This window comes from Salmo trutta, chromosome 26, assembly GCF_901001165.1.
Source record: "Salmo trutta chromosome 26, fSalTru1.1, whole genome shotgun sequence".
Classification (NCBI taxonomy): Eukaryota; Metazoa; Chordata; class Actinopteri; order Salmoniformes; family Salmonidae; genus Salmo; species Salmo trutta.
The window spans coordinates 22,852,231-22,913,178 of NC_042982.1; the positions used below are offsets into that span (position 1 = coordinate 22,852,231).

Below are 60,948 nucleotides of genomic sequence, written 5' to 3' on the forward strand. Positions count from 1 at the left end.
AGCCACCCTTTGCCTTGATGACAGTTTTGCACACTCTTGGCATTCTCTCAACCAGCTTCACCTGGAATACTTTTCCAACAGTCTTGAAGGAGTTCCCACATATGCTGAACACTTGTTGGCTGCTTTTCCTTCACTCTGCAGTCCAACTCATCCCAAACCATCTCATTTGGGTTGAGGTCGGGTGATTGTGGAGGCCAGGTCATCTGATGCAGCACTCCGTCACTCTCCTTCTTGGTCAAATAGTCCTTACACAGCCTGGAGGTGTGTTGGGTCATTGTCCTGTTGAAAAACAAATGATAGTCCCACTAAGCGAAAACCAGATGAGATGGCGTATCGCTGTAGAATGCTGTGGTAGCCATGCTGGTTAAGTGTGCCTTGAATTCTGAATAAATCACAGACAGTGTCACCAGCAAACAACCCCCACACCTCCTCCTCCATGCTTCATGGTGGGAACCACACATGTGGAGATCATCCGTTCACCTACTTTGCGTCTCACAAAGACATGGCTGTTGGATCCAAAAATCTAAAATGTGGACTCATCAGACCAAAGGACAGATTTCCACCGGTCTAATGTCCATTGCTCGTGTTTCTTGGCTCAAGCAAGTCTCTTCTTCTTATTGGTGTCCTTCATTAGTGTTTTCGTTGCAGCAATTTGACCATGAAGGCCTGATTCCTGCAGTCTCCTCTGAACAGTTGATGTTGAGATGTGTCTGTTACTTGAACTCTGTGAAGCATTTATTTAGGCTGCAATTTCTGAGGCTGGTAACTCTAATGAACTTATCCTCTGCAGCAGAGGTAACTCTGGGACCTCCTTTCCCGTGGCGGTCCTCATGAGAGACAGTTTCATCATAGCTCTTGATGGTTTTTGCGACTGCATTTGAAGAAACTTTCAAAGTTCATGAAATTTTACAGATTGACTAACATTCATGTCTTAAAGTAATGATGGACGGTCGTTTCTCTTTGCTTATTTGAGCTGTTCTTGCCATAATATGGACTTGGTCTTTTAACAAATAGGGCTATCTTCTGTATAGCACCCCTACATTGTCACAACACAACTGATTGGCTAAAATGTATTAAGAAATATATTAAAATTCTACAAATGAACTTTTAACAAGGCACACCTGTTAATTGAAATGCCTTACAGGTGACTACCTCATGAAGCTGGTTGAGAGAATGCCAAGAGTGTGCAAAGTTGTCATCAAGGCAAAGGGTGGCTACTTTGAAGAATCTAAAATATAAAATATAACTTGACATGTTTAACACTTTTTTGGTTACTACATGATTCCTTATGTGTTATTTCATAGTTTTGATGTCTTCACTATTATTCTACAATGTAGAAAATATTGAAAACAATGAAAAACCCTGGAATGAGTAGGTGTGTCCAAACGTTTGATATGTACTGTACACACACACACATATGCTGGAAAACACATACATACACACACACACACACACATATTCACTGAAACACACACACACCACTCCTCTGTCTGCATGGTAATTGGTTTGCATGCCAGCACATTAGCTTTCAGATCATCCTGTCCCCCTGTAGGCATGTAAAGTCTCTCTCTCCTTTATTCTCTTTCTCTTTCTCTCTCTCTCTTCCTGTCTCTTCCTCTCCACCTCTCTTCCTCTCCTCCTCTTCACTGATAGATAGACATCGCCTTATTATCCACATGTGAATGAATGTGTTTGTTCTGACCCTGCCTCTCTGGCTGCCATGCCTCTGTTCTGTTCTGAGCTCCAGAGCTGGCTCAGCCAGCCAGCCAACCACGCAGTCAGCCAGCCTCCCAGCCAGTCAGCCAGTCAGCCACTCCCCCCCAGGCCACGGGGGCTCCGTCTGGACTTGTCAGGCCTCCGCTGTGCTGGATGTGCCCATTCTGACTGTAAAAGTCCCTGTTTACCATGTGCTTCCCCACAGCTTCCAGAATCCATGCATTACTTATTCATTATCCTGAGCTGCTTAGAATGTAGTACAACTAGCAGTTCCATGGAGGGTGGTACACATGTATACATGCTTTGTTATTACAGAACATATTTTTGTCTTCAATTAAGTTGTAGATTGTAGTGCGTGGTGGGTTGTGAAGGCGTTGTTCTGTGTGGGTAAGGGTGGGTAGGTGTGCGGGACAAGAGGCATTGTGGTCGTATTTCTGTGCGTCTTCATCTCTTTGTGTGTATGTGTTTTGGGCGTGTGTGTGTTCATGTGTGTATATGTGTACTTACAGCAAGCTGAGAGGAACAGGATGGGTGGTTCTGTCAAGGCAGGTGCCCACATTTGAGTCAATCATAGGGCAGGAAATTGAAATGGCACACACACACACACACACACACACTTGAAAAGAATGCAATTATTAATTGCATTGTGGTGTTGTAGGCTAGTCTAGATAATTGTGTTGTCCCTAAACAAGATCAATAGGGAAGCTTTTTAAGGTGTGCGTCTCATGTCTTGACTGTTGTTTCATGAGCAATGACACCCCTAGCCTCTCCGCTGCCTATCAGCTATTACTCTAAGTTCATGTGCATTTATGTAGAAACTTGGAGCAGCTTTGAATGGTTAGCCTATTGCACATTGGGACAAATGATCTACCTACCACTGTTGTCACTATGAATGGTGGATATCCACCATTCAAAACATTAGGAACACCTTCTTAAGATTAAGTTGCACCCCTTTTGCCCTCAGAACAGCCTCAATTTGTCAGGGCATGGACTCTACAAGGTGTTGAAAGTGTTCCACAGGGATGCTGGCCCATGTTGACTCCAATGCTTCCCACAGTTGTGTCAAGTTGGCTGGATGTCCTTTGGGTGGTGGATCATTCTTGATACACACTGTTGAGCTTGAAAAACCCAGCAGCAATGCAGTTCTTGACACACTGAAACCAGTGTGCCTGGAACTTACTACCATACCCTTAATAATCCTTCTTTAACCTGTCTCCTCCCCTTCATCTACACTGATTGAAGTGGATTTAACATGTGACATCATGTTAAATCACCTGGATTCACTTGATCAGTTGGTCCTGATGTATGGCAGTATAGACAGTTAGACTGGTAGTCTATATTGACCTGGGGTTAGTAAGCGTGCAGAAAAGCATAGTGCATAAGGGAAGCACCAAAACACCTTGATATTGTAGGCACATGAAAGCCGATGAGGAAATGTGGCTATATAGAAGAAATTATATAGTAAAACCTGCAAAAGGGCGAATGTAAACCATCCCCTGTGCCCAATAAAAAGCCAAACAACACTCCCCAAAGCCCTAAAAAAATGGTACAACTCTCCCCTGTTTTGTTCAGTGGGGGGTGATGGTGCTGGTAGGTCAAAGTTTAATTCATGTATGCCTGCATTCAGATATAGATATCACTTACCCTTTCATTTCTTGACCAGTTTGTATGCAAGTTCTCTGCATTTGAGGCTACTAATGTTCCAGTTTGTAGGCAAGCTCTCTGCATTTGAGGCATGAAACTAGCCTGCGAGATTCTTGACATGTTTAGCAAGCTCAGACTCCATGTCATGAGATGAGACCTTGTGTGTCTCTGCTACTCTGTCATAGTCTGTCTTTCACACAGGTACATGTGAGTTTTCTTTCTTGTCATTGTACCTCTTCAGTGTCATTCAGTCTATTTTTTCCTCCCTTGCTGCTGTTCAAATGAACTTCTTCCCTTCTCTCACTTCTCTCATTTCCTGGTTGTTCTCTCAAGAACCTCAAGGGGGGCTAGACCTCTGATTGTGTTCCTCTATCCTACACTCTTAAAAAAGTGCTATCTAGAACCTAAAAGGGTTTTTAGGCTGTTCCCATAGGAGAACCCTTTGAAGAACACTTTTTGGTTTAATGTAAAAACCCTTTCCACAGAGGGTTCTACATGGAACCAAAAATGGCTCTACCTGGAACCAAAAAGGGTTCTACCTGGAACCAAAAGGGGTTCTCCTATGGGGACAGCTGAATAACCTTTTTGGAACCCTTTTTTCTAAGTGTATACACGGGGCATGATGATACCTGCCCTGTAACAATGCACTATCTTGAGTTCATATGCATGACACACTGCAAAAATACTACACATATTATGTATAAAACGGACAAAATGTTATCATCATTTGTATGGGGTAAGGTGGCCATTAGCTCAAGTTACCACAAGGCAAACATTGGAGTAACAACCAGCTATTTTGATGCTAGGGGTAGGACCTCATATTGTAGCTTACAGAGACCCCAACTGGTATATAAAACAATCTTAAAACAACTTTGGGTTAGATACAAGCATCATGACACCTATAACACAATAAATGAATTTGACTTGGTGAAAGTCCGTTTTTTTTTAACCTAATTTACAACTTTTTCCATAATCTCTTCTTAGATATTTTGGTCACGTGATTACTTTTGTGTATGGTTTCCTAGAAACAAGAGGTGGCTCAACTAAACCTTTGGCTCAACTTACCCCACTATCTCCTACAGGTCTGACCAGTGGAGTGGCCATTTTACCAACATGCTGCTTTATGTTTACTCAATCATCTTTTAATAGAAAAGTCTCTCATTGTAACACCCTGGCCATAGAGAGGGGTTTTTTGTTCTTTATTTTGATTAGGCCAGGGTGTTACATTGGGTGGGCGTTCTATGTTCTTTTTCTAGGTTTTTTGTATTTCTTTGTTTTGGTCCGTGTGTGGCTCCCAATCAGGCACAGCGGAAGTTCGTTGTTGTTGATTCGGGAGTCACACATAAGGAGCATGTTTTTCCTTTGGGTTTTGTGGGTAATTATTTCTGTTAGTGTTTTGTACCTGACAGGACTGTTTTGCTGTCGTCTTTTGTTTATTTTTGTAGTGTTCTCTATTTCATAAAAAATTCTAATGATGAACACATCCTCCGCTGCGTATTGGTCCACCTTTTCCGACGATGACTTCTCTGTTTCATCTGACGGCAAAGACAGCCGTTACAGAATTACCCACCAACAACGGACCAAGCAGCGGAGGAAGGAGAAGCGCCAGGAGAGGAGCGTTCAGGATTCGTGGACTTGGGAGGAAATCCTGGACGGGAAAGGACCATGGGCTCAAGCTGGGGATTATCGCCGCCCGCAGTGGGAGATCGAGGCGGCGAGAGCTGAGAGGCGCTGGTATGAGGAAAGGGAGCGCAGCAGACACGAGAGGCAGCCCCCCCCAAAAAATTGGGGGGGGCACACGGGGAGATTGGCGGAGTCAGGCGGTAGACCTGAGCCAACTCCCCGTGCTTACCGGAAGCAGCGTGGTACTGGTAAGACACCGTGTTATGCTGTGGAGCGCACGGTGTCCCCAGTGCGCGTGCATAGCCCGGTGCGCTACATACCAGCCCCCCGCAAGTGCCATGCGAGTGCAGGCATCGAGCCAGGGTGGATGGTGCCAGCTCAGCGCGTCTGGTCTCCAGTGTGCCTCCTCGGTTCAGGTTATCCTGCGCCGGCGAGGCGTACTGTGTCTCCAGAGCACTGGGAGGGTCCAGTTCGCCCAATGCCTGCTCTCCGCCCGTGCCGGGCCAAAGTGGGCATTCAGCCTGGAGTAAGCATGTCGAGCGTACATACCAGAACTCCAGTGCTCCCCCACAGCCCGGTTTATCCTGTGCCTCCTCCTCGGTCCAGGCCTCCAGTGGGTCTCCCCATCCTGGTCCGTCCTGTGCCTCCTCCTCGGTCCAGGCCTCCAGTGGGTCTCCCCATCCTGGTCCGTCCTGTGCCTCCTCCTAGGTCCAGGCCACCAGTGGGTCTCCCCATCCTGGTCCGTCCTGTGCCTCCTCCTAGGTCCAGGCCTCCAGTGGGTCTCCCCATCCTGGTCCGTCCTGTGCTTCCTCCTAGGTCCAGGCCACCAGTGGGTCTCCCCATCCTGGTCCGTCCTGTGCCTCCTCCTAGGTCCAGGCCTCCAGTGGGTCTCCCCATCCTGGTCCGTCCTGTGCCTCCTCCTAGGACCAGGCCACCAGTGGGTCTCCCCATCCTGGTCCGTCCTGTGCCACCTCCTAGGACTAGGCCTCCAGTGGGTCTCGCCAGTCCGGAGCCGCCAGAGCTGTCCGCCAGTCCGGAGCCGCCAGAGCTGCCCGCCAGTCCAGAGCCGCCAGAGCTGCACACCAGTCAGGAGCCGCCAGAGCTGCCTGCCAGTCAGGAGCCACCAGAGCTGCCCGCCAGTCAAGGGCCGCCAGAGCCACCCGCCTGCCCGGAGCCGCCCGCCTGTCCGGAGCCACCAGAGCCGCCCGCCTGTCCAGAGCCGCCAGAGCCGCCCGCCTGTCCAGAGCAGTCAGAGCCGCCCACCAGCCCGGTGAGTCCTGTGCCTACGCCTAGGGCCAGGCCTCTAACATGTCTCCTCAGCCTGGTGAATCCTGGGTCAGTGACGCCGGAGCAGCCAGGGACGCCCGCCAGCCGGGTGCAGCCATCGCCGGGCGCAACCATCACCGCCCGCCAGCCGGGCGCAACCAGGGTCGCCCGCCAGCCGGGCGCAGCCATCACCGCCTGCCAGCCGGGCGCAACCATCACCGCCCGCCAGCCGGGCGCAACCAGGGACGCCCGCCAGCCGGGCGCAGCCATCGCCGCCCGCCAGCCGGGCGCAACCATCACCGCCCGCCAGCCGGGTGCAACCAGGGTCGCCCGCCAGCCGGGCGCAGCCATCGCCGCCCGCCAGCCGGGCACAACCAGGGTCGCCCGCCAGCCAGGCGCAACCATCACCGCCCGCCATCCGGGCCCAGTCAGGGTCGCCTACCAGACCTTCGGCGCGGCCAGGTGCGCCACCTAAGAGGGCGACGCCGAGGGTGGAGCAGAGGCCACGTCCCGCACCTGAGCCGCTGCCGTAGGAAGGCCCACCCAGACCCTCCACTTCAGTGTCAGGTTTTGCGGCCGGAGTCCGCACCTTGGGGGGGGGGGGGTACTGTAACGCCCTGGCCATAGAGAGTGGTTTTTTGTTCTTTATTTTGATTAGGCCAGGGTGTTACATTGGGTGGGCGTTCTATGTTCTTTTTCTAGGTTTTTTGTATTTCTTTGTTTTGGGCCGTGTGTGGCTCCCAATCAGGCACAGCTGAAGTTCGTTGTTGTTGATTCGGGAGTCACACATAAGGAGCATGTTTTTCCTTTGGGTTTTGTGGGTAATTGTTTCTGTTAGTGTTTTGTACCTGACAGGACTGCTTTGCTGTCGTCTTTTGTTTATTTTTGTAGTGTTCTCTATTTCATAAAAAAATCTAATGATGAACACATCCTCCGCTGCGTATTGGTCCACCTTTTCCGACGATGACTTCTCTGTTTCATCTGACGACGAAGACAGCCGTTACACTCATGTCCAACCAATGTGCCATTGTTCTCTCTGTTATTTGGCCCCTGCAGCTGCTGTTGTTGTACTAATCTGCAGTCTGCAACCCCTCTACCTTCCACAGCAGGTGAACTAGGTGAGGGTGGGAGGGGGGGGTAGTAACTTCTTTAACACGTTACCCAAGTTAAGGTTACAAATACTTAGCTGGAGAGCTAGGCTGTACTATATCTCAGCCTTTTTCTACTTGTCAAAAGCAGGAGCAGTCATAACAGCAGAGGATCAGCAGGGAGTTGGGTTGGGAAAGGAATTCACAGAAACAGAGAGAGAAGAGTACCATATGTGGGTGAGAACCATGTTCTCATACAAGCTGTTTTCCTTTTGTTCAGCTGCACAACCACACCTTAAATGAGGAGAGGGAGCAAGGGAACGCACTGGACAGGGTGGAGGAGAAGAGGGGAGGACGAGAGGTGGGGGGGAATCATTGAATAGCTGGGCATAATGTGCTCTGGGCAGTCCCAGACCCAGCTGTTTTCCATTCTGTGGAAGTCCAAGGAGTGAAAGAGGGAGTGGGAGAGAGGGATAGAGGGAGAGAAGGGTTGGGTGGACAGGGAGAGGAAGAGAGGGGAAGAGAGACACAGGGAGAGACTCATGTGGTGAAGAACATGAGGGTTGGGTATGACAGAGATCAGAAGAGCAGTACCCTCTTAACAGCTCTGCCCCTCAACAGACACCCACACATACACATGCTAGCTCCCTCTATAGGCTCAAGTGGTGTGTGTTGGTTTGAGGAGGGGAAGCCAAATACTGAGCAGACAGACAGTGTGTGTATTTCTATATCCTCTGTCCTGACTCTGGCAAGGCCCCTGCCCCTAAGGATGAGACAGCAGACAGCACCCTTGGCCTTCTCATCCAGCCCCCCTCACCCCCGAATTCCTTCCCTCATCTCGGTCCACCGACTCCTTCTCCTCACCTCGGTTCCCTGCCTTCCCCCCCTACTTCTCCAGGGTTCATCACCCCATTCCAGACGCCACACACAGCCAGGCCTGCATACTGTCCACACGCACGCACACGCACACACACACAGACAAGACCACTCCCATCCCTAGATGTCGTTTTCCTGGAAGACTACTGGTATGCCTATGCAGAATGATGGTACACCCAGTACCTAGGGCCATGCTGATATGACCATCTGAAATGGGGAGTTACCTTTGGCTGTTGTTGATTGAGGGCACACCTTGGCAATGCCCTAAGAGCATAAACATGTTCTCAATGTAACCAAAGTGAGTTTAAATGATGTAGATTGAATGTGATCCTTGGCATGTGGCTCCACATGTTTTTTACACTCATATCTGTGTTGATCATGATCTCATATACCTATGCATGTCAGTGATTAAGTATATGCCCATGAGTCTGTGCCTTGCAAGGAATGCCCATAAGAGTGCTTGTGTGACAGGCTTGGGGGGACGGTGGTGGGGGCACCCACCTTCTGTGCCCCCTGACATTACCATGCTGGGTCAGGGCACCAGTGCCCGATACCAGACACCTCAGACCTTTGCCATTTGGGGTGTTGCAGGGGGGCAAAGTGAGAGTTGGCACACTGCCAGCAAGGTCCTGCCTTTTCAGACCACCCCATCAGAATGTGCCCTGGGCAGAGGCATCTCTGCCCCGGCCTCGGATCCACCACCCTTGCCTCTCCAAGGCTCAGGACAGGAATACACCTAGCTGGGGCACTGGGACATTCAGTATATATCATGTTGGTACACAAGCTTCCCAATGAAATCACACCAAAGAGAAGTTTGCATTACAGTTTATAGTGAATTTATGTATTTGAATAGAGATTATTTTGTGGCACTGACCGTGTCAATGTTCTGTGTCATAATGTTCCTATTCGTTGAATGTGGTGGTGGCGCAAGTAGAGCTCTAGATTTCAGGTACAGCGTTCTCTCTTTTACATTTCTTCTATGTCACGAAGCAAGTCGCAGCAAGGTGCTGGCTATGGATCCATATCCAGATATGTATGTAAATTATACAATGATTTCACATGCTGTTGAATAGTGTATCAGGAAACGTGCACACATGGTGTGTGTCTCTGGCTGCTCTTGCTCTTGCTGACAGGGTAATTGATCTGTTCAGTGTTGCATGTGGACCTAATATGATGCATGAGATTCCGCTGAAATTCTTACTTCCACATGAGGTTCTTGTCTCTGTTCCATGGGTCTTTATTTCAGAATGCATTAAAAAAGATATGGTAATCATCATTGACATTCAGTGAAATCTCAAAGAAATATTTCCTGCGGAGGTGATAAAAGCTGGACTTTTTTTATTTGTCTTTCGGAAGGTAAAATAGCTATCTCCCTCACCTCAGGTATTTGATGGAAGCCGAATCACAGACTGCGTTGTGTGTGCTGTCGTTGTCTGGCACAATGTGGTGAAACTCTTCAACACAACACTAGGGGCTCTATTCAATCCGTAGCTCTGAAGAGATTGACGATTAAAGGCAACGTTTCCATGGTTACGGAGACTGCATTTGCAGTAAACGCTGCATATGTCGGCGCAATCGGAAATGACCTTTAAATGTGAACTGCTCTACAATGCAGATATTCTTTGCTATGGATTGAATTAAGTCTGGTGCTGAAAGACTATCTTATTGATGTGGATGGATTCATTCCTTAAAAGTGACAAGAAAAATAAAGTGACAAGACAGCCGCTTTGTGAAACCATTATGCAATTCATTTTTATTGCCAAGTTGATTTTGAGTATAGAAACAAACAAAAACATAACATTTTCACAATGGCTTAAAACAAATAAAAGCCTTATCAAACATGATTTATTTAGACATTGGAATTAAAGAAAATAATGATAATATCCCACAATTGAAATGTACACAAAACAATTACCTATAAAACATTTAGACATGCAATAAATACATTCATTTCACTAATGCAAAATAAGAACAATATTGAAAATGTAACTTAGAAAAATACTGTTTGGTTTTTTGTTTATTGCTTTGTATTCAAACCCTTGGTTTTTATTTTCATGAAAGCGCTTGAAAAAACTGAACTATTTTAAATTAATAAAATAAAAAAATACTGGTGTGCTTGTTTAGTAAATTAAATTCCATTATCTTCCTGTAAAAACCAGAATAAAATCTGATGTAAATTGGTGACGTTTTACTGTAAGTTTAGTGCCTCTGTCTTCCCCTTTCCCTATTCAGTATACATGCCTGTTGAACTTTCCATCTCTGTAACCACAAATTCAAATTCTATTTCCACCTCAATCACCTCAGTAAATCCACCATTTCTATATGGGATCATATTGGTTGTGTGTGTGTGTGTGTGTGTGTGTGTGTGTATGCGTGATATAAATGGGGAGTGTGTGTGTGTGTGTGTGTGTGTATGCGTGATATAAATGGGGAGTGTGTGTGTGTGTGTGTGTGTGTGTGTGTGTGTGTGTGTGTATGTGTGTGTGTGTGTGTGTGTGTGTGTGTGTGTGTGTGTGTGCGTGATATAAATGGGGAGTGTGTGTACCCTCTGTGACATTCTGGCAGGCGTCTCAGTGTGTGTTCAGTTCAGGCCGTCAGTAACATTGCCTTTTCTTTAGTAATGACTTTTTCTACAAGAACCGACACTCCAAAAGGAGCAGGGAAGCCTAATTAAATCTGACCTAATCTGGAACAGCCAGTCCTGAACAGTGACAGGGCAGTCTGCCATCCGGGTGTGTGTGTGTGTGTGTGTGTGTGTGTGTGTGTGTGTGTGTGTGTGTGTGTGTGTGTGTGTGTGTGTGTGTGTGTGTGTGCTCATACATGACTATTAGACCCCGGGTTAGATCTGAAACGGGGTACTTTAGGAGAAGTACCGTAAATGAATAATATCATTAGAGTCAAGCCTTGAGAAACGGCAATATGATATTCTAGATTAAACGGTGTCCACTTAAATCTGTCTTGTCTGTTGATCAGGTCTGCGGTCTGACTATTTCACTGCCTGGTGGAGACAGAACGCTCCAAGCAAAACATACTGAAGAAGACATGGGGCAGCCACTAGCCACACCACTCTCCTCTGCTTGAACAAAGACTGTCTGTCTCTATCATGTGGAGACTGAGTGATGATTTGAAGGCCTGGTAAGAAGACACCAATGCTGAGGGATATCAGACTGAGACGCCAACATGAAAACCTGACGATGCAGCAGCTCACCACCAATCAGTTTTTTCTATGTTGTTTACTTAAGCTATGACTGGTACTTTAACTCTCTCATTATTTATTTCTCTCTCTCTTTCTTTCTTTCTCTTTCTCTCTCTTTCTTTCTCTCCCTCTCCATCTCAGCAGATGACTTGGCTGGTGGAGCTGTGGTCCGGCTCAATTGTGCAATTTCATCCACTCATGTTTACTTTACTGGCATCTTTCTTAGCATATTTCCCCCTGAACATTTCCTTCTCATAGTATCCTGCATTTCCTCAATAATAATGCCATTTTATCTGCCTTTGTAATACACTTCCTGACTTGAAAAGCAAGTACATAATAACGTCATCAAATGTATTTGGCCCGTCATCCTCAGTATTGTAACACATGCCATGAAGTTCATTTTGGAACTTGATCAGGGTGTTAAGAAAAAGAAAGTAGTTGTTTGCGTAAACATTTAGACAACTGTCTTCTTCAGCAGGAAAAACAGCTGGAAGTGACTTGATCATGGGAGAGAGGGGGAATAGGGGAGGAGGAGTAGAGGAGGAGGGTTGGCGGCGTGGGCTAGTGGTTCGTGCTGAGTGTCAAGAAGAGAGCGGGAGACAGACAGAGAGGTGAGGGGAGAGCAGTGCTTTGAAGTAATGAGGGAAGAAAAAGTGGGAGTCCAGTGGTTGGATCAGGGAGAGACGGAGGAAGAAAAAGGAGGACAAGGAGGAAGCAATGTGGGCGAGGAAAGGCGATTGAGGGGGGTTTTAGGGGGTCACGAGGGTAATACAAATCATAATTCAATGATTTCTCCAGAAAAGTGCAGTTTGGGGGAATAAATGGAGGAAAGCAGCTGCTTGTAATAAAGACCGTTGAAAGTGTCAATTCTCTCCCTCCCTTCTAATTCAAACAGGTCCACTGTGGGAACAGCAGAGAAATAACACAGATGGACAGGTGCATTGTGGTCACTCAGCAGATGCACACGCACACCAGACATCAGTGTAATTTACATAATCTAATGTACTGCAGGCTTATTTCATAATAATTGACATATGGATCAGGCTTAGGGTTCAAATACCTATACATGTTTCCGCATGAGTTTATAAGATTCCCCCCAAAAAATCACAGGAGTAAAAAAATTAAAACCTCAATATGAACATTGACCAGAAAAGTTACAACAAGTCTGCATTGAATGCTAGTATTAGTATTGCTTGTTTTTCTTATAAGGCAAAGTCAGCCTGCAAGGCAAGAATGAGGCACAGAATATCCCAATTAAATAATTCTGAAAATATTGTCTCTGCATTAAAACTGACAGAGCTTTATTTTTCTCCTGTCTTGTATTGAGCCCTAGCACTGTCAACAAAATGCTAACGTTCTCTTGGCACATATTGTATAGTAAATGTCAACTGTAATAGTGATGATATGGAGGGAGGCTGCTCTTCTTTTTCCTAACCAGTTATGTCATAGAGAGCCCTCTTCTGAACTGGCTGTGCTAAAAGTACACCACAAAGTGGGATGTTTTCTTTGGTAATAAGCTTATGAAAGTGGTTGTTAAAAGACCAGTGCAGTCAAAATCGTGATTTTCCTGTGTTTTATATATATATATATATTTTTTCACACTATCAGGTTGGAATAATACTGTGAAATTGTGAAAATTATGAGAATGCCCTTTTGGTGTAAGAGCTGTTTGAAAAGTTTTGGTGGGATGGAGTTTTGGTCAGCCTAAATTAGTTAATAGACCAATAAGAAAGAGAGTTCCAAACTTCTCTGCCAATAACAGCTAGTTTTCAGTTTTCCCCTCCCCACTCAGACCACTCCCAGACAGACTTGTTTGAGAAATTGCTCTTTGCTAAGAAGCTTCTTTTTTTTAAGGTACTTAATTGTTACCCAGAAATTGTAATATTTAAATAAAAACGGCTGCATTGGACGTTTCTGGAAGTAGAGCACAGTAAGAACAGCACTGTACAATATAAGAGTGGACAGGGGTTTCCTCCCGTTTACATTTTTTGTTTTAGGAAAGGAAGGAAGGAAGAGGGGAAAAAGAAGATAGGGAGGCTCTTAACGTTTTCTGAATGGAGAGGTTTAGAAGTAAGATCAGTCTTTCATATTTAAACAATGGGCTCATGTCCACCCTGCTGAGCTCTCCATGCTCCTCTCCCTCCCTTCTCCCTCCCAATCTTTATCTGTGTCTCTATCGGTCTGCGAGCAGAAACACACTGCACATCCTGCTCAACACTAAAGCCCAGCCAAGAGTTCACTTCCTGCTCCTCCACACCTCTGCTCTCCTTCACACCAGAACTATTCCCAGAGCATACATTAACAGCCATTCATATACTCAAATAACATGTGGACACAAACAGACAACCCAACACTTCTCCCTTTAAACTCGCATGCACGCACGCACACACACACACACACACACACACGCACAGCCCCCCTGCCCCTGAGCAAGGCAGTTAACCCATCTTTACCGGGCGCCGAAGACGTGGATGTCGATTAAGGCAGCGCCCCGCACCTCTCTGATTCAGAGGGGTTGGGTTAAATGTGGAAGACACATTTCAGGTGAATGCATTCAGTTGTACAAGTGACTAGGTATCCCACCTTCCCTTTTCCCTTTCCCTTTATATAAAGCGTCATTTCAGAACAGTAACGCTGAACATTATCCTGCTCTCTCTTCCTGTACAGATTCGGAGTGTCAGTGGAAACACATTTTTTCTTGTTTTAACGGTGCAAAAAAAGGAAAGTGGGAGATAGACTTTCAGTGATATTGAACTAATGAATGAGAGAGAATGAGCAGGAGAGATTTATATTCCCACCATCGACATCCACTTCAAATTACCTCTTGTCTATGGGACTTCACATGTCTGTGGTCCAACCTCATACTGCCATGATAAATAGAAGATTGAAATTGTCCACTGCCCCTGTCATTTAAACTAGTTTATTTTGTTATAACAAAACAGCTGGAGACTATTTTTCTAAATTAACTTTGGAGACAAGTGTGGATTTTTGTGTTCCACGTAGGCTGGAAACAAGCTAGCTTAAAGTGTGTTTGTGTATGAATACACACACAGCCTTAGTCTGAGTATCATCATCATCAGCTCACAAACCCCCTCCAGAGAAATGGGTCAAACATCTTCAGGCTGTAGCTCTCACCCACTCACAGCCCAGCCGCTGTTTATCAGTTTAGGGAAATCGTGTGCAACCAAACACATCACTAAACATTAAGGCTTCGGGTGAAAAATAAAAGACCTCATTCACATAGAGGGTTTATGTTTCTGTGGAACCAGAGGTATTGCCTTATGTCTTGTCTTACAAGCAATTTCAACATGTACATTTGTATATTCTGTTGAATTAAAGAAGATCACCAGCTTGACTTTTCCTTATTAAGATAATGTCATTGGTCTGAACCACACAAAGCCTCTGAGGGCAGTAAAATAGGAACATTTACATAAAATATTAAGATAAAAGCAGAAAATGTTAATATCACGTTATCAACAAAATTGTAAGACAAGTAAAACATCTCATAACCATGAAATAACCACAAGTTTAACACAGGACTATTGTCCCCTCAAAATAAAAAATGTCCAAATAAAAATGTGTATAGATGTCTGTATCTGTTTGTATCTAAGTGTGTACGTGTGTGTTTGCTTGGTTGATTGCTGTGTAGCTAAAGTGTTGCGTCCCCATGCTGGGTTCAGTCCTGAGGTAAGCACCAGTTTCACTTTGCTTTGGTTCAAAATCTAAAGAAAGAGAAAGAAAATATGGGACAGAAAAACACACCTTGATATGCTCATTATGCTACAGAATAAAGCCCTTCAATTAATGTTGTACATTTAATACAATCCCACAATACTAGGGCTTACTGTCTCAGTCTCCAAGCTAAGGTTTTAAGATTCACTAAGTCTATCACAGTGCATTCATGGCTTTAGTCTTCACATTAACCTACTGAGGTTGGCATTGGCACTATAGTGGTCAACAAACTCCAATCTGACACAAGGTCCGACAACGTAGAAAAAGAAAAAGCCAGCATGCTCCTTGGAATACATTTTTTTTTTTAAATTGCAAAACAATAAGTGCCTTCAAACCCATAAGTGCTCATTGTTTTCTAAAGGAACTGGTCAGTTGATATTGAGGCGTGCTACTGTGCTGTATTGTGCCATGTTTGATAGCCTGCTAGCAGAGAGGCAGGGAAGCAGGGGAGGGCAGATGTAGGACTCGGCAGTGCTCGGATGTCTTGTCATGGTGTGGATCAGAGGGGCTGTATGGCAGGCATGAAATGGGCCGTCAGGCCAATAGACAGTGTGAATTGTCAGGGAGAATGTGAGATTTCACAGGGATTACTGGAAGACTGGGAGGCCAGCAGCTGGAGTGTGCTGTGCTGTTCACCCACAACGACGGCCCAGCCTGCCGCCGCACCACGAGCAGAGCGCTGTCAGAGGCAGCTAGCGCCCAGATCTCATGTTCACAACGCCGTCACATTAGCAGCTCCCAGTCCCTGTGTGTGTGTGAACGTGTGTGTATTAGGGCAGCAGCGGAGAAGTCACTCTGGCCTGTCAATGATAGCACGGCCCTCTATCTCTCAGACAGAGTTGAGACTGCATGGGGGTGGTCAAAAGGTTTTAAAGTGGTTAGTACTATTTATCTGCAGTATGGGACAATTGTCAGTCCTGATTCATCATCTGTGTTAGAGGGAATTGCTGCTATTGATAGAGACTGATTGGTGGTAATTGACTCTAGCCTCTCGGCACTGACTTGGATTGCCTCTCTGTGCTCTCCTCTGGTGAGTTGTACAGCTGCACCCACCATTGTAAATATTACACAATGTCACAGGCAACACCCATGCTTAGTCTACACTCCACACCACTGGATGTTGAAGCCATGGAGGAGGATTGGCGTGTCATCAGTTGGGTATGCACCACGATGCGTCCCAGTTGTGAGATCACAGGGTTGTGCTCCTCGCTACTTTTCAATAACAATTTGAAAGCACTGGGATGCAAGTCAAAAGAGAGGTTATGGGTTCAAAGGGTTATGGCACTGGGTGTAAGAGTCAGTAAGCTACTATTATTTAATATGAGTCTCTCTGTACACAACATCATGATCATGAAGTACGTAACAACGGTGGAAAAACAAAGCATAGATCACTTGACTTGAATGGCGGAGCGAATGCTGTCTTGCGTTATTCACTCCCTCATGACTAGAACAGCTGGAGCATGGGGTAAGACTGAACAGGAAGATACAGAGGAAATCCAGTACCCCAAAAACTAAATGAAGTGTTCCAATCACTTGCAAATCCCAAAGGTTTGGCTTTTTCTTTTGTGCAGCGTTCCTTTCAGTTCTGGACAGGAGCCCTGAATCATGTCCATATGTGCTTTTTCCCATGTTATATACATTTACAACAGTAATAGTACAATAGTACATTTACTACACAGGTTTAGGGTCTGATTGCAACACTTTCTTGCAACAGTTTCTTTGGTTTTTCATTACGCATAAAAAAATAAATAAAAACAATTGCTTTTTGGTTCTCAATTTCTTTTTGGCTCGGTGGTTTAATAAAAAAAACCTTGTTTGCGTATAGATCAATTCTACACTGTTTTGAGTGGGTATTCCTTGGTCAAAATATAATAGAAATAGCACAGTTCTTCTAGGAAGGTTTTTGAAATGCATATAATGCAAACTTTGGAAAGAAAGGCACTTATAGGAGTCTACACAGATTGTGTGCATTCTTTAGGCCAGGTATTGGCCTTAGTCTGAGGTGCAGATACTGATGAAGTTGAGGTGAATGACGTTAGAATACTGTAAGTTAAGTTGTGTGCCCACAGGACCGTGTGGTAGCCAAGGCCATCTTAGCTGGGGGAGTAGCGGTCAATGATACGGGAGTGGGAGTCAGAGAGGGACCCTGGGGGAGGGGGCAGGGCCTGGATCCCCAGGACATCCATCTTGTCATGGTGGTTGAGGCGCAGGTGTTCTGCTGCCAGTTTGGACAGTGGGAACAGGCTCTCCATGGCATGCTCTGCCAGTAGCTCTGAGGCCTTCTCCTGCTTTAGCCCCAGGTGCTCTGCTGCGTATTTACTCAGGGGGTAAATCCCCTCCGCAAAGTCTAGCTTCAGCTTGCCGTCGGCCGTCAGAGCCCCTCCGGCCCCCCCACTGCTGTGCATCTTCATGTGGCTGATGAGGTTGCGCTGCTGGGCGAACTTGCCCCCGCACACCTGACACTCGTAGGGCTTCTCCCCGGAGTGGATGCGCATGTGCTCTGTGAGGCGGTACTGGCGGGTGAAGCGCATGCCGCAGTGGTCACAGGCAAAGGGCTTGAGTCCCAGGTGGCTGCGCATGTGGCGGGTCATGGTGCCGCGCTGGGTGAATTTCTTGCCACAGATGCTGCAGGGGTAGGGCCTTGTCAGCCAGTGGGTCTTCTCGTGCTGGCGCAGTGTGGCCGGGTCCTTGTAGGACTTCTCACAGGAGTTACAGCGATAGGGTCTGATGATCTCCCCCAGGACCCCAGGCGTCAGGCTCTGGCTGGACTTCCCCTCCAGGTAGGACAGGCTGCCCAGGCTGCCGTTACCGTTGCTGTTGCTGCTGTTGTTTTTGGGGTTGCTGTTGCTGTTACCCATCTCCCCTCCAGAGTACAGCTCCTCCTCTGTGTGGGTCTCCACGTGGGCGTTGAGCTGCTCAGAGCTGGGGAAGCCCTTGTCACAGGGGATGCACACGTACAGGTTGTCCCCAAAGCTCTCAGGCTCGTAGGGTAGGTGGAACCTCCCCATGGCCCCTGTGGGTGATGGTCGACCCTCACTACTGCCTGTCTCCTCACTGCCTGAGCCACTCTTCTCATCCTCCCCGTCACAGCCCACCCTACGGTAGCGATCATCGCTCTCCTCCCCTGCCTTATGATGGTGGTTGTGATGCTGGTGGTCTTGGTCTCCGTTTCGACCCCCATCCTCCTCATCCTCGTCATCCTCTTCATCCTCAGCTGTGTATGACAGTGGCTCATGCTTCACCCAGCGGTAGATGTTGCCCACCTCCCTGCTGGGCTCTCCAGCCTCTGTGGGGGTGTCGGGGCTGGGGGGGCAGGGGTAGTGGTCTGGACCTTGGGAGCTGGAGCGGTGGAGGTGGGGCAGGTGGGGCCCGAGGGGCTGGTTGAGGTGGGGGTAGGAGTGAAGTGGGAGAGACCCAGCCTGATCAGCCGTTTCCATCTTTTCTGTGGGGTAGGCCCCGCCGTTGGCCCCCAGCATGGGGCTAGTGCGGCCGCTCAGCCCCCCCTCCCGATCCTCATCGTTGTGGGGCAGGGCATGAGCCTGGTGGGGGTGGGAGGGCGTGTTCTGGGACTGGGAGTTGGGACTCTTCTTGGAGAGGTCCAGGCCATAGATGGGGGAGCAGTTCCTGTCAGAGTGAGCTGGGCGCAGGCTGGGCTGGGCAGGCAGGGCTGAGGGTGTGGAGGGGAACACCTGAGGGCCCTGTGAAGAGGTGGGGGCATACAACTCTCCTGCATGGATGGCATGGGGGTGCAGCGGCAGCTCCTCTAGTGGTGGGGCACGGGGCGTGTGGGTGTTCCCAACTCCCCCTGGGTAGCAGGACTGAATAACAGGGGTGGACACCCGATACCTGCCCCCTCCCCCTAAACCCAAACTATTGGGGCCCATCTTCCCATACCGCAGAAAGGCAGGAGTGGGACGGACAGGGCACTTCTCATTTCTCCTCAGCTTCTTCTTACACAACGCCACTAAGTCCAGCAGCTGCAGATAGCTAGCTGCAGCCAGCACGGCCCCCAGGTTGGGCTCTGTTGGGGAGCTGGGGTCTCCTTCGGTCAGGCGGCCCGTGTAGATGTAGTCTAGAATGACCCGGAACACCCCGGGACTCACCATCTCGTGGTCTAGGTTGATGAGGTTGTCATGGACGACCAGGGACTTCAGGTAGAGGCTGCTGGCGGCCAGAATGTTCTTGTGGGCTCGGAACAACGCATTCTGCACCACGATGATGACATCACACAGGAAGCCCTTGGTGCGCTGGGTGTTGAGTTGCAGGAGGAGGTGCCTAGCATGACTTGGGACTTCCATGGCATGGAGCATCGTCGTCAGACCACCACCTAAAACAGCAGATATCTGTAAACGTCATGCAGTGCCAGTAGTATCAGTCCACAATCAGTCAATATCTACTATACATATTTTTTTTATATTTTCTAATATGCTTGCATGACATTGTGGTACATTCTCCAATTAGTTTTTGTCTTCTTTTTATCTATTTAGGTGAGACATTTAAAACCAATTTATTTTTCATACATAAAATGTCATCTCATTGCTGACAAGGGTCTGATTTGCCATCTGTATATAAAAAAGTTATATCTACTACCGCCAGACATCGCAATCTTCAATTCCAATTTAGTGCATGCAGTCAATTCAGGAAGTAAACTTAAATAATATTAAAAAATAAACAACTTCCCAATAAACTGAGGTATAGAAGCATTTTTTTTATTATCAATTTTTGATTTCGGAATTAAAATCACTTCCTGAATTGACTACCTTCATTTAGAATTGACCCCAGCCCTGCTAATAGCTGAACTATGCCACTGTATCCCCTTACTTAACTTGGTTTCGATTAATTGTATTGATTCCATGTAAGGAAAAGTGAACAGATTGGCTTCAGTTTACAGGAAAGGCAGCACACGTAGGAGTTGCTCTTTAAAAGTGAGCTATTTCTATAGCTGAGCAGCAGTTGAAGGTTTTGTCATTATCAGAAACCCAAGTGTACACATTCACTTCCTAAACTGAAATGCTAAGAGTGAGAGAGAGAGAGAGAGAGAGAGAGAGAGTGAGAGAGAGAGAGAGAGTGAGAGAGAGAGAGAGAGAGAGAGAGAGAGAGAGAGAGAGAGAGAGAGAGAGAGAGAGAGAGAGAGTGAGAGAGGAGAGAGAGAGAGAGAGAGAGAGAGGAGAGAGAGAGTGAGAGAGAGAGAGAGAGAGAGAGTGAGAGAGAGAGAGAGAGAGAGAGAGAGAGAGAGAGAGAGAGAGAGAGAGAGAGAGAGAGAGAGTGAGAGAGAGAGAGAGAGAGAGAGAGAGAGAGAGAGAGAGAGAGAGTAGAGAGAGGAGAGAGAGAGAGAGTGAGAGAGAGAGAGAGAGAGAGAGAGTGAGAGAGAGAGAGAGAGAGAGAGAGAGAGTGAAAAAGAAAGATACAGATACAGATATGGATATGTTTTCTTGTTGCCGGCTTCCATAAAAAAATATTCCAGAGGTGGGGTGTGCAGTGTTTTAAACAAAGCAGAGAGTGAACATTTTGCAAGTATGATGAACAGCAGGTATAAACCTGTGGAGGGAGAAGACGAGTCCAAAAAAAGATGTGTCTTCGAGCTCCCATTCGGCCCAGTCATATAAGGAACTCTGATCACACAGGGTGTAAATCAAGACAAAATGAGAAGGTCCAATTGTTTAACTTGAGATGAACTCTGGGATTCTAATGTGCACACACATGCTTCTCGCATACCAATACACACACACACACTCACTCAAACACACACACTCAAAAGTTGTGTATTGTTGTACTAAGGCTTAAGTAAACATTATTAACTGAACTAATTTAGTAGGATGCATTGTTCAAACATTGGTGTCTGAGGATATTTTACTGGTGAGATGAAACAGTTTGTAACTGTCCCTAAGGGCTTGGTCTCACTGATGGGAAACAAGCAACTAAATAAATATGTCCGACCGTGGTCTTCCTGACATAAGTTCATCATCTTATTGTTTATTTCATTGACTATAAGCACCCAGTCAGAGGGAAAGGGAAGCATGAGATTTCAAGCGGACATGTAATTACCTACTGAGCCCTCCTTCAGACACTATTCTGCCCACTGCTCAACCAGGCCCTGCAAGCCCTCTGCACACCACACATAAACATATCAAGCGATCCATCTAAAGAAAAGCAGTTCATGTGGTTCTATTAGAGTTGTATACCCTGGCTGTCTCATAGCCTTCCATTCCTATCATTTAAAGACACACCTCAGTCTTAAGGAGTTTTCTGTGTAGTTTGTGTTGATATATGTTTAGCATTACCCAAAAGTAACTTAGCCATTTAAAACATGGTCTCGTTTTGGTGCAATAAAAGCCATAACCTAACCATTTACAGGTTTCCACTGCTGCTCTCTTAAACGCTGCGGTCTTTCATTTCTCCCAGGTCATATTTTACTAGAAATTCCACAGTATGAGGAGCAAATCAAAGAAAAGGAACAGGTAATTCAATATGGCTCCTATGAAAATTGATATTCAGAGCGATTGATAAGTTATACATTAACAGCGCAAAGAATTTCAGGCATATATCTGAGCACTGCGCTACTCGACTGGTGCGCTGTGCGTAAAGCTTAGCCCTCATAGGCTTTTACGCATGAGGTTGGGGCAGGCGTGGATGTGTCCCCAGGGTGAATGGGAGTGCACCATACACTTTTATTCTGTCACAGCAGGCTATACATGGCCTGAGAGAATAAAAAGGCAGCATGAAACAGAGATCTAGGCTACTCTGTCCCCTGTACGCGCTTCGACAAACATACCACCACCTTACGGGAGGCAGCCATCAATTACTAAATAGGGTTTTACTTCAATGTTTCAAAGGTAGAGCAGAAAAAATAGCAGGCAAATATTTATATACAAAAAAGAATAATAATCTGGAAACACTGTCAAATTTACAAGCACACCTGTCCAACGCACGAGATTGGGTTTGCATGTATGGCACAATTATGCTTTACTTTGCTTAGGTTCGTTTCCGTTTGTTTGATTGCTATCTTACTCGGATGTTTTATGAAATCGTTATCATATCACACATGTAGGCGACAGACAGGCACACACACGCGCACGCGCACAGAGGCACACACAGACACACAAATGATCCATGGTCTAAACAGCTAGATAAAAATAACCTCGACACTAAATCCCTGTTTCTCTTGCAGGTGCATGAAATATCAACGTGAATCCGCTTGTAACCTATGGGTAAAGGCGGGTTTGTCATTTTCTGCATCGTTTGGATATATCAATTGCAAAAATAAAATGTTAAATATTAACACATTTAAATCCGTTATTTGAAGAAAATATTAATTGTGGGCGAAAAATTAATTAAAATGAAATATTATTAGCATGATCATTCAGTTAGAATACACGAATGAACTGTCTGTCATATCTGTAGAATTTGTGTAATATGCACATTGTGCTTTTTCTCTTGTTGAAAGAGAAGGAAGTGTTACCAAAATAAATAATGTATTAAAAACTTTGTCTGAACATCACACATTTACAGTTAGGCTACTGTATCCTCCTGTCGGCCTATCAAAGACAGCCCTCAAATCCACTGAGCCAATCAAACGTTTTAAAACTGTGAGAGAAGCATCTCATTGCAAGTTTATATTCATTACTCAAATATCATTAACCTGCACAATATAGGATGAGGCTACTTTATTTTTCATATTTTTCTATCTCTTTCTATCTCTCTCTCTCTAACCTATAGATTGTTTATTCTCAATTATTACACATGTTTTTAAATCATTTGAAAAATGGATCATCACAATGAGTGATCTTTTGGAATATGATTAAACAGTAAGTGGATATTGAAGGTTCTTGTGTCTGTTATGTCCATTCTGAATATTTTCCTGTACCATGATCTGTTTGCCGGGTGGATAGTTATAGGTGAATGCTAGATTTGGTATAAGGGTGACTTGGTGAAAAACAGTGCTTGAGTCATCTTGGGGACAGTTTGGTATCCATGATAGCTGTGTTGTGTCAGCGTTGTCACTGCTCTGGTAGGGGGGTGAGGCTGGGTTTAGACTGAGAGGGTCTGCTCTAGGTTAACAACACACTCCACACTTCCTATCCACGCCTTCTGCCCGTCTGATTTTCAGGGAACGACTTTGTATGCATGTAGGTTTACCATGTTTATGCAAAAATTCCAGATTCTGGTATTAATTAGAGCAACTTCCTACACAACAATATTGTTCTGGGACATCAGTGGAGTGTTTTTTCGTTTGAGAATGGTCTATTTAAGGCACATAATAATAAATTAACGTTGGAAAGAAAAAAATATCTACTTAATGATCGCAAATTAAATGTTAATTGTGTTTAATGCATGCTTTATTTAGTCTATTCTAAATGAATGTTTCGAGTAAAAACGAAAATTTGGGGAAATAGCTAAACTGTTTGTTTTCATGCTGTGAAATACTATCGATCATTGCTGTTGTCATTTGGTTTACGGGGATAACGTGAACCCTGTCAAACCACAAGGAAAAACTGTGAGCCGCTGAACTCTATAGCTTATAAGGCTTTACGTAGCAGGATATTTTTGTGAATGGTTGTATAAAAGCAGTAGAGCATGAAACCTTATTTAATGAAAACCACACTTGAGGCTTTATAAGTAGCCTAAGGGGTGGGTGTCCTGTGCTTAGCCTAAACAGTGCAGAGAGATGGCTCGAATTATATCGACATTGTTTGATTTTAGACAAGGCCAGAGACATTTGCATTTTACACTTCCTCTATAGTCAGAAGGCTAGATAAGTGAGTTTAGAGGTTTAAACACAGCCGCCAAAAGGAGTCCGTCACCTTATCAACGCAACCTCGCCTTTATCTTGGATATGAATTTGATTCGCTCTGTCGTTGACTTCCTTATAAGGGGCATTTCAAATGAGACACTCAGCTGAACCCCCCGAGCGGCGCACCTCGTCTCTCTAGAATACAGACCCCCACATTTCCATTCATAATCCCGCCGTAGACATCCCCGTTATTAAATGTGCCTCTTTCTCAGAGCCACAGTGATAGCAGTTGTCAAATTGACAAAACGATCCCTTATTACCATAATTGTTATAGCGATGTCTCAAAAACCGAATCAAAGGACTCAAAGCCTATCGATGGACAGAGAAAAATGGTTCCTCAAAAAATATTTTTGTATTTGTTTTATAATAGGTTTGTGCTGTTAGTTTCCTTGTCACTACTAACTTGTATAAGAAAGGCCAACAATACTTACTTAAAAATATGCCTCCTTTTTTAAACTATATTTTGCCTGCAGTAAAATGTGTAAAGTTGTAAAAGATAAGTCTAGTTTTATGCAACCATGTCTTCATTAAATCATTAGATTTGATTGAATACACACCGAGAGGGGAAGTAGGCCTATAGGCCTTCAAAGTCCTTCTAACAAAATAGATTCGCCTACTCCTGAGCCCTGTCAACTTTTTTAGAAAATGTAATGCGTCCATTAGGCTATAGATCTTTACAACATGTCTTAATAAATACGTCGTGTATTACGAAATGGACCATTTGAGAAGTCATTTGTTATTCAGGTTTATAGGCCTATTTTCTTTAAAGATAGGATACATTTCCCACAACAACAAAACAATTTGAACATGATATTCATGATTTAGCTATCCTAAATCTCGCCTTCTCTCATCCATACTCTTGTAATCTTGTCCTCGCATTAGACAAATCACCATCGTTATCTCAGTCAGATAACAACACGAGTCTACACTAAATCCCCTCCACAATGTACAAAGGGAAATTCAAGTAGCCCTACATTTCATCGAAATAACTGTAGATTAGTGATTGCCTATGACATAGGCCTATGCATGCGTAACGTGTTGTCAATATTTTTTTGGATTGATTAATTTTATTTCATACACTCTCTGTACACTCTCTGTCTTCCCTGTGGCTCAGTTGGTAGAGCATGGTGTTTGCAACGCCAGCATGGTGTGTGCAACGCCAGGGTTGTGGGTTCGTTTCCCACAGGGGCCAGTACAAAAATAAAAATGCATGAAATGAAAATGAAATGTATGCATTCACTACTGCAAGTCGCTCTGTAGTCTGCTAAAATGACTAAAATGTTTAAAAAAAAAAAAGTAATTAGTCCGATGCTAGGCGAGCTGTGATCTATAGCTTCACGGTGGTGGGGTGTGAACTCTGCACTGAGACCCACCGCATCAACCTACCTCTGACTGAGGATGAGGCATCATGCTGAACAGCCAGAGACTTAACTACACTGTTTTCTGTATAAAACTAGACAACTACACAACCATCTGATGGCAATAGGTGACATATAGGTTAGGCCTACTTCACAGGAAATAATCCAATAGAAATCTTACCTTGTTGTAGCTTTACAGAACTTAGTCCAGTGATCCATTTATTAGCATGATACAATTATGTAGGATATTCGTAGTTTGGTAAAGTGGAAATGAGAATGTTTGAATTAAACAAAAGATATTGTTATTACAAACAAAAATATATAGACTAAGAGGTTCCATCGCAAAATTAGGAAAACGAGATTATGTTTTGCTTTAAAAAATACACCCAAATTAACCAAAAACTAAACGCACGATAAACCCCCTTGTTCACATAAAGATCGCTAAAAAGCTAAATACTATCTATATCTGGTCTCAATAATGTTGCCTGATCTGTAGCTGTGCTGGACTTTAAAAAGCTGGTATTGAAACATTACCTGGATGCCCGATCTCTTCTGCCATCCGATCTAAGTCTCCCTTAATGATCATCTCAACAGTCTTTTGGAGTAATTTCTGACGTTTCAACTTTGAACTGCCAGCCTCCAAAAACCATGCCAGTTTTCCAAGCACGACTGCCAACTCTTTTTATTATTAATTGCTATGAATTTCTTGTTACTCTCTTCGTCCTCTCTCTCTCTCTCTCTCTCTCTCTCTCGCTCTCCCTGCCCCTCCCTCTCCCTCTCTTTCTCACCCCTTCCTATAAAAAAATACGTGCTTAGTCCACCATCAGTTTCCTCCTATTTTATTTTTGTAATTTCCTCGGCTATTTTTTTGTGTCGAGGCAATAACGTGCGCGGTGATGATAATGGAGCCTCTATGCACCCTAGGTGTTTTAGCGCCCCATGTGATGTCAGTCTTTAATAAAACTAAAAGGTAAACTCGAGGGCAGGAACTTCAACTGACCCCCACTTGAACTTCACAACACATCGCGGCTTCGTCTTAAAGAGACAGTCTTTATTGTATATCACACGGCCCACTGCAGTCCTACACTGAACTGAAGTTTGGAGATATATGAGACACGTAACAAAAATGCATATTGTCAACAATTAGACTATGTGGAAATAGCCTACACAGCGATAGATGATGGCTGGTTTATTCATATACCATTTGGCTGAAACTGATCTAAAACACTACACCCTTTTAGTTAATGGATATTTCAATTAAACCTACTGATAAGGTTAATCTTATGATAGTGTTTAAAATGGTGTACTAGTCCTAGTGAGTGAACCTTTGATATCCTATACGGATGTGACATTCTACAGTCCGACCCCCATTGGCTAACTAAGAGCCACCTCATCATTAGAGTTTGGTGTCTAGTGTTTGTAGGCCAAGGCCTAACGAGTCTCACCTGCTAACGTAAAGACAAGCAGACAGGAGCTTACAGTAAGTAAACTGCCACGGCCCATATCCTGCGAGACTCGGCGCACTGACAGAGGTGGGCAGGGAGGAGCAGAACTCTGTCCCCTGATATTTTTATCCATCCATCAAATATAACTATAAGGTAATCCTGCAACCATACACTATGTAGTAACCTAGTGGTGCAGTCATTGGCCTTCTTTGTTTTCGCGCGTCAACGTTATTTCGTGCGTAAAACGTGGGCCTATTTTGGAACGGAAAAGGTACCTCTATGTTTGGAGTAGGCTAAATATATACGCAGTAACAGGTGATTAAGTGTACACATAAATTGTACTGTAAATTAGCTCAAAATAATTACAATATATATTCATCATGAAGCTGTAAGGGTTGTTTAGGGCTTTTATGCAGGTTTGATTTTGTTTTCAGACCTATAGTAATTTCAGTGTTCCACACACAATAGCACACACACTTCTGAAATTGATCATGTTTGTACAATAACAAATTATTGTAGCCTAGGCGTTGCTATTTTTAGTACACAGTTATAGTTGCACTATTATGTTGGCTGACAGAGTCTGAAAATCGTGAAATCTCTCTCAATCAGCTTTTGTCATTTACATCAGTTGTGAAACTTTTAGAAGCTGAGCATATGTCAAATTATTTTTGTTCTATCAATTGACTATATGTATACAATCTTTGGCTACTAATTGTAAAACCGTTGTTAGTTGTCACTGCGAATGGAGTTTTTGCCCTTATCGCGAACATCTTAATAAGTTAACAACATTATTTTGATTTACTAAGGCATGTTTCCTCTCTCGAATCGTTCCAAGAAAAAATTGCAACTTGTCTTCAATATATTTTTTCAGATAGGCCTAGAGATTCTCACGAGAGATTTTGTTTTTAAAAAAGTTTATAAATATATACATAAGTAGAAGAGCTTTTATAGCCTATTGCCTTCACTGACTGAATGCACCTAAAGTCGCAGTAAGTATCCAGACGGGATGTCAATATGCATGAGGCTAGTGGAGGGCATCGCGCTCTCTCGCTCTCTCTCTCACATCTGTCATTTACCCACCTCGGACTCATGTCTGGTGTCGTGGCCGTTTGTGAGTTCTCCTCGGGATTCCCCCATCCAGACTTCCACGCTCACTCGCCCAAAATTCCGTGCTATTACCAACCTCTTCCGTGCTTTCTCCTGTTCTCTATCACTGCTCGCCCGTTTTCACTGCCCCGCACACTCTTTTATTTCTCACGTGCTATAGTACTATATCAGACACCTCTTCAGATTTTGTCGGGGTCCGATCAGACCAAGGTTTATGGCCGGGTGAATGCGCCCACAGCGACACCCAACGGTTGGCATTCTAGGATGTAATGCGCAGCAGTAGCAGCCTTCGTTGCGTAAAGGTACCGTCATTCACTGCTAAACCAGTTCATTTGCACTTTGTGCTTATATTATATTTGGAATGATGAAAAATCCATATTACACTATTGCTTTGTTTTTTCAGTGTATATACTTTCTCCATACTCCAAGCCGTATGTGAACATTTCCTGTCAGATTCCCTGTATTACCAGACATGCCAGTGTAATGGAGAAACCTCAATGGATGGCGCATAGAACACATCACCGCATCAGTAAAGCACACAAAACCATACCGATACCAGTCATTATTTGTTCCAAAACTTTCTAAATGTGATGACATTTTTTCCCTTAATGGCACAAACATGGGCAAATATGGGCACAATACTTTTAACTATCTATATAATCCATAATTTAAAAAAATATTAAAACTGTACCAAAAACATTACCCTTTTTCGCAAAATTGGATGGATTATTAAAATCAGATACATTGAGGTTAATATTTTGTTCATATTAACATATCCTGTCTATTTTAGATAATCTGTTATTTTGAACAGGAAATTATATGTCAACTTGTTTGTAAATGCATGAGTCTAAACTTCTCATTTGACAGTGCTAACTACCAAATATTTAGCAGGTGTCTAAAATACATATTTACTGTACATGACAGAAATCAACAAGGTTTCCGTAAGACATTTGATTAAGTCGATTTAGTTATTTTGGTCAGTCAGTGAGTCACTGAAAGTGAGTTTCAATCAGTCTTATCTTTTATGATCACAACGACTCAACCGTTCCCTATAGAAGATTCTATAGGCATTGCTGTGGATTGTGACTGCTCCCTCCAACACCCAATCCTCCCATTGTCTGAGCAACACCAATGTGTTATGATAAGAGTATGATAAGGGTTGCTACAGGTTATTATGAACACCACTGGACGGATCCCTGATTATTTCACCATCATTATTTTGTTGCTGGGCTTTAGACAAAAGATGTTGATTTAGTAGGGCACTTACCGGGCAGAAGCCTATTCGTGTCTCAGCCAACGCGTGTTGTGGTATTTCAATCACAATAGCAGCTGACAATCTTCTGATCCAGGGTCTTCCTCTTGGTATTATCCAAGTTCAAGATGCTGCTGTTTCATTAGAGTGGTCAAAGTCACTCGAGGCCTCGGGCCTAGCTTGGTGGAGAGGAGAGAGAGGAGAGAGAGGAGAGAGAGGAGAGAGAGGAGAGAGAGGAGAGAGAGGAGAGAGAGGAGAGGAGGTATTGTCTCTCACTTCCAGGTTCCCATGATGAACTGTTGATAACCTCAGTCACAGTGGTGGGCAGAATGGAACCAGACAAGGATATGAGCCATCAAAGGATATGTGAGAGAGCTTCGATACATTTTCATAGTATAGTACAATAATATAACATGGGAATACACCATTTTATTAATTCAAATGTTGTTGTTTTGTTTTGGTTGTAAAACACATCTTAGTATTTGTACTGAATATCACAGCATAAGAAAAAACAAGACTGTCAGAAAAGTGGGTTGTTTGGGTAGGCCAACATTACATTTCTCACTTCTCTTCCTACTCTGGCTGGTTTGGTTAGGTAGACCTAAAGTACACTTCTCTTCCTACTCTGGCTGGTTTGGTTAGGTAGACCTAAAGTACACTTCTCTTCCTACTCTGGCTGGTTTGGTTAGGTAGACCTAAAGTACACTTCTCTTCCTACTCTGGCTGGTTTGGTTAGGTAGACCTAAAGTACACTTCTCTTCCTACTCTGGCTGGTTTGGTTAGGTAGACCTAAAGTACACTTCTCTTCCTACTCTGGCTGGTTTGGTTAGGTAGACCTAAAGTACACTTCTCTTCCTACTCTGGCTGGTTTGGTTAGGTAGACCTAAAGTACACTTCTCTTCCTACTCTGGCTGGTTTGGTTAGGTAGACCTAAAGTACACTTCTCTTCCTACTCTGGCTGGTTTGGTTAGGTAGACCTAAAGTACACTTCTCTTCCTACTCTGGCTGGTTTGGTTAGGTAGACCTAAAGTACACTTCTCTCTTCCCTCCCCTCTCTTTTCTCTCTGTTTGGATATAACAGTGCTCTTCCCAGACAGGGCCTTATCTGAGATGTCCAGCACTCTCCAGAGGCCTGCACTGGACATTTAACTTCAGCTTTTTAAAAAACAATTTACCATAATCTGGTGTGCGACAAATCTAAGATGTTGAACTCTTAATGAACTGAGAAAGCTTCCAAATTGCTGGTGTAAGCAATGATTGAATTAAGGACTGTGTTTGAGGAGTGCTGAGCTGGAACACGAGAGAGAGAGAGAGAGAGAGAGAGAGAGAGACAGAGACAGAGACAGAGACAGAGACAGAGAGTGTATGCAGAATACATGGCCACTTCCTCCAGGACCACACTTAGGAACCAGACCTGGAGATAAAGAGCTACAGGCACTAAAAAGTCAGCTGTCACCTAAATCACACACCTCCAAACTTACACTGATTATACAAAACATTAGGAACACCTTCCTAATTATGAGTTGCAACCCCTTTTGCGCCTAGCACCTACTACCATACCCCGTTCAAAGGCACTTAAATATTTTTGCCTTGCTCATTCACCCTCTGAACAAGTAACATCAGTAAGGGATCATAGCTTTCACCTGGATTCACCTGGTCAGTCTGTGTCATGGAAAGAGCAGGTGTTCCTAATGTTTGTGCACTCAGTGTATTTACGACTGTGTCAGGGCTGCAATTTTGTGTGTGTGTGTGTGTTTTTAGAGCAGGGTTGGATCAACTTGGATGGATGTAGACCCAACATGAGTTAGGAATTCTTTGCAGAAAGTTGTGAGGAGGAGATACGAGGGCGCCAGCCCTCCAAGGCTCAGAGCACCTTGTTTCAATTTGCGCTCAGAGTGACTAATAACATTCCAATCAAGTTATTATTGCTCCATTATTGTCTGGCAGGTGGCCTGCTGCAGTCAAGACAGTACAGAGCAGAGCAGAGCAGAGCGGGAGGGACCAGGGGATAGAATGGTTCGCCTGCAGCCATCTTAGCAGTTAGCACCCCACCGCCCTACACCAGACACCAAGACCAGATGAATCTATCGTCACTCTGCTCCCAGTCCAACTTTCCAAGGGTCTTTCTTTCCCACTTTCTCTATTTTTCTCTCTCAGGGCAGTCTGCTCATCCTCCCTCTCTCTCTCTCTGTCTCTCTCTCTCTCTCTCTCTCTTTGACCCAGGCTCATCATCCCACTCTCCCCTCTCTCCTGCCCTCCCTGTGCACAGGTCCTTATCAAATGCACTCCCCCTGGAGAGCCAACCCTACACCAGAGATTGAACGGTAGGCTCAACATTGAATCACACCCCTCTCTTAAGTCAATGTAATGAGCAGCTTTGCGACAGTTTTAGAGGATAGGCGTGCAAGGCATGTCATTTGAATGTCCTGAGCTGTTGTGTGTTGTTTGGTCGCTATTCTAGTTCACCCTCTGTCTGTGGTGAGCAATTATCTTGCCATATAAAATCCAGATTAGAAATACTCATGGATGAGTTATGATAATACAGGGATAGTAGGGGATTCACGTCTCAGAGAAATGGCTATGGTAAGAGTAAATTGGTGGCATTGAAATGTCTCTGCAAATCATACTGCAGATGTGTGAAAATGTATGTTTATCATAACATATACGTTTGATACGTTTATCACTCAAGGTGGAAGTGTTGGTTGGGGTAGCTCCAGAGGTGTGCAGCTGCCAGTCCTGTCCCTCAGGGCTGCCCCAGCACCTACAGTTTGTTAGTTCCTGTGGACCATCATGCAGGGGGAGTATATTGGTAACCCCAATGAGTGTGTGTGTGTGTGTGTGTGTGTGTGTGTGTGTGTGTGTGTGTGTGTGTGTGTGTGTGTGTGTGTGTGTGTGTGTGTGTGTGTGAGCAGGCCAGCCTGCTGGGTGTCTGTGGTGCACATGGCTGTCCGCTGAGTGGTCTCTGCTCCTCATTAGCCTCACACAACATAGCCCTTCCCTTCTCACCTCCTCTCCTTCTCACCCCCTCTACCTCTCACCCTCTCCTTCTCACCCCCTCTTCTTCTCCTCCTCATCTCCTTTTACCTTCCACTAACAGAGCAAACTTTTGTTTTCAGTGTCCTACGCACACCACACACCCGCTCCACCCCTCCTCCTTTTCTCTCCTCTCGGCCGACTAAATCTCTTTTCCGGCTTGATACTCGCTGAAAACCATATGGTGTGTGACATCATGAGGGCAGGAAGCAGGGAGAGCTAGCGAGAGCAAGAGGAAAGGGGAGAGCAGAACAGAGCAGGAAAGAGATTGGCTTGCCAGGTCTCTGCTTAGTGATGTCAGCAGATAGGCATTCTGGGAGGCCCGTTGGGGGGTGAGCAGGTTGGAAGTGTTTTTTTTTTCACATTTCACTCCCACCTGGATAATCAGGGAAGAGAGGGGGAGGGGCATGGACTGGAGGAGGAGGGGGAGGGAGGGAGGGGAGTTGAAGAGGGAGGGCGGAGGGGCATGGAGTGGATGAGGAGGGGAGGGAGGGAGGGGAGTTGAAGAGGGAGGGCGGAGGGGCATGGACTGGAGGAGGAGGAGGGGGGAGGGAGGGAGGGGAGTTGAAGAGGGAGGGCGGAGGGGCATGGAGTGGAAGAGGGGGATGGAGGGGAGGGGGGAGGGAGGGGAGGGGAGTTGAAGGAGGGCGGAGGGGCATGGAGTGGAAGAGCGGGATGGAGGGGAGGGGGGAGGGAGGGGAGGGGAGTTGAAGAAGGAGGGCGGAGGGGCATGGAGTGGAGGAGGCGGGGGGAGGGAGGGGAGGGGGAGGGGAGTTGAAGAAGGAGGGCGGAGGGGCATGGAGTGGAGGAGGAGGGGGGAGGGAGGGGAGGGAGGGAGTTGAACAGGGAGGGCGGAGGGGCATGGAGTGGAGGGGGAGGGAGGGAGGGTCTCATGGACTTTGTATGAACTGCTTTCCTTCAGAGAACTGTCCCTGTATAATGATGTCTGTACTTTCTTACCTGTCGCACACACTTGCGTCTTGTCCCTGATTTGCACTCTGCTGCACACACATGAACATTCTCAAAGTGTTCGTGAAAGGTATTTAAAATGTTATGTTGGTCTTGGGCAGAAGAGTCATTCTGGGGATAACAGACAGTCCCATCACTTCTCTGCCTGAAGAATGTGGGTCATGTACATAGGGAAAGGCCTGGACCATCTCTGCCTCTCTGTAGATCATCTAGCTCGTCCTCTGTCTCTCACTGGCAGTCACAATCTGTACACCAGGCTTTTTGTCTGTCAGCCTCCCTCCCTTTCGCTCGCTGGGTGAACTCTTCAGCTTTGTTGGGAGGTCCTGGTCTCTGTACCATCACCCCCATTCCATCCAGCTCTCTATCAGCACACACAAACATACGCATAAACACACACATTCAGCCACATGTGCGCACATACACACACACTCACACACACACACACACACACACACACACACACACACACACACACACACACACACACACACACACACACACACACACACACACACACACACACACACACACACACAGAACTACCCCTCACTCCCTGATTAATGGCAGAGCTGGGGAGTGTGCCAGGCCAGTTCCTTACAACGTGAAGGGAAGGGAAAGAGGACAGGAGAGGAGAGAGAGAGAGAGAGAGAGAGAGAGAGAGAGAGAGAGAGAGAGAGAGAGAGAGAGAGAGAGAGAGAGAGAGGGGAAGGGAAGGAAAGACTGCTGCAGCTGTGGTTTTGGAGCCTGTCTCTGCGCCCCCTCGCTGCCCCCTCTCTCCATCTCCTTGCTGGCTCCTCCAGGGACACACGCCTTGGCCGGGCCCCAGGAACCAGGGAGTCAGGACCAGGCTAAGGGGGAGAAAAAGGGGAACAAGAAAGAGAGGGTGGGATATCATAAAGGAAAGAACAAAATAAAGTGTGAGGTGATAGAAAAGTTTGGGAGAGTATATTCAATCGGGGGAAATAAAGGATTTGTGATAAGACATTGTGAGAGTGGTAGTGTGAGGTAAGAGATGTGTCCGGTGTGATCCTCTATCAGCCCTAGTCTGGTATGTTCGCAGTGTTAAAGTGTTGAGGATGGATTGATAATAAGAAAATAGACAGTGTAAGAATGGGTCAGACCACATGTGGTTGGCCTACTTTCTAGCATCGCTGTAACAATCCTGCCATGAGTTCAATACAGAGCTATGGTGTGGCTGAACATTCCCAGTCTACCCACATTATCAAATGATATGTTTCACTGTATGGAGAACCTACCACTGAGGGAACATTACTGATCCATTTGACATAAGAAATCTGTGTCATTACTTAACTGTTTGATGCACTGATCATTACGAGTTTACTAGGTTCCTAGTGGTCTACTTTTCTTTCCCAGGGACCCCCGCCCAGGCAAACCGGCGACCCAGGGACTCCCGTCATCTGTTATGAAAAATAACAATACACTGAACAAAAATATAAATGTAACATGCAACAATTTCAAAGTTTACTGAGTAACAGTTCATACAAGTAAATCAGTCAATTTAAATAAATTCATTAGGCCCTAATCTATGGATTTCACATGACTGGAAATACAGATATGCATCTGTTGGTCACAGATACCTTAAAGAAAAGGTAGGGGTGTGGATCAGAAAACCAGTCAGTATCTGGTATGACCACCATTTGCCTCATGCAGCACCACACATCTCCTTCACATAGAGTTGATCAGGCTGTTGATTGTGGCCTGTGGAATGTTGTCCCACTCCTTTTCAATGGCTGAGCGAGGTTGCTGGATATTGGCGGGAACTGGAACACACTGTCCTACACCTCAATCAAAAGCATCCTAAACATGCTCAATGGATGACATGTCTGGTGAGTATGCAGGCCATGGAACAACTGGGACATTTTCATCTTCCAGGAATTGTGTACAGATCCTTTCGACATGAGTCCTTGCATTATCATGCTGAAACATGAGGTGATGGCAGCGAATGAATGGCACGACAATAGGTCTCCGGATCTTGTCACTGTATCTCTGTGCATTCAAATTGCATCGATAAAATGAAAATGAACAACCGAATACATGATGTCTGCCATCTGCCCGGTACAGTTGAAACCGGGATTCATCCGTGAAGAGCAAACTTCTCCAGCGTGCCAGTGGCCATTGAAGGTGAGCATTTGGCCACTGTAGTCTATTACGATGGCGAACTGCAGTCAGGTCAAGACCCTGGTGAGAACGACGAGCATGCAGATGAGCTTCCCTGAGACGGTTTCTGACAGAATTTCTTCGGTTGTGCAAACCCACAGTTTTATCATCTGTCTGGGTGGCTGGTCTCAGACGATCCCGCAGGTGAAGAAGCCGGATGTGGAGGTCCTGGGCTGGCTTGGTTACACAAGGTCTTCGGTTGGAGGCCGGTTGGACTTAGCGCCAAATTCTTTAAAACGACGGCTTATGGTAGAGAAATTACCATTAAATTCTCTGGCTATAGCTCTGGTGGACATTCCTGTAGTCAGCATGCCAATTGCACGCTCCCTCAAAACTTGAGACATCTGTAGCATTATCTTGTGGCAAAACTGCACATTTTAGAGTGGCTTTTTATTGTCCCCAGCACAGGGTGCACCTGTGTAATGATCATGCTGTTTAATCATCTTCTTGATATGCCACACCTGTCAGGTGAATGGATTATCTTGGCAAAGGAGAAATGCTCACTAACATGGATGTAAATACATTTGTACAAAACATTTTAGAGAAATGCGCTTTTTGTGCATATGGAATATTTCTTTTATTCTGGGATCATTTTACATGTTGCATTTATATTTTTGTTCAGTGTAATTGTGTCTTATCATTAGGTGAATGTCAATGGCAAGTAGAAGTAATAAACATTTTTAAATGAACATTTTTGGTAGACAGTTTCATTATTTTGAGGTCTCCAGAGTTCATTCTAACATAGTCTATTAGCTAGAACGGGAAAGGTATCTTGTCGGCGTAGAGAGCGTTTTGCTGTTGTAAAGCAAATTTTCGCCAATTCTACAGTTTGGCATGGAGGTGAGAGTCAATTTAGCAGTTTTAAAGCTAATTTCCTGCGATTCTATGCATTTTGCCATTGCTAAGGCTATGTTCTTCTACTCAAACATTATAATAAAATCAATGGGTATGTGGCCTGAATGCCCGTTTAAAAAATATATATTATTATCCCTGACTGTGTAGTTTTTATTTTCATTGTTTGTTCTCAAAAATGGTATTAATAAAAAATATATATAGTTAAAAATCTTTTCTGCATGCTTTCTATCTGGTTTTTGTCGTTTAAGTTGACACAAACTGTTTTTCAGTGTCAACTAAATTACCACTTAGATGGCCAGCTTAAGAATTGTCTATACAGAAAAACCCTGTAATTAGCACCAATAACTGTAATTTCCTCCATATTAAAGGGATAGTTCAAGAATTTGGCAAGGAAGCCCTTTATCTACTTCCTCAGAGTTGGATCAAAGGAATAGCTAGCATGCTAACTTTTCCTGTAAACTTGCAGCCATTGTGCTAACGCTAGTTAGCATTGGCTCGTGAAACTACCTATAATGTCCTTCATACTGGACACAGAAAAATACAAATTGTATCCACGATGGTATGTATTCTGTTTCAGCTAGCAATATTCATAAAATCATTATTTTTCACAATCGTGGACCCCTTGCTGTACCTCACTTGCAGTACCTCAGGCCAATTTTAAAATCCCCAGTCTAAGAGATCATTGTTTTTTCTCAACCTAAGAATGCATAGTGTTTGTGAGTGTGATTTGCTCACCCTCACAGCCTTGGAGTCCCAGGCTGGTGTGTGAGGCCCAGTCAGTCTTCCTTCTCTCCCTCTCTTCCCTCTCTGTGTTTTATGGGATGTGTGCTGCGGTGCAGTGACCTCCCTCTCACCCCGGTGCCACCCAGCCGGTGCGGGATTCAGGCGTGCTCGGCCCCTGCCAAAACCCCACAGCGCCACATCTGCTATCCATAAACGCCAGACACTCTCGCTTTCCTTCTCCCTCACCCACACCACCTAGCTCTCCCTCTTCCTCTTCAGCTCTTATTCTAATTTCCCAGTTCTATAGATCCCTTTTGCATTCTCTCTCTCCATCTCTGGTTTTATTCAGTTTGAACACCCCTAGACGGGTTCTTCCCTTATCTCTCTCTCCTTGACCAACCCCTCCCCCTCTCTTAATATGCATCTAACGGAAAAATCTCTCACCCATTATATCTTCAGTGGGAGCCAGCTAAGTGTGGTGGCAGTGAACTGGGAACCACAGGACATTCCTGCAGCAAGCAGAGCAGACCTCAGTCAGTCACGTTAGTCAACTCCTTCTGACCATGGCCAGCACCCAGCAGTACCAAGCACACACTTCACTTATTTTTGGGTTGGATTCAACCGCGTTACCACATCGCCGTTGGTCCCTAAACAACTGCATTTTTATCTGTTTCAAATTGATAGTGTCGGCGGGAAATTTTGTGTACGCTGTCTATAGACATAGTCCCATTCTTTTACATGTGTTACTTTAAGGACAATCTCCATGGCGGGTGGGGATATTGGGTCCCCCCCCTCCTGATCATGAACAGCTAGCTAGAACAGCCACACCACACCCCTTCATTCAGCTTTAAACAAGATGTGTTCAACACATCACTGTTCAGTGCCCTTGCCTCCATCCACACGAGTAAATCAAAAAAAGCTTATAATGTAGTGTTTCAGCAAAACTGTCCAGGGCTCCCGGCGTGCCCCCCAAGGCAATAAAGAGGCATTACTCGTGCGATTGTTTAATCTTTATTTTTCAACTTTTTCCACACTGAAATCAAATTCGCAGTATGAAAAAATGTACAGTGAACTTTTGATCCCCTCCATTTCTTGGATCATGTTCCGCTCCTCCGACCCCAAGTCTTCACCTTCTAGTTTCCCAGACATATTGGCATGCCTCTTTGGTGCAGTCCCAACAGAGACCCCAGATGAATAATGGAGCTGCAAGCATGCAAGAGTGCAGTTTTATGATAAATATTACAATTCATAAATCACTGTTTCTCTGAGGAGCACAAAGCATGGGATGAGGATGGGGAGGGATGTAAAACTGTTGAGCGTTGGGGATCCAGAGAGACCAACATGGGGTCACACGCTCTCTGCTTGAGTCTGACTGGTGATGAAATGGAGTGGGGGGGGGGGCACTGTGTTAAGGTCTGAGACCGTAGCTAGCGTGGAGGATATAAGCAGTCGACCAAGTGTTTATAATAAACTTTTTCAATCAAATAAATTAATTGAAGAGGCACAAATTGTTTAGTCAGCAATGTACACTATCTGCATAAAATAAACAAAAAAACAATTACTATATGGGAATAAAATGTTAGACCTAAAGGAATGGAGGTGGAAAGAGCTGGAAAAGACTTCCCCAAACAGAGTGAGACCTAAAGGAATGGAGGTGGAAAGAGCTGGAAAAGACTTCCCCAAACAGAGTGAGACCTAAAGGAATGGAGGTGGAAAGAGCTGGAAAAGACTTTCCCAAACAGAGTGAGACCTAAAGGAATGGAGGTGGAAAGAGCTGGAAAAGACTTTCCCAAACAGAGTGAGACCTAAAGGAATGGAGGTGGAAAGAGCTGGAAAAGACTTCCCCAAACAGAGTGAGACCTAAAGGAATGGAGGTGGAAAGAGCTGGAAAAGACTTCCCCAAACAGAGTGAGACCTAAAGGAATGGAGGTGGAAAGAGCTGGAAAAGACTTCCCCAAACAGAGTGAGACCTAAAGGAATGGAGGTGGAAAGAGCTGGAAAAGACTTCCCCAAACAGAGTGAGACCTAAAGGAATGGAGGTGGAAAGAGCTGGAAAAGACTTCCCCAAACAGAGTGAGCAATGGACCTAAATAGGAAAGGCAAGCTAGTTCATCCAAAATTGTGATCATTGTTGTTCAGATGATCTATTTCTGTCTAATTCATGTGCCAAACATGTTGAATTGAGAATGGAATCTGTACAACAGTTTTATTGATCTGAACATGCTCCCTCTGATTATGCCTCAACATTGTCTTCATGCTTTTTTTCACGTTTTTAGTGTTTGAGTACAGGGAGATGACAGTGCATAGCTCTCAGATAATCAGTGAGTTCAGTTCCACCCAGTTATCAGTCACTGCAACAGAGCCTGTTTCCTCTTACACACTGCTGCCATCTAATGGCCAGGAAATGAACTAACTGAACCACAAGGACGTTATCTAATTAAATAAAAATAAAACAAGTGATTTGGTCTAATTGGTTTTATTTAATACTAATGACAATCCATCTCTTGGAGTGAAAATGTCATTGCCACAGTCCATCTCTACAGACTCCAAAACCCATATAGTACACCTCTTGCAACAGACCACCACCTACTCCATGTCAAAATCATCCGGCATCTGAGTCCCTTCTCCCTTGACCCAGGGCAGTGGCAGAGGTATATAGGGGTCATACGTCCAGCGAGGGTAGACCCTCTTATACATGTTCATCATGACAGTATCCTGAGACCGCATCTGGCTGTCAAATACACACTTCATGTGTCCATGAGTACCTGAAAAAAATACAGGTTTAGGTAAAGTATTCACACAATTGCTCAATGAAGGCAACACATTGTTTCATGTCACTAAACAGTATTGACAATGTTTGTGTTTTCTCTGTACCTAGGGCCTCCTTGATGTGTCCTCTCCGACCCCACTTGGTTCTCAGCTCAACAGGCTTAAACCACAGGATGTCATCTACCAGAGAGAAAAGAGCAGAGGTCAGTTAAAATGAAGATACATCATGTAAACCACAGTCAGAGCCACTTCCTACATCGCCATATTGGTAGTATGACAGAAGTTGTGGGCCAAATGGTACAGATTCTCTATATAGTGCACTACCTATGGGCCCTGAAATGTTAGCAAATTTTATACAAATAAAAACTGAAATATCACATTTACATAAGTATTCAGACCCTTTACTGAGTACTTTGGTGAAGCACCTTTGGCAGCGATTACAGCCACAAGTCTTCTTTGGTATGACGCTACAAGCTTGGCACACCTGTATTTGGGGAGTTTCTTTCATTCTTCTCTGCAGATCCTCCTAAGCTCTGTCAGGTTGGATGGGGAGCGTTGCTGCACAGCTATTTTCAGGTCTCTCCAGAGATGTTTGATTGAGTTCAAGTCCGGGCTCTGGCTGGGCCACTCGAGGACATTCAGACTTGTCCCGAAGCCACTCCTGCGTTGTCTTGGCTGGAGCAGGTTTTCATCAAGGATCTCTCTGTACTTTGCTTCGTTCATCTTTGTCTCAATCCTGACTAGTCTCAGTCTCTGCCGCTGAAAAGCATCCCCACAGCATGATGCTGCCACCACCATACTTCACTGTAGGGATGGTGCCAGGTTTCCTCCAGAAGTTGACACTTGGCATTCAGGCCAAAGAGTTCAATCTTGGATTCATCAGACCAGAGAATCTTGTTTCTCATGGTCTGACAATCTTTAGGTGACTTTTGGCAAACTCCAAGCGGGCTGTAATCCTTTTACTGAGGAGTTGCTTCAGTCTGGCCGCTCTACCATAAAGGCCTGATTGGTGGAGGGCTGCAGAGATGGTTGTCCTTCTGGAAGGTTCTCCCATCTCCACAGAGGAGCTCTAGAGCACTGTCAAAGTGACCATCGGGTTCTTGGTCACCTCCATGACCAAGGCCTTTCTCCCCCGATTGCTCAGTTTGGCCGGGCGTACAGCTCTTGGAAGAGTCTTGGTGGTTCCAAACTTCTTACATTTAAGAATGATGGAGGCCACTGTGTTCTTGGGGACCTTCAATGCTGCAGAAATGTTTTGGTACCCTTCCCCAGATCTGTGCCTCGACACAACCCTGTCTAGGAGCTCTACGGACAATTTCTTTGAATCATTCCAATCAATTGAATTTACCACAGGTGGACTCCAATCAAGTTGTAGAAACAACAAGGATGATCAATGGAAACAGGATGCACCTGAGTTCAATTGAGTCTCATAGCAAAGGGTCTGAATACTTAAGTAAATAATGTATTTCTGTTCTTTACTTTTAATAAATGTGCAGAAATGTCTAAAAACCTGTCTTTTTCTTTGTCATTATGGGGTATTGTGTGTAGAATGCTGAGGATTTAAAAAAAAAAATCAATTTTAGAATAAGGCTGTAACGTAACAAAATGTGGAAAAAGTCCAAGGGTCTGAATACTTTCCGAAGGCACTGTACACATGCACACAAACACACGCACACACATTCAAAAGTATGTGGACATGTTCTCGTCGAACATCTCATTCCAAAATCATGGGTATTAATATGGAGTTGGTCCCCCTTTGCTGCTATAACAGCATCCACTCTTCTGGGAAGGCTTTCTACTAGATGTTGGAACATTTCTTTGGGGACTTGCTTCCATTCAGCCACAAGAGCATTAGTGAGGTCGGCCACTGATGTTGGGAGATTAGCCTGGCTCGCAGTCGGCATTCCAATTCATCCCAAAGGTGTTTGATGGGAATGATCTTAGGCTTGTGTACGGCTGCTTTGCCATGGAAACCCATTTCATGAAGCTACCGACGAACAGCTATTGTGCTGACGTTGCTTCCAGAGGCAGTTTGGAACTCAGTAGTGAGTGTTGCAACCGAAGACAGGCGATTTTTGCTACACCCTTTAGCACTTGGTGGTCCTGTTCTGTGAGCTTGTGTGGCCTACCACTTTGCGGCTGAGCCGTTGTTGCTCCTAGATGTTTCCACTTCACAATAACAGCACTTACAGTTGACCGGGGCAGCTCTAGCAGGGCAGACATTAGACAAACTGACTTTTTGGAAAGGTGGCATCCTATGACGGTGTCATGTTGAAAGTCACTGAGCTCTTCAGTAAGGCCATTCTACTGCCAATGTTTGTCTATGGAGATAGCATGGCTGTGTGCTCAATATTATATACCTGTCAACAACAGGTGTGGCTGAAATAGCCACTAATATGTAGGGGTGTCCACATACTTTTGTATATATAGTGCATATTTATAATATACAAATATATATATATTCAGAATTTCTATTATTCTGTAGTTTGTCTACACTTTTAGCAACATATTTAACAGCAGAAATGGGTTACAATTCTTAACTTTCAGACTTAAGACATTCATTCAGGAGTATGCCAATACAGTATACCTTCTGTTCATGTGGCAGTAAGGAGACCAGCACCAGAGGCCTGCCTGCCTGGACACTCTCCATCACCGTGGGGGGAACATCCACTACATGGAGGGTCAAATACCAGTCCACCTAGAGAGCAGAGCAGGGTTAATGGATGGGGGGGGCCACAGAGAGGGGACAGGGTTGAAACAGGATGTCACACACACACACACGGCAGACTCTTAAAATGGCCCCCTCTTCCTCCTGCGCAGCCTCAGCCAGTACGCGGCGGCGTGTGCGCTCAAAGCTCTGGAACTGGAAGATGCGGGAGTAGTCTGCAGGCAGGTTCTCCACGGGGTCCCAGGGGGAGGAGCGGAAACTCTTCAAGCCCCTGCAACGCTGGAACCTGAGCACACAGGAAATTAGCAACGTCAACGTATAGCTAAATAATTACGCTGGGCCAAGACGTCCTGGAAAGTAAAGTTTGGGCGTTAACGGCTCGAAGGCATTGTCTACTACATATGACCAGATGTTTCAGACAAGTTTGGTACATTCCTCCCTCCTCAGACTTTCCCTTGAGTGTTGCTAAAGGAAATGTTACATCTTGGAGTGCTTTGACCCTTTGACCAGAGGCCAGGATCAAGTCACTGGCTGGAAATGAGCTGTTCATCAAGGTTATCACATTCTGCCTGACCATTTTTCCAAATGTAAATATAAACTCAACGTACAGGTAACCACCAAATAAAGGAAACACTTGAGTAAATGAGGGACACAAAGTATATCGAAAGCAGGTACTTCCACACGGGTTTGGTTCCAGAGCTAATTAAGCAATTAACATCCCATCATGCTTAAGGTCATGTATAAAAATGCAGAAATTGCCATTATTTTGGTTACTATGGCTAGAAGAGAACTCAGGGGTCTCAAAAGAGCATAGGGGGTTTAAAGGGTGTGTGTCTCAGTCACCAGATCTCAGCCCAATCAAACACTTCTAGGAGATTCTGGAGCGCCTGAGACAGTGTTTTCCACCACCATCAACAAAACATCAAATTATGGAATTTCTCATGTGAGAATGGTGTCACATTCCTCCAATAGAGTTCCAGACACTTAGAATATATGCCAAGGGGCACTGAAGCTGTTCTGGCTCATGGTGACCCAACGCCCTATTAAGACACTTTATGTTGGCGTTTCCTTTATTTTGGCAGTTACCTGTATGTGAGCCATGGGTCGACTGTGGATGTTACATGTCTTTTTCATGGATCGTTTGAATGGTTTTGCTGTGTTGTAGCCTACATTAAGAGCAGAGGGTCCTGTACAGTACTGAAGGAAAAGGGGCCACTGTGTATTTGATAGACAATATGATAGTCATGCCCTTACCTGTTCTTAGCCGATTGGTCTAGAGGTGTGTCCACTTCATCTGGGAACATCTCATTGGCCCGAGCCTCCCGGTAGCGTTTTAACCCCTCCCCTTCCTCTGCCTCGTCCATGTGCTCATCATAGCGCTGGTCTGATCCACCCTTGTTTGATGTGGAATTCAGCTCGTCCTCCTCATCCTCCTCCGAGCCACAACCTGAGGCAGCATGCAAAACCAAACGGAAAAAGACAGGATGTTTCTACTAGGGCTGGGAATTGCCAGGGATCTTATAATACGATATTATCACAATACTTAGGTGCTGATACGATATGTATTGCGATTCTCACGATTCTATATGTATTACGATTAGATACTGTGATTTTATTGTGATTCGATGTTCCAAGCATATTGCTCACTATATGTCTGCTGCAGATGGACAAGAGACAGAGCCATGAGAAAACGAATTTTGATCAGACATTGAATTAAAAGTGCTGAAAACAAAAATGGCTCCCTATTAAACAAGCTATGAAGGAAATATGCTGGAATTTTGGTGAAAGTACAGCCATCTGGCGCAAAAATAATATTGCGATATTGTCAATACGATATATCGTCAAAAATAATATCCCGACGATATGCAACTGTATCGATCCACCCCATCACTAGTTTCTACTGTATAGATACTGTACATACTACATCATATACAGGACTTTTTCCACATTTTGTTAGGTTACAGCCTTATTCTAAAATTGATCAAATTAGTTTTTCCTTCAATTTACACACAATACCCCATAACGACAGAGCAAAAACAGGTTTAGAAATGTTTGCTAATTTATTAAAAATAAAAAAACTTAAATATCACAATTATATAAGTACTCAGACCCTTTCCTCAGTACTTTGTTGAAGCACCTTTGGCAGCGATTACAGCCTCGAATCTTCTTGGGTATGACGCTACAAGCTTGGCACATGTATTTGGGGAGTTTCTCCCATTCTTCTCTGCAGATCCTCTTAAGCTTTGTCAGGTTGGATGGGAGCGTTGCTGCACAGCTATTTTCATGTTTCTTCAGAGATGTTTGGTCGGGTTCAAGTCCGGGCTCTGGCTGGGCCACTCAAGGACATTCAGACTTGTCCTGAAGCCACTCCTGCGTTGTCTTGGCTGTGTGCTTATGGTTGTTGTCATGTTGGAAGGTAAACCTTCGCCCCAGTCTGATGTCCTGAGCGCTCTGGAGCAGGTTTTCATCAAGGATCTCTATGTACTTTGCTTCGTTCATCTTTGCCTCAGTCCTGACCAGTCTCCCAGTCCCTGCCGCTGAAAAATATCCCCACAACATGATGCTGACACCACCATGCTTCACTGTAGGGATGGTGCCAGGTTTGCTCCAGACGTGACACTTAGCATTCAGGCCATAGAGCTCAATCTTGGTTTCATCAGACCAGAGAATCTTGTTTCTCATGATCTGAAAGTCTTTAGTTGCCTTTTGGCAAACTCCAAGTGGGCTGTCGTGTGCCTTTTACTGAGGAGTGGCTTCAGTCTGGTCACTCTACCATAAAGGCCTGATTGGTGGACTGCTGCAGAGATGGTTGTCCTTCTGGAAAGTTCTCCCATCTCCACAGAGGAACTCTAGAGCTCTGTCAGAGTTACCATCGGGTTCTTGGTCACCTCCCTGACCAAGACCCCCGATTGGGAAGGGAAAGGGGATACCTAGTCAGTTGTACAACAGAATGCATTCAAATGAAATGTGTCTTCCGCATTTAACCCAACCCCTCAGAGAGGTGCGGGGGGGCTACCTTAATCTCAGTTTGGCCAGTCGGCCAGCTCTAGGAAGAGTCTTGCTGGTTCCAAACCTCTTCCATTTAAGAATGATGGAAGCCATTGTGTTCTTGGGGACCTTCAATGCTGCAGAAATGTTTTGGTACCCTTCCCCAGATCTGTGCCTTGACATAATCCTGTCTCGGAGCTCTACGGACAATTCCTTTGACCTCATGGCTTGGTTTTTGCTCTGACATGCACTGTCAACTGTGGGACCTTATATAGACAGAGGTGTGCCTTTCCAAATCATGTCCAATCAATTGAATTTACCACAGGTGAACTCCAATCAAGTTGTAGAAACATCTCAAGGATGATGAATGGAACAGGAGGCACCTGATCTCAATTTCAAGTCTCATAGCAAAGGGTCTGAGTACTTATGTAAATAAGGCATTTCTGTTTTTTCATTTTGTCATTATGGGGTATTGTGTGTAGATTGCTGAGTATTGTTATTTATTTAATCCATTTTAGAATAAGGCTGTATCAAAATGTGGAAAAAGTCAAGGGGTCTGAATACTTTTCGAAGGCACTGTATGTAATGTATGTAATGTGAACTACTGGTCTTAATGAGGTTCAAGCCAAGGGCATTATACTATTTATAAACCTAATGGTGTTGGCCCAAGGAAGTTAGAAGAAGTGTACAAGTGGTTCTCACAGAAGTGGCATTACAGTAAGCAAGAGATACATGAGGGGGGAATCCACACTGCATGGGGTCGATTCACAACCTTCAGAACAACTCCAGCTGTAATAATAATAATAATCATGATCATCCCCAGCACCCTTTCGTCCATTGTTAACATCTCCTACATGTTAAATCCTGTCTAACCCCAACATCAAACACATTCTAATAACGATTAAAGAAAATAAATGGAGCTGAACCTTTTCTCCAAAGACGAATTTCCCCCTTTCAAGCAGGGCTGTTATAAATAAATGGTCGTCCCTCCCTTGGTCCAGACAGGAAGTTGTGTCCGCGGAGCAGGAAGTCAGGTGGCTTCTCTCGGGACCCTTGCTCCAAACACTATTGTTGCCACGGTGAGCAGCCTGGTATTACAGCCCAGAGGCAGACACTGAGAAAACAAACAGTGGTGCTGCGCCGCAGACCAACTACGGGTTACGTATACACTGTTTTGTTCCACCCCCAACCACACACCGTCCGGCGCCCGCAACTTTTTTTCACCACCAATCACTGTCCTGTCTGAGCACCCTGACGTCTTCCGCATCAGCTCAGACGTCTCAGCAATCAACTTAGACTGTAGGATCACCCTCTTCTCCTTACACTACCCTGCCTGCTTTCCTTTAGTGGTTTCACTATCGCAACAGGCGGAGGGTAAACAAACACAGCAGTGCATCCAATGCCCTGGGACAGGATGAGGTCAGCGTAACAGTTGTCACTCTTTCTTCTGTATTAATGGCTACTCCAACTGAGTTGACCCTCACATTTATTTATGCACTGTCTATGAACACTCACAGGACTCCACACACTCACACTGACACCACAACACACACATAACATGCACACACATTTATACTAACTCGACACACACACAATCTTCATTTACACTGCTACTACTCTGTCATACATCCTGATGCCTAGTCACCTTACCCCTATACATATCTACCTCTATCACTCCAGTATTCCTGCACATTGTAAGGTGTGGGTGTTGGTAGATGAGGAATCAAATGCAGGAGAACAGCGATTCGGTGTATGGGCTTTAATAGGCTTCCAAACAAAACGACAGCCAACCCAAACAACGGACAGAGCGCACAACAAAGCAAAATGCCCCAAACACACGGGACAAAACACAGCTTGCGCAAACATACGCACTACTGAAGAATGTGCAACAAACCGCGTGTATTCACGCACAGCATACAATGGGAAAAATAATCCCGCACAAAGAGCAGGCGGGCCTGCTGGCTAATAAAGCCCGCTAATAGCCCAACTAAAAACAAGTGCGCCTAATAACGAAAAGGGGGGAAAACAAAAAGGGAATCAGTGGCAGCTAGTAGGCCGGTGAGTCGTGACACACATTGTAAATATGGTACTGGAACTGACCCTGTATATAGCTTCTTACTTTCTCGTGTTCTTATTTCTAGTGTCTTTGCTTTTCCTTCCTTATGTTATTTTTACTATTACATTGTTTTTGAATACTGCATTATTGGGTTTAGAGTTTGCAAGAAAAGCATTTCACTGTACTTGTGCACGTGACAATAAAACGTGAAACTAATGCTGTATGTGCTGGAAAAATACATACATAAGTATTCTTCTGTGCAGACTTTTCAGTTTCCCAGGCTGTGGCTTGTACTCACTACTCACCACCTGAGAGTCAAGGTCCTCTCCATCTATGGATTCAGCCATCATCGCATCATCATCATCCTCATTGTCCGTGCTCACTTCATCCTCCTCGCCACTCTCATCCTCCTCATCCACAATCCACGTGGCCTGGTAGTCTGATATCCCCTTAGGCGCCTTCATAACACGCTTGCTCTTTCTGACCTCTGAGGGAAGGACGAGGGGGGAAGGAGAACATTAGAGAAGTTCATTACATTGTAAACCCAGAGACAATAATAAACTCAATGTGTTGACATGATCCAGTTCAAAGTACCCATACAATGGATGCCAACAACAGCACTGCGACCATAGATCTATCATGTAATTCAACTTAACGACCCTCAATAAAACTCTGTCCTCTCTCTCCCTTTACCTTCAGCCTCCAGCAGTTCAGTATCAGTGGGCCAGGTCTGCTCTCCATCCATGGGGTCTACCTCTGCCTCGACCTGCAGACTCTCCCTGCCTTCATCAGCACCCGCACTGACTCCACCTCATAAACACCACCATCCTGAAACACATAGAGAGCACAGTTAGCACGTACTGCCAACAAGCAGAAGCAGCACTGATAAATGCCTTCACTATAGTTTGTAAATGATTCATTAAATCACTGTCAATTTTCTATGTAATGATATCAGCCCTTGATAAGCTGTGACCATCTTCGTAACATTGCAAAAATCAGAAATGTTGTGCCCAAAAATGCAGAAAAGCTAAACGATGCCTTTGTCAATTCTAGATTAGACTACTGCAATGCTATACTCTCCAGCTAAACTGATAAATAAACTTCAGTTAGTTCTAAATACGGCTGCTAGAATCTTGACTTGAACCAAAACATTGTATCATATTAGTCCAGTAATATTACTGACTTCCTGTTAAGGCTGATTTAAAGGTTTTACTGCTAACCTACAAAGGATTACATGGACTTGCTCCTACCCATCTCTCCGATTTGGTACTGCCATACATACCTACACGTACGCTACGGTCACAAGACGCAGGCCTCCTTATTGTCCCTAGAATTTCTAAGCAAACAGCTGGAGGCAGGGCTTTCTCCTATAGATCTCCATTTTTATGGAATGGTCTGCCTTTCTATGTGAGAGATGCAGACTTGATCTCGACCTTTAAGTCTTTATTGAAGACTCATCTCTTCAGTAGGTCCTATGATTGAGTGTAGTCTGGCCCAGGGGGAGCGAAGGTGAACAGCAAGGCACAGGAGAAACGAACCGTCCTTGCTGTCTCTGCCTGGCGGGCTCCCCTCTTTCCACTGGGATTCTCTGCCTCTGACCATATTATGGGGGCTGAGTAACTGGCTTACTGGTGCTCTTCCATGCCGTCCCTAGGAAGGATGCGTCACGTCGTGCAACATGGTAGCTACGTGATCTTCCTGTCCGGTTTTTGTGCCCCCTCGGGCTATAGATCTTTGAGGGCTATACTCAGCCTCGTCTGAGGGTAGTAAGTTGGTGGTCTGTTGATATCCCTCTAGAGGTGTGGGGGCTGTGCTTTGGCAAAGTGGGTGGGGTAATATCCTGCCTGGTTGGCCCTGTCCGGGGGTATTGTTGGATAGGGCCACAGTGTCCCCCGACCCCCGCGTCTCAGCCTCCAGTATCTATGCTGCAATAGTTGAAGTCAGAAGTTTACATACACCTTAGCCAAAATCATTTAAACTCAGTTTTTCACAATTCCTGACATTTAATCCTATTAAAAATTCCCTGTCTTAGGTCAGTTAGGATCACCACTTTATTTTAAGAATGTGAAATGTCAGAATAATAGTAGAGAGAATGATTTATTTCAGGTTTTATTTCTTTCATTGCATTCCCAGTGGGTCAGAAGTTTACATATAGTCAATTAGTATTTGGTAACATTCCCTTTAAATTGTTTAACTTGGGTCAAACGTTTTGGGTAGCCATCCACAAGCTTCCCACAATAAGTTGGGTGAACTTTGGCCCATTCATCTTGACAGAGCTGGTATAACAGAGTCAGGTTTGTAGGCCTCCTTGCTCGCACACGCTTTTTCAGTTTTGCCCACAAATTTTCTATAGGATTGAGGTCAGGGCTTTGTGATGGCCATCCCGATACCTTGACCTTGTTGTCCGTAAGCCATTTTTCCACAATTTTGGAAGTATGCTTGGGGTCATTGTCCATTTGGAAGACCCATTTGCGACCAAGCTTTAACTTCCTGACTGATGTCTTGAGATGTTGCTTCAATATATCCACATAATTTTCCTCCCTCATGATGCCATCTATTTTGTGAAGTGCACCAGTCACTCCTGCAGCAAAGTACCCCCACAACATGATGCTGCCACCCCCGTGCTTCACGGTTGGGATGGTGTTCTTCGGCTTGCAAGCCTCCCCCTTTTTCCTCCAAAATAATGATGGTCATTATGGCCAAACAGTTCTATTTTTGTTTCATCAGACCAGAGGACATTTCTCCAAAAGTACGATCTTTGTCTCCATGTGTAGTTTCAAATCGTAGTCTAGCTTTTTTATGGCGGTTTTGGAGCAGTGGCTTCTTCCTTGCTGAGCAGCCTTTCAGGTTATGCCAATATAGGACTCGTTTTACTGTGGATATAGATACTTTTGTACCTGTTTCCTCCAGCATCTTCACAAGGTCCTTTGCTGTTGTTCTGGGATTGATTTGCACTTTTCGCACCAAAGTACGTTCAACTCTAGGAGACAGAACACATCTCCTTCCTGAGCGGTATGACGGCTGCGTGGTCCCATGGTGTTTATACTTGCGTACTATTGTTTGTACAGATGATCGTGATACCTTCAGGCGTTTGGAAATTGCTCCCAAGGATGAACCAGACTTGTGGAGGTCTACAATTTTGTTTCTGAGGTCATGGCTGATTTATTTAGTGTATGTAAACTTCTGACCCACTGGAATTGTGATACAGTGATAAGTGATACAGTGATAACTTAAATAATCTGTCTGTAAACAATTGTTGGAAAAATTACTTGTGTCATGCACAAAGTAGATGTCCTAACCGACTTGCCAAAACTATAGTTTGTTAACAAGACATTTGTGAAGTGGTTGAAAAACTAGTTTTAATGACTCCAACCTGGGTGTATGTAAACTTCCGACTTCACCTGTGTGTGCCGGGGAGCTAGGGTCAGTCTATCCTATCTTTTGTCCTGTGTGAACTTAAATACGTTCCACCTAATCCTCCCATTTCTCTCCCCTCCTGACCTGAGCCCTAGGAGAGAGAGAGAGAAACTGACCCACCTGCATGCCTCCGTCTCCTTCCTTCCCAGGCTTGGCAGGACGAGTGGTCATAGAGTTGAGGAGAAGGGGGTCTATGGATGGGCGCATCGATCTGACTGAGCTGGAAGTCTCCAAACCCAGAGATGTGCACCAGCCTGTCCACCTGCAGAGGGCAGCCTCGGACATACCCAGACACACGCAGGGTCCGCAGGCCCGTAGGGGCTTCCCCTTTCCCTTTCTCAGAGCTGTTGGGGGTGTAGGAGACCTGCTGGGCTAGGAGGTGAGGTCGACGGGAGCGGAAGCCCAACCTCCTCTGCCTCTGTGCTCCCAGGTGTCTGAGCATCAGTGTGGCGTCCTGGTCTGAGTCCAGAGGGAAGAGGCACACCCCAGGGAAGCGGATTTCGGATATCTTGGCTAACGCCCGCTATGAGTCCGCACGCTTCTTCACTGCCAGGTCTGAAATGCCCTGACACACCAGAGCTGGGGGAGAGAGAAGTGCCAGTTATATAGAATAGAGATGACAGTGGATGCAGAGAAAAAAGGGGTGGGGTAGTTGAGATTTGGAGTAAAGGAATCAGTATAATATCTACAGTATGTCATCTGCTAAACATTTATCTAATCAGCAAGGGGAGAGGACAAGTTGAAAAAAATCAAGTGCACTGTGAGCATCTTTTTTGGATAGCTTATATGGAATCTCAACATGGGCTGGAAGCCCCTGTGCAAAGAGACAGGAGAGGCAGTAGTCTCCATAACTGTCCCAGCCTTCTGTAGAGTCCAGCACAAACACCAGACTATCTGCTACCTTCACCACATCCAGTAGAGAGTGCATGTCAGCTGGAGAGAAAAGGGAGAGGGAGGGAATAGAGTCAGAGATTATGTTATCGGATTAGTACTAGCGTCGGCATCAAATGACGGCAGGTAGCCTAGCGGTTAAGAGCGTTAGGCCAGTAACCAAAAGGTAGTTGGTTCGAATCCCCGAGCAGACTAGGTGAAATATCTGTTGATGTGCCCTTGAGCAAGGCACTTAACCCTAATTTCTCCTGTAAAGGAGTCAGCATGCTTCAGTTCGGCTGTTGCCTAGCCAAACTTGGCTAGCCGAACCGAACGAGTGCACTCGCATACTCCCTTAGAAAACCTCTGCTTAATTTTTTTTTAAATATAACGACAATAGTACTGTTTGTCCATTTTGAGACGCCATAGCAAGTATACACTTCCTCAAAATAGTCAGAATTGATCTACGATATCTCAAGAAATCTATAATTAAATGATGTTTTTGCAGAGATCTTAGAAGCGCAATTTTACATCTAACTAAGATGTTTGGTGCAGTATTTCTCAATTAAAAAATGTGCATGAAAGTGAGTTGTCTCTCGTTGAATGACAGTTTATAGAAAAATCTCTACTGTTGACCAATCACCAACGAAGGAGCGTAGACTTTGGCTCCGAACTTCAGCTTGCCCCCAGAAAATGCCCCCCCCCAAGTCCAAAACTAACATAAACATCATCATAATATATGCACAAACACTTCCAAACTGTTTCGGATGGGAAGCATGCGGACGCCTTAAGTCGCTCTGTATAAGAGCGTCCGCTAAATGAATAAAATATAAAATGTAAATGAATGACTCAGAATGCCCCTTATAAACGTTCAGTGCATCCAGACATGGATTATACTTTCATTTACATAAAATATAGTCAATATCTATATAACTTTAGTTTTGACAACATAAAACACATTGTTGTGGCCAAGCCGGTGAGCTACCTGTGTCTGGGCGGAGGAAGGTGAACCTCTGTTTGAAGCGGGGTATGACCAGGCTAAAGCTGTCACTGACCCCATACACGCTCTTCTCCTCACGCACCAGCCCGCCAGCCTCCTCACACCACAGCAGCCTGGTCACAGCCTCAGCATCTACACCTTCATGGAGGGCCACCACAGCCATCAGGTGGGGGGGGGGACCATCCCTGCTGCCCAGATTACGTTTCTCTGCCAGGACCTGGACAGGACAGACACGTAGCATTTAAGGTAGACTCAGCAATGTACGAAGTAATAGCAATATCGTGCTGATTTCCACAACAACTAAGAGTGCATTGATGCTGAACTTCTCCTGTTTTGGTACCATAGCTACCACGTTGTAGCATATACTCTGTGTGACTGTAAAGTCTTGCATCGCGTTCATCTCAATATGTGCGGTGCTGCTCGTTGCAATGTCATAAAGCTGACTCTACTTTTAACTTCCCTGATTTATACCGCTGTCGTTCTAAAGTGACATTGTGTCAAATGCAAGAGCATCTTACCAGGTCCTTCTTATTTTGCCGCAGCTGGTTGGCTTTGTGTCGTTTGTCCAGCTTTTTTGCCTCTTTCTTCTGTTTTTTGGTAAGAGCCGTCACCGACACTCTACCTGTTGGGGATGACATCATTCAAAGGTGAATGACAGATCAGGATGGAAACAAATGAAAGGGCATGGCTACCAACATATGCACTAGCAGATAGACAATTACAGTTGATGTAAGGGTAATGGACTAAACGCCTCTCCATGGTGAAGTAGGTTTCTGATGATCCACCAAAGGTGTGGAGCAGAGACCAGGCTTTGTGGACTCTAGCTCCTACTACATGGACTTGCCCAAGGTCAATACTTCAAAAATGTAAATTATGAAACGCCTACCATGTACCTATGTTCGTCCTCTGTAGTTGCGTGCCTTTCATTGTTTGCTGAAATCTATACATTTTCAATAAGCGTTCATCAAATACAACCACTCTTTGCTCATTGCTGTTGCTCCCAAGTGGCGTAGCGGTCTAAGCCACTGCATCTCAGTGCAAGAAGTGTCACTACAGTCCCTGGTTCAAATCCAGGCTGTAGCACATCCGGCTGTGATTGGGAGTCCCATAGGGCGTCGCACAATTGGCCCTGTGTCTTCTGGGGTAGGCCGTCATTGTAAATAAGAATTTGTTCTTAACTGACCCAGGGTTGTAAAACAGGGGAAGGTGGTCCACCCACTTGTCCCACACTGACCTGATTGCAGCTAGCTTGTCTCTCTGCAGCCAAGCTGGTCTGGTGTCTCAGTTATCGAAGCAGATAATCCTGGAAATAATGTGGAAGTTTTCCAGAGACATTGTTGCACTGAAAAGTTCTCTGCCAGTTTCTGCATCCCACAGGGATTCTGTTGATTCCCCATTGGATCTGAACACCAGCAAGGATAAGAACCCCAAAGTATGCATGTAAATGAGTTTGTTCCATCTCCTTCTATCTCTCTCTCCAAAAACACAACTTCCCTCCAAATTAGTGCAGTCCAGAATGATTTTCTGGATGGTGTCTGGGATGAACAGTTCAAAAGAAGACATGAGTAACCGTCAGCCCCTTATCACATTGGCAGCCATGCGGGGTGGCTCATTCCTTGGGCAAGAAGACCATTTAATTTCAGAATTTTTGATGTCCACATTTCTTCTCCTGCAGGCTGCTGATGATCTGGTTCCCAACGGGTTGGTCCTGGGCTGGCTACTGACGGGCTGGCTGAGGGTCAATCTCATCCTCTTCTTCCAACTCACTGTCAGACTCCGAATTGACAAAGACATGATCCTCATATTCTGAAAATTCTTCATCTTCCAGTGGAAGATGCTCCTTCCACACTAGCTCACACCAGCTCTCTCTGCAAAAATGATTTCTAAGGCCCTCTGAGGAGAGATTACTTTTGCCATACTGATTGATTGTGGTAAGGAGCCACACATGCAAAGCTATATATTTGTTGTGTCCCTCCCCCAATTTGCACCTGGCTGGTGTGGGAAAATGGGAAATGAGTGTGGGAAAATATATATATATATTTTTTTTTACAATGTATCAAAATAATGTACTGTAATAACATTGTACAGGTTCCCGCAAGACATTGTGTAGTTTCACACACTACAAAGGGTAAAGTGTGCGAGAAAAGCAGGAGACAGGTTATTGGTGATATGTTGAAACAGCAGGCCCAGGGAGGAGGAAGACAGAGTGAAGGCACACAGCAAACCTTGTTTCATTTTTACTGGTTTTCACCTACACACACACACACTTTTATTACCCTCAGGTCCACATATGTAATATACATTTGTGTAGGGGGTGCATAGTGTGCACTCAATGAAAAAGTGTTATTTTACATGTTCTTCCCAGAAAATGAGCAAAGGCCAATGAGTCTCAGGTTGAAAACAATTATTCATTGTATCATTTTCTTTTCGTTGTCACGACATCCGCCGAAGTCAGTCCCTCTCCTTGTTCGGGCGGCGTTCGGCAGTCGACGTCACCGGTCTTCTAGCCATCGCCGAGCCACCTTTCATTTTCCATTTGTTTTGTCTTGTTTTCCCGCACAACTAGTTTGCATTCCCTCATTACTCGTCTTGCATATAACCCTCTGTTTCCCCACATGTCTGTGTGTGGAATTGTTATGTGTAAATGTATGTGTACTCCAGGCTGGTTTGCGCCGGGTTATTGTAACCCGTGTGTGTTTAGTTTTCTGAGTGCTGTGTTTTTGTTTGCCTCAATAAAGGGCTCCGTTTGCTACCCATTTCTGCTCTCCTGTGCCTGACTTCCCTGCAGCCAGTTATGCACTCCTTACAGAATTCCACACCCGAATGATGGAGTCAGCAGGAGCAGGTACCCCTGGTAGCGGAGTCGAGGAGCACGTCCAGGAACACGCGGCAATGCTTCATCATCTCGGCGCCGCCATGGACCGCGTCGTCCAGACAATGGACCGCGTCGTCCAGACAATGGACCGCTGGGAGAGACAGAGAGTCCCTCCAGCGCCCCCACCAGCACAACAGGGGTCTCCACTACTCACCCCCTCCGCACCCGGTTCCAGTGGGATTTGTCTCGCACTTCCCAGGGAGTACGATGAGACGGCCGCACGCTGCCAAGGTTTCCTGCTGCAGCTGGATTTATACCTGGCGACCGTTCACCCGGCTCCCTCAGGCCGTGAGAGGGAGCCGGGTGAACGACAGGGCCCTGATCGACCACTATCGCTGTAGTTTGCGCGAGGACGTCCGTCACCTTTGACCAGCTGGTGGACCTGTCCATTCGGCTGGATAACCTGCTGGCTACCAGATCGGGATCTGTCGGTTCCATCCCCCAGCACCACCGCTCCGATACCCATGGAGCTGGGAGGTGCTGCGCTCAGGGAGACCGGAGGAGGTCCCTTCACGTGCACCATCTGTGGCCGCAGAGGTCACACTGCCGATCGGTGTCGGGTTGGTTCCTCTGGGGGTCGAAGGCAGCAGGCAGGGCACTCTGGCGTTACCCCAGGTGAGCTGGCACCATTCTCACCCAGAGCCCTCTGTTGCACACCTGTTTTTGCATGTTACTTTTCCTGAGTTTTCCCCGCATTCCCAGCATAAGGCGCTCGTCGATTCAGGCGCGGCTGGGAATTTCATAGACAGATCATTCGCCCATAGTTTAGGGATCCCCATTGTTCCAGTGGCTATGCCCTTCCCAGTTCACGCGTTAGACAGTCGACCAATAGGGTCAGGGTTAATTAGGGAGGCCACCGCTCTCCTGGGCATGGTGACGCAGGGGGGTCACAAGGAGAGAATCAGTCTCTTCCTCATTGACTCTCCTGCATTTCCCATGGTGCTAGGTCTACCCTGGTTAGCCTGTCATGACCCCACTGTTTCATGGCAACGGGGGGCTCTCACGGGGTGGTCACGAGAGTGCTCGGGGAGGTGTTTAGGGGTTTCCGTTGGTGCTACTGTGGTGGAAAGTCCAGACCAGGTCTCCACCGTGCGCATTCCCTCCGAATATTCCGATTTGGCTCTCGCCTTCTCCAAGAAGAAGGCGACTCAATTACCACCCCATCGTCGGGGGGATTGTGCGATAAACCTCCAGGCAGATGCTGCACCTCCTAGGAGTCACGTGTATCCTCTGTCACAGGCGGAGACGGCGGCTATGGAGACATATGTCTCCGAATCTCTGCGTCAGGGGTACATTCGGTCCCCCACTTCACCCGCCTCCTCAAGTTAATTTTTTGTTAAGAAGGAGGGAGGTTTGCGCCCGTGTATTGACTATCGAGCCCTAAACCAGATCACTGTGAAGTACAGTTACCCGCTACCTCTCATAGCCACAGCAATTGAGTCAATGCACGGGGCGCGCTTCTTCATGAAACTAGATCTCAGGAGCGCTGACAACCTGGTGCGTATCCAGGAGGGTGACAAGTGGAAGACAGCGTTCAGTACCACCTCAGGGCATTATGATTACCTCGTCATGCCGTACGGGTTGATGAATGCTCCATCAGTCTTCCAAGCCTTTGTGGATGAGATTTTCAGGGACCTGCACGGGCAGGGTGTAGTGGTGTATATGGATGACATTCTGATCGGCCGCTGCACGCGCCGAGCATGTGTCCTTGGTGCGCAAGGTGCTTGGTCGACTGTTGGAGCATGACCTGTATGTCAAGGCTGAGAAATGCCTGTTCTTCCAGCAGTCCGTCTCCTTCCTAGGATACCGCATTTCCACCTCAGGGGTGGAGATGGAGAGTGACCGCATTTCAGCCGTGCGTAATTGGCCGACTCCCACCACGGTAAAGGAGGTGCAGCGGTTTCTATGGTTTGCCAATTACTACCGGAGGTTTATCTGGTGTTTTGGTCAGGTAGCGGCTCCCATTACCTCACTGCTAAAGGGGGGTCCGGTTCGGTTGCAGTGGTCGGCTGAGGCGGATAGGGCTTTTGGTCACCTAAGGGCTCTGTTTACCTCGGTGCTCGTGCTGGCCCATCCGGATCCCTCTTTGGGGTTCACGGTGGAGGTGGATGCGTCCGAGGCTGAGATAGGAGCCGTGCTCTCTCAGCGCTCGGGCACGCCACCGAATCTCCGCCCCTGTGCCTTCTTCTCGAAGAAGCTCAGCCCGGTGGAGTGAAACTATGATGTGGGGGACCGGGAGCTGTTGGCTATCGTCAAGGCGTTGAAGACGTGGAGACATTGGCTTGAGGGGGCTAAACACCCTTTTCTCATCTGGACTGACCACCGCAACCTGGAGGACATCCGGGAAGCAAGGAGACTGAATCCTCGTCAGGCAAGGTGGGCCATGTTTTTCACCCGTTTTTTTCACCCTTTCTTACAGACCAGGTTCCCAAAATGTGAAGGCAGACGCACTGTCCCGGCTGTATGACACAGAGGAGCGGCCCATGGATCCTACCTCCATACTCCCGGCCTCCTGCCCGGTGGCGCCGGTGGTATGGGAGCTGGATGCGGACATTGAGCAGGCGTTACGTGCAGAGCCCGCTCCCCTCCAGTGTCCCGCTGGGCGTCTGTACGTTCCGTCTGCTGTCCGTGACCGGCTGATCTTTTGGGCTCACACGTCCCCCTCCTCTGGTCATCCAGGGATCGGTCGAACAGTGCGCTGTTTGAGTGGGAAGTACTGGTGGTCCACCTTGGCTAAAGACGTGAGGGTTTATGTTTCCTCCTGCTCGGTGTGCGCCCAGTGTAAGGCTCCTAGGCACTTGCCCAGAGGTAAGCTACACCCTTTACACGTTCCACAACGGCCTTGGTCGCACCTGTCGATTGATTTTCTTACTGATCTCCCCCCCCCCCCTCACAGGGTAACACCCCGATCCTGGTCGTTGTGGACCGTTTCTCTAAGTCCTGCCGTCTCCTCCCTCTGCCCGGTCTCCCTATGGCCCTACAGACTGCGGAGGCCTTGTTTATGCACGTCTTCCGGCACTACGGGGTGCCTGAGGATATAGTGTCTGATCGAGTTCCCCAGTTCACTTCGAGGGTCTGGAGGGCGTTCATGGAACGTCTGGGGGTCTCGATCAGCCTTACCTGATCAGCTTTACCTGATCTTATTCTCAGGGTTTCACCCCGAGAGTAATGGGCAGGTGGAGAGAGTGAACCAGGATGTGGGTAGGTTTCTGAGGTCTTATTGCCAGGACGGGCCAGGGGAGTGGGCGGCGTTCGTGCCCTGGGCCGAGATGGCTCAGAACTCACTCCGCCACTCCGCCACTCCGCCACTCCTCCACTAACCTCTCCCCCTTCCAGTGCGTACTGGGGTATCAGCCGGTTCTGGCGCCTTGGCATCAGAGTCAGACCGAGGCTCCTGCGGTGGACGACTGGTTCAGGCGCGCGGAGGAGACATGGGACACCGCCCCCTCTGGACATCGAGGGGGCCCCGGTGTACTCCGTTCGCTCCATACTGGATTCGAGGCGTCGGGTGAGGGGCCTTCAGTACCTCGTGGAGTGGGAGGGGTACGGACCGGAAGAGAGGTGCTGGGTCCCTGTGGAGGACGTGTTGGACACTTCAATGCTGGGGGAGTTCCACCGTCTCCGGCCGGATCACCCTGCGCCTCGCCCTCTGGGTCGTCCCCGAGGCCGGTGTCGGCGCGCTGCTGGAGCCGTGTGTCAAGGGGGGGTACTGTCACGACATCCGCCAAGGTCGGTTCCTCTCCGACGTCACCGGTCTTCCACCTTTCATTTTTCATTTGTTTTGTCTTGTTTTCCCGCACACCTGGTTTGAATTCCCTCATTACTCATCTTGCATATAACCCTCTGTTTCCCCCCATGTCTGTGTGTGGAATTGTTATGTGTAAACGTATGTGTACTCCAGGCTGGTTTGCGCCGGGTTATTGTAACCCGTGTGTGTTTAGTTTTCTGAGTGCCGTGTTTTTGTTCACCTCAATAAAGGGCTCCGTTTGCTACCCATTTCTGCTCTCCTGCGCCTGACTTTCCTGCAGCCAGTATAGCACTCCTTACATTACTAAACATTGAAAATGGGTCCCACAGACCTGAACCCAACAAGGGTTAAGCAAGTCAGCCATATCAGCTGTTTTTTTTAAGGAATTAAATTAGGCTGAATGAACTGTTTTGCTGCCAGACAAGACTTTGTTGTTAGCCTGGTGCGGCAGTGGTAAGGTGTTGGGACTGCTGTTGGGACAGTACGCCCTAACAGTATGTGGGCAGGGTTTGTCACCGTCACAGCGCAATTATTATTATTTTTATTTCACCTTCATTTAACCAGGTAGGCCAGTTGAGAACAAGTTCTCATTTATAACTGCGACCTGGCCAAGACAAAGCAGTGCGACAAAAACAACAACACAGAGTTACACATAAACAAATGTATAGTCAATAACACAATAGAAAACTAATCTGTACAGTGTGTGCAAATGTAGAAGAGTAGGGAGGTAGGCAATAAATATGCCATGGAGGCGAAATAATTACAATTTAGCATTAACACTGGAGGAATAGATGTACAATTAATGTATTGTTTGGTGTTGTGCCTTTGCTGTCATGTATCCCCAAAACATTTTTAGTGTTTGCCCCACCAAGATGTACATGCTAAAATCGACCACTGAAAGTATGGAGTTCCCACATCTGATGATATTAATTTGTCAGCTAACGTTACGTTCGAAACAGAATTTGAAGCACGTGTTCGGCAGCACAGCAGCAGCACGTCCATGGCTACAACCAGTGACAGAAAGGGACACATTCCTCCATCAAAACTTACCCTTGTTCTCCTGTTCGACTTCTCCTTTCGTTCGATGCTTGCCACGTTTATGTTCTTTATTTTTCTGTTTAAAAACTCTGGCTCTGTGGCCCTGTTGTTGTTCTCCACCAGACACCATTTTCGCCACGCTCGTTAGACGGCATGTCAACTTTGATGACGTAGTTCACTTGCTATTGAGAAAGGCCGCTGTATGCAGACCTTGAAGACAGGCTATGTGCACACTGCCCACAAAATGAGGTGGAAATTGAACTGCACTTCCTAACCTCCTGCCAAATGTATGACCATATTAGAGACACATATTTCCCTCAGATTACACAGATCCACAAAGAATTCGAAAACAAACCCAATTTTGATAAACTCCCATATCTACTGGGTGAAAAACTACAGCGTGCCATCACAGCAGCAAGACGTGTGACCTGTTGCCACAATAAAAGGGCAACCAGTGAAGAACAAACACCATTGTAAATACAACCCATATTTATGTTTATTTATTTTCCCTTTTGCACTTGAACTATTTGCACATCGTTACAACACTGTATATAGACATAATATGACTTTTGAACTCTGTAATGTTTACTTGTAATTTTTATTGTTTATTTAACTTATTATCTACTTCACTTGCTTTGGAAATGTTAACATATGTTTCCCATGCCAA

General features: G+C 45.8%; 1 protein-coding gene, 1 long non-coding RNA gene and 1 pseudogene across 8 annotated transcripts; 1 reads left to right on the top strand and 2 right to left on the bottom strand.

The window, feature by feature from the left end:
- Window positions 1-13,271: 13,271 nt before the first annotated feature.
- LOC115163443 (hypermethylated in cancer 1 protein) lies at window positions 13,272-28,122 on the bottom strand. Of its 6 annotated transcripts, none has more exons than XM_029715309.1 (2): window positions 27,816-28,122; window positions 13,272-19,468 (listed from the first exon to the last, which is right to left on the bottom strand). In XM_029715309.1, the coding sequence occupies exon 2, from the start codon at window positions 19,449-19,451 to the stop codon at window positions 17,235-17,237; it is 2,217 nt and encodes a 738-aa protein (XP_029571169.1). In that variant the 5' UTR covers window positions 19,452-19,468; window positions 27,816-28,122; the 3' UTR covers window positions 13,272-17,234. The 6 variants fall into 6 exon arrangements, with proteins under 6 accessions (XP_029571169.1, XP_029571167.1, XP_029571168.1 ...); XM_029715307.1 differs by having other exon boundaries at window positions 13,272-19,484; XM_029715308.1 differs by lacking the exon at window positions 27,816-28,122 and adding an exon at window positions 25,825-26,743.
- LOC115163458 (uncharacterized) lies at window positions 26,635-48,450 on the top strand. Of its 2 annotated transcripts, none has more exons than XR_003869741.1 (3): window positions 26,635-26,888; window positions 39,731-39,824; window positions 48,033-48,450. It is a non-coding gene; the product is annotated as an uncharacterized LOC115163458 (long non-coding RNA). The 2 variants fall into 2 exon arrangements; XR_003869742.1 differs by lacking the exon at window positions 26,635-26,888 and adding an exon at window positions 31,315-31,418.
- LOC115163446 (pre-rRNA-processing protein TSR1 homolog) lies at window positions 39,313-60,411 on the bottom strand (annotated as a pseudogene).
- Window positions 60,412-60,948: the final 537 nt, after the last annotated feature.

What these genes read in the sequence shown, in the direction of transcription:
- LOC115163443 (XM_029715307.1), bottom strand. Translation starts at nt 27,872, where the DNA reads ATGGGGGAATCCCGAGGAGAACTCACAAACGGCCACGACACCAGACAT. An exon ending in ACACCAGACATGAGTCCGAG is followed by an intron (nt 19,485 to 27,815) that starts GTGGGTAAATGA and finishes TGACGTTTACAG; the next exon opens with ATATCTGCTGTTTTAGGTGG.